The 68,327-nt window shown below is 38.3% G+C and overlaps 3 protein-coding genes across 4 annotated transcripts in view; 2 read left to right on the top strand and 1 right to left on the bottom strand.

Moving 5' to 3' along the window:
* HJURP (Holliday junction recognition protein) overlaps positions 1-6,022 on the top strand; it is a 21,704-nt gene extending 15,682 nt beyond the window's left edge. The window contains exons 9-12 of the mRNA XM_015644811.3: positions 947-2,562; positions 3,054-3,117; positions 3,287-3,374; positions 5,396-6,022. Of these exons, the coding sequence (XP_015500297.1) occupies positions 947-2,562; positions 3,054-3,117; positions 3,287-3,374; positions 5,396-5,456 (1,829 nt within the window). The 3' untranslated portion in view covers positions 5,457-6,022. The remainder of the gene's footprint in view (positions 1-946; positions 2,563-3,053; positions 3,118-3,286; positions 3,375-5,395) is intronic.
* A 1,899-nt stretch (positions 6,023-7,921) lies between these two features.
* On the bottom strand, positions 7,922-20,331 carry LOC107211284 (T-cell receptor-associated transmembrane adapter 1). Of its 2 annotated transcripts, XM_015643138.3 has the most exons (6): positions 20,179-20,331; positions 14,821-14,931; positions 13,322-13,358; positions 11,874-11,935; positions 10,517-10,575; positions 7,922-9,370 (listed from the first exon to the last, which is right to left on the bottom strand). In XM_015643138.3, the coding sequence occupies exons 2-6, from the start codon at positions 14,921-14,923 to the stop codon at positions 9,089-9,091; spliced, it is 543 nt and encodes a 180-aa protein (XP_015498624.1). In that variant the 5' UTR covers positions 14,924-14,931; positions 20,179-20,331; the 3' UTR covers positions 7,922-9,088. The 2 variants fall into 2 exon arrangements, with proteins under 2 accessions (XP_015498624.1, XP_015498634.1); XM_015643148.3 differs by lacking the exon at positions 14,821-14,931.
* Positions 20,332-63,507: 43,176 nt separating this feature from the next.
* SH2D1B (SH2 domain containing 1B) overlaps positions 63,508-68,327 on the top strand; it is a 16,399-nt gene continuing 11,579 nt past the window's right edge. Inside the window, exon 1 of the mRNA XM_015622395.2 lies at positions 63,508-65,288. The gene's annotated coding sequence lies outside the window, so the exon portion shown is untranslated. The remainder of the gene's footprint in view (positions 65,289-68,327) is intronic.

The raw sequence follows: 68,327 nt of genomic DNA, 5'->3' as shown, positions 1-68,327 counted from the left end.
GGTTAAGCCTTTTCTTTGTTGGTCCCATATTTTAGTTACTAAATGTGGTTTTGTTAAAATCCATCAGAAAAAAGTATTTCCTTTCTTATAATCTCAAAGGCATTATTTTTTGAACTGTACAGTTTGAGAGGCTGGATTTCAAAGGTAAGTGAGACATGATTTTTCTTATGGCAAAATGGATTTGAAAAACAGAAAATAACATGCGTACATAAATCCACCTTTTCTTACATAGCCTCAGCAACAAGTATGCCTAGTTACAAAATTCAGCAGCATTTAGCTCCTTGAGAGCAATGATTTTAGTGCTGCTTCTTTTAAATTCAAGGGTTGTTATACAGCGGCATTGGGTATGCTGGTAGCTGTTAGTCTAAGTGGTATTTGCTAGTAAACTTCCTTCATAAGCTTTCCAGACCTGGAGAAAGCCTAAGAGTTCTTGTGTAAATATTTTAAGCTTAACAACTACAAAAAGCATTATTTTCATCATGGTTTATGGAAGCAAAAGATGCATTTAGACTAGCCAAGTACAAAGCTTTCAAGGAACATGGGAAAAAAATAACAAAACCTTTTGGATCAGGCTATTACTTCTGATCAGGAGTCACAAAGGGCAAAGAAGTCTTCCTCTGCAATGAGTATCTGTATATTATGCTACTTTGAATAGTGTTGTTTTTTTTCCCAATACTTTTAATTTCTTTCCTCTATAATATGTGAATTCCATATGGTTAGGAAGTGTTTTTATTTTTTCCCTAGTTGATGGCATATTAATCATCCATTTAGCTTGGCACTAACACTTAATGAGATATGCTATTGCTGTAAGGCTATCTGGATCATATGCAGTTGTTTATAAGTCATACAATATATTACTGGAAGTGCCTTAATAGGTTTGGATTTTTTTCTGACTTCTGTTTTTGTTTTTTGACTCGTGGGTTTTTGTTTGTGTTTTCTTGAATAGACAATCAAGCTGTTGTTTGCAGAAAGGAGCTAGAGTTGTCAAATGAAAGTTCTTCATCCAAATATCTACAGTTGCAGCATTCTCATGTTCCCATTTCATCAAATACAATAACATCCCCCAGACATCAACCTTTTCCAGAACTGAGCACAACTTTGTGTGATAGCATCCATGGAGAATACCTGCCTGCAGATGAGGGATGCTCCTGGAGCAATACAACTCTCGCAGACTTGTATCCCGCAATGGTAGAGATACTTACAAAGCTCATGGCAAAGCAGTCTCATAGAAGAGTGTTAAAGCACATTTTTGGACACTTAAGGTCCAAGAGATGGCATTTTAGAAGACCAAAACTCAATATCACTGTAGACAAAATGACAAGGTCCAGACCCTGTAAACTAAAGAGAGTATTTCGCAGCCCATGTAGCTGTAGAAGTGAAGACAACAACCAAGCACATCTAGCTGTAGACGTGAAGACAACCAAGAATCCAGCTTTTGGAAATGAGAGCAGAGAATTCTGTTTTGACAATAGCCTCATTAGTAATTCTTCTGGTCTGGTTCCTTATGCTTATACTGATACAAATGAAATCAAAATGGACTACTCTGACTCAAACTCAGAGCAACATTTGACATCTAGAAAGGGCCAAGTAGTCTGCAAACACACTGCTTTTCCTGATGTTATGGGTAGAATGGAAGAGACATTTATAGTTGAAGATGAATTGCAGCCTACTGCCTCACCAAAAAATTCAGAATACACAGGAAGTGAAAAATTAGCTTACACAGAACCCAGTTTTATAACATCCACTGCCAATTCAGAGTCAAGAGTGCTTCATCTTGTAAAAGAGAGTAAGACTCAGAAAACCGACTTTTGTGTCGGTACCTCAGAATTGTGTTCATGTTCTTGTAGTTCCCCTGGCAATAGTAACAATTCTATACCTATTACAAATTGTTCTCCTGCAAGATCATCAAATACTGTGTTCAAATATCCCGAAAAAATAATTTCTGAAAGACAAACTTCTTTCCAGCACAAAGACTGGTTTTCCTCCTGTTTTACGAAGCAGAGTCCTTCAAAGATGCCCAATAAATACAAAGATGCATTTGAGGAATTCTACTACAAAGTGTGTTCTGAAGAATTCCAAAAGCCTTTGACATTGACAAGACCTCTTTTAAACTCTCAGAACCTTGAAGAGAAAGGAAGTTTAGTGAAACGCAGTTTAAGTGATGTTGGGAGGTCCATTAAACAGTGTGATAAAGAATTTGACAGGCTCTATGAAAAACTGTCTAGGGAGTCTTTTCCAAAATTTCCTGCGTTTCAGAGGGCTTCAAATTTGCTAAAATATGAAGAAATACAGATGCCTGAAACTGTAAATGCTCTTGTTAATTCTCCTGTCCGAACTTATTCTGCAATTTCCAGAGTTAAAAGAGCAGGAAGTTCTCAAAACTATCTTCCTTGTTCACCATTAAAGCGACTGAAACTTACACCAGAACATTGTTTTTCTTCAAGAAAATATCAGGAGATTTTCCACAGTAAAACAGGTCCTCAAACAGCTGGCATGGATTTTCTGAGCACATACAGCTGTAACAACTCCAGCTTTTTTAAAGATCACAGCTATCATTGTCAGGTATTTAAGAACCTTGGGTTAAAAAAAAAATAAAAAATGCACCTTTGGATATTTGGAGAAGGGCTTAAGAATGGATTAGAGCTGCAAGTTGTTGGAACTAGTGATAGCATACTTCCAGTGCTTTTTGGTCAGTAGGGATGTTTTACAACTCTGGGGGCTTGGGTATCCTGGATCATGTGAGGAAGCTCTCTGTACTTAATGAATTTGAAATGGTTTTAAATGAAAGATTTGATTCTATTTTAATAGACAATGCCACTGGTTAAAATGGTCTCAAATAGTGACTCAGTTATGGTGTTGTCCTTCTGAAATTATATTAATTTTATAGATGGACAAGGTGAAGCAAGCAAATTAATCTTTATAGGGTTTCACAGGAATCATAAGACTTGTTTATTTAAAGCAGACACTTATTTCCAAGTTGACAGACATTTCTTCTGTGGCAAGCTGTGAAACAGTATATTTTATAATGTTGTATGTTGCTGCTTGATTTTCAGGGCTCTGGATCTCATGATTCTTCAGATAAAACTTTTCTTTGTATTCCTGGCACTTCCCTGCAAGGTTAGTTTCAGACACTTTATCAATTTGCACAGGAGTATTTTCTTAAAGGAAATTTGCCCATTGAAGTATTTCCAATGTTAAAATAGGCTAATATTTAAACAACAGACTGTAATGTTCATGCTACTCAACATTGTTCTTGCCCTTTTCATCCACTGTTTTTCATCACCAGAATCTAGGACTGCAAGTGAACACTATGGGTGGCCTGGGGCAATGGAGAATTGCAGCTCTCCCAGAAATGTGAGGAAGTATCACTCAAGGTAATAATAATAATAGCTTCTTTAAAAAAGAGATTTCAAAATTAATTCTTACTTCTCTATGCCTGTATTAAAGACATGAAAGTGACATGCATACCTCCAGAATGAAAATGAGTGTGGGAGAGCCCAAGCTAATCACACCTGCAGATTTGAACACTGAGAGACAAGTGTCTGTGGTCAAAACTAGCCAGACTCCAGCAAGAGAGCTGCTGAACATAAGGCAGTAAGATGACCTAACTGAATACCTACTGTAGTCCTTGTGGTGTTCATTATAGAGGCATTTATTATTTTAGATCTGCTATGGAATTGTTTTGATTGTGGTTGTGTGTTTAAGCTTACAAGTTCTCTCAGAGAGTGCAGCATATTGTCATTTAAAAGGACTTGGAAAAGTTGGCCTCTGAAGTTGGGCATTTTGGCTCTGTGTAAACAAGCAGTGGCTCTGCTTGGAACATATAGACTTCTCCTCCTGCTGTTATCACTGCTGGCAGTGTATTTAGATCTCTGGAAGCAGGACACTCTTTCCAGTTTCCTGAATACTGGCCCAATATGTCTGTTTTTCATAGAAAATATGTAACTTTTAAAGGATTATCAAGCTTCAGATATCTTGGGTTTTTAATTACAAGCATTTAATATTCTAAGGATTTAAAAATCATTAAAACTCTCTAAAAAAATTCCTAATTTTATTTACCAAAATATTTTTGACGTGCTTTTTTTGCCAGAAGTGTAATTTGTCATATAAGGTTATGCTGGCTTCCCAAAATAAGTCAAGAAAAAATTTCACTAAACTTGAGATGATCATAGGAGGTGATATGAACTTTTTCTAACAATGTTTGAATTAGAAATTCAAAGGAAGACTGAAAGTATTTTTAAACTACTTGTATGGAGGATTTAGCAAGAAGAGCTTAATGATGTGAAGAAAAAAGTTTCAGTTTAAGCAAAGATGGAATTGAAATTTAGAGGCTTGTATTACAAATGCATACAGTATCGATAAAGATTATATTTGGATTATTTTTTATATAATGGAAGATTGAAGACAAGCTGATGAGTATGCAAGGACATTTCTGTGATGTTGAGTATGCCTGCTTAGCTGAACAAAGTTCTCCTCAGTTCTTGGATTTCCTTTTGGTTTTTGTCTCCTGTCTCCCCATATAAAATAGCCTTTCCTGTAAGATTAGTTATTGTTCTAAAGGAAAAGGTTTTTCTTTCTTTAATGCATATAAGTAGAGAAATCAAGATTTCAGAGTTTTTTTCTAAGTCATCTGGAATAAAATTTATTTCTTTGTTCTTTAATTACACAAAGACATGTTTGCTGATTTGTAGCCAAAATGGACTGTCAGCTGGAAAGCTTCCTGAGGCCCTGTGGTGTGATATTTTTAGCTTTCTATGGTTCCCAGCAGTGAACCTTTTTAATGGCTTCAGATCCCTCAGAAATTTAATGCCTAAGCCATGTGGCAAAATGCTGTATGTTGCAATGAGCCATTGTGAAAAGAAAAGGAATATTGTCTTTCTATCTGGAACCAGATTGCCTTTATCTAGAAGATGATTATGAAAGAGATTTCTGAAAAGGAAATGTTCATATCTAATGAACTTTTCTTCAGCTCCGTGTGAATGCTGTCCTACAGCTTTACTGCTATACTTGTCAGATGTAAACCAAAATAGTTCAAAATATGACAGAAAATTTATGCAATTTCTTAAGTAATATTCAAGGTGTTCTCACTTGTGTCTTTAACTTTTAACTAGTTGTGAATTCATTCCAAGATTGCATCTCAGTTTGATAGATATACATAACTTAGATTGATGTAGTAGCACTAGTGAGGCATTGAAATGAAATAGCATGAAAAGCTTCCTCTCCATCTGAAAGCACATAGGAAAACAGACAAGGAGCCTTGCTGCTATTCAGTCAAGATGTTCAGATACCTTGCTTTTTCAATTTCATTCTGTTCATTGCAGTTTCAGCAAATACAGTATTTTTGTGTAATTTACTTCCTCATCTTAAACAGAGGTTTTGGGTTTTTTTTCTTTAGGGTATACAGAAAACTAAGCTACACTGATGAGAAAGAACAATTGTATGAATCCCTTCGATGACTCTGGGTAAAGCTCACCAAGAGGCATTCATGGACAGCTACAGATAAAGCAATTTTATATAGGTTGGGTTTTATTCACTATTGTTTCTTCTAAGAGTCAAGCATTTATAATTATATGTAAGCAATACACAACTTGTTCTGATTTATACTTTGCTGTTAGATAAATCCTTGGGAAACGGTTTGTCCCTTTTGACTGGGCACTTCTTACTTAATTTGTGGCTAAGTTGGAATTTTATATTTGATATTATTTTTAATAACAGATTGTTCTTTTTACTTGCTAATAAGCTTTAATTCTTACTGTATTAATAAGGAACAAGCTCATTTCCCTAAATTGCTGTCTTTTCATGCTTTTTTGAATGTATCAGTACAGACCCCAGATCACTGCTATATGCTATAACCTGAGTCTCTATGCAATGTTAATATTAAAATTTTCAAAGTAGATCACCAAAGTTGATCGTTCAATAAAATCTTATACTTTTTAGTAGAGCTGGTAATTCTGTTCCGTATTTTGACAGAATTCTACCTGACACAATGTATTTTCTAAATAAAAAAACTGTTCTGAACAAATATCTGCCTTCAACATTTTTATTTCACTTATGTGAGTTCTCAGGAGGAGTTTGTATACCTGCATAAGCAAATCCAGGAGAATGAGGTATGAGGGTCCCACGGGTTTTCACCACTGTGGCCTTTCTTGGCAAGGGGATTGTGTTAGTGGTGTCAGATCAGGCACTTGATATTTTATCAGCACTGCCCCTTGTTAGCTTTCTGAACTTCAGAAAAGGAAGGGATTGGTTTTCTTTGGCTTTACTTTATTTCCACACACACAGGAGAATTTTATTTTGGCTCTTAAAGCCAAAATCTTATCAGAAGTATTGTTCTTGAATAGGACAAGAAACCAGCTCTAGTGATGTTTTCTTTGCAATAAGAACTTCTGCACACACATTCCATCCTTTATAATTTGGATATTACATTTCTTTCCATGACAACAATAAAATATTTTCTTTTAGAAATGCACTTGGGTCTCTTTTTTTCCTTTTCCAGACATGGAGGCACTATAGGGAACATGTTTTATGAACTGTCTTCCTTTTGGATTTGTTGAGGTAATTATTTCCCAGTATTTCTTGATATACCAGTACTGAGAGATTGCATAATTCATTGTTTTCTGTTCTAAAGTAACGTAGAAGTCAACTGGAATTGGGGTTTGAACCTGTTCTGAATCTAGATATGACTTCTACACAGCAGCTTTAATGCAGCTCACACAGGTAAGGAAGGTAAGTTTGTTTACGCAACACAGCAAAATTGTCTTCATGAAGATTACTTTGAAATAATTTAAAGATGTCATTCTTGGAAAATCTTTGTCATGTTTTGAGTGCTAGCAGTAGCAAAAAAGGGACAAAGTTTCTATTTTTTGAGTTGATCTTCCTACACCATGTGAGTGAGCAGACTCTTAAATTATGATATAAGCAGAAGTCTTGTTTTTCCTAATGGTACTGTTTAGCCAGGTACACCTGCAGTGATTATCAAATGCTATAATTACTGCTGGAATACATCTTTCTGAACTTACAAAGATAATGGTGCTATCTGATCTCTTGTGTTTTGAGTTCCATTCTTCTACCCTTCCAAATAGTTTTGCTTTTTCCACCAATTTCCTCTTATTTACTCATTCTTTGCTCTTCCATTGAACTGGTACTTGAATGCTAAGCTTGCCATTAATAAAAAACACTTTACACTGCTTCTCTTTGCTGTAAAAAATTTTTTTAAGGAACAGTGGTAAACAGATGAGGATACTGAGACAGTGTAAACCTAGAACCCTTCCTCTTATGTTGTAATTAGTTAAAACTTGCTTTATATATAAAGAATTTAATTAGAATATGATTGTTCCATCTTCAAAGCATTAGAGAAAGACCTACATAAACTGTGTTGAACATGCTTTTTCATGTAAGGATTCAGCTACCCCAAAAAACTACCACAAAAAAAACCTCATGATAAAAAACCTAGGTCACTCAATTGCTTATTTAAGCAAATACAGGTTAAAGACCCAAAAGAATAAAGCTAAATTTAAATGTGGCAGTATTAGAAATGCCTTGGAAATAATTGATAAGGTTATTAAAGATCATCCTGTCTGAGAGCCACAATCAATAATTCTATTGGAGGCAGTTATTAAATGTGGAAAGGAAGTGTGTACACACACACACATATATATATGTATGGAGAATGTTTACAAAAATGCCCTGCTCTTTGAACAAACTATATTGTGAGGCAAAGCAGCTGATAAAAACTAGCATAAACACATAGCTGGACTAAACATTGAAGACTTAGAATAGCAAGGTAACTAAATGGACTTAAATCCCATGAAGTGAATTGACTGTTACATGTACACTCAGTGAGAGAAGTGGGTACTTTATTTCTATTAAATTAGTTATCAGATTGAAATGAGAGGTTGAATTTAACCACTGATTTTTTTGATTTTTTTTCTCTCCATAAATTTGTCTCATCCTTTGATGTCTTCATCCACTTCTGCTGTTAGGTATTGGCCCTCTGTACTGTGGATATTTTCCAGGTCTATCTCTTTCAGGACCTGATACAGCTTTGGGGCTCTGTGTGCTTCAGAGTTCCAAGCTCCTTGGCACTGCTCTGTGTGGATTTTAAAGGCTCCTAGAGCCTGTGTTCTTGAGAAGGCAGAAGTGTCTGACACCTAGAGGCAGACGCATCAACTTGCTTTATTGTTTCCTGCAGCAACTACTTAATGATTCCCAGAATATAAAAATAGATACCCACTCTATAAAACTTACCATTTAAAGAGTTTAGTCTTCAAATGAATGTGCACAGTGTAAGTGAAGGGTTTGGGGAAATAAAAAGCTTTTTGTGTTTGTAAAACAGTTTGTAAGGATGGCAGTGGAAAACACAATAGGAATGTAAACATAACAGAGAGTATTAGAAGGAAGAAATCCTCCCTAGGTTTATTGTTAGAGATGGTTTTATAATATCTTTGTGGACCTTTGAATACAGCTGTGTACAATGTTATTTACACTAATAGAGGAATTGAGATATGAGACGTATTCCAATATTGTTAGAGGAAACTTAAGGCTATATGAAGATACTGCTAAGTCTTGTGATATGTACAATTACTACTATAAATCAGCTGTTAAATTATTCTCCAGTCATTGCCATAGACCAGTCACAGAAAGTTCACAGTGTGGAACAACAGATCTGTTCTTGATGGGTAAAAACAATTAATCACCAAGTGTGCAAGTACCAAACACAATCTCATTTCAAAAGTATTGAAGTCAATATAGAATAGCTGTACTCTGCTATATCTCTATAGACAGTGAGGAGGTCTTTTAGGACTGCTTGAAAGCTGATGCTTGTTTAGAACAGGATCAATTTTTACTGGAATCACTACCATGTGAATGCCGAGTACCAACTTCTGCAACTCTTATATATTGTCTTCAGAAGAGCAGATCCATGAGTGGCAGCCTGGACCTATGTCTTGCTTAGTTTATAAACATGCTTGGCAGACAGTTTGGAACACTTAACCATTTCATACCACTGATTAATATGTCAGCTTTCCAGGATATTATCTCTAATCATTCTTTGTTCCCCCAGAATGAGAAAGCAAGTCTCACTTTATGGTTACATATTTGGTTCATTACCTATTCGGTTCTCCCCTTTTTTATTATGAATCAAGCCCATTAATCTGATGGGGTCATCATGAATGGCTTCTACTTTTGCTGTGTTTTCAGCCACCAGCTGCTCACTATTGAGGTAAATAATTTTGGAAGCTGCCATGGGATTAGATGATCTTTCTTCCTCATTTTCTTCTAATGAAGGATCTTTCTTTCTCCTTGGTTTTCTGCGTTTTCCCTTGACACTGTGATCAAGTGAGGCATAACACATCTGATTGGCAGACTGCACCTGAAAGAAAATTCATGTTAATGCTCAGTAGTTATCCTTGCTTTAAATTTATATCTAAGGCTTCAAGTATGTCTACACTAATCATAATTCTTCCTGAAATTTGCCTAAACTAGCTGTAAAGCAGTTTGTTAAAAGTACAAATGATTAAACTGTGGGAGAATGAAAAACAGATCAATATAAGCTGATGGTAAATGGCTCAGTGGCAATGTGGGAAAATTTATCAAGGTACCATTGGAAAAATTCTCTGTGGGAAGGAGGGAAACTGATGTAATAAATAAGTCCAGGTTCTTTGGGATGCAAAACATTATTTGATCTGGTTTTCTTCTCATTTATTTTTTAGTTAGAATACGGTTATTAGCAACATTATTAACAGGCTTTATCTGTGCAGAAAACCAAAGATGGATGATTCTTGTCTGTAGATATGATCTCATTTCCAGTGCAAAATGTATGCTTTTTGTGTCTTTCTCTTGGCTTTTTGTGCTTTTCAAGCCAGACCATCAATGATTACTGACATTGGAATGTCTAGATTAAAAGGTTGTTCTTTTCCTGCTGGAAATTCCCTTTGAAAATCTGAAAATCAGTCCTTATGAAATATGTGTCAATCGACTCAGGAAATTGATGCTAGGAATGGTTCAATGTCAGGCAAGTTTCATTTGAAGCTTGCATGCTTTTAGGCAAGCAGGTATCTCAACAGGTACAGATCAATAGGTAACAATCTTTGCCTGGTTAAGGCATATAGATTTTGCACTGGACAGAAGAAAGCCAGTCAACCTCATGAGCATCAAGTGATGCAGCTTGTGTTTTCACTTACTTGATAACTAAACCGAATAAAATTAATTCTTTACATAAGCCATGGCCATGGATGCAAATTTAATTCCAAGTGATCTGCATATCTGTGACTGAGCTTTATTATGCTGTATAGTGTGTAACTGAACTGTCTGTAATTATGCTTCCTTATTAATGACTCAAATTGAATGGGGCATCAAGTTTGTACTGAAATGCCTTGATGAACTGAGATATTAATGCATGGTAATTTTTGTGACAGTGTGAAGATTTTTGTTATATATTGTTATAGGATAAATAAAGGAGCTCTGAGGCAGACCATGTTACCCGAACTCAGAAATCTATAACTAAAATTAAAGATACCTGTAGCTGGTTAACTGGTCTTTGAGGCTGGGACTTCATCTGCTCGTAACAACATTCTTCTGTAATTTATCAAAGTAGAAAAATCTTTTTATTAAGCCACACTACTGAGTCTTAAAAGATCAGACCTACAGTCTTTCTGTTAGAGAATGCATTCCCCCCAGTTTGCTTTGGTAGGATGTTTGTGCTTGTTTTGAAATCACACACAGATCTCTCTCCCTCTAATTACAGAGAGGTAAATAGCTAAAGAACTCAGACACATACTGTGAAAATGAAAATCATTTTGTGTTCATATGAAGGAGAGGTTTCTCATAATTCACTATATGGGCATCATTTTAGAGTGAGGGAAGGACTTCTCACAATTAAGAGGTAGCCACATACTATTTTTCAGCACAGGCAGCCTTTTCTTTGGCTGAGAAAGAGGTTGTGAGTTGCAGCATCTGGTAATTAAATTCTATTCCTGAGTCTACTTCAGTTTTCTGTAAATTTGGTTCTAGTGATTTTCTCATATCTCATTCTAGCCACCAGTAAAACAGATTACTTCCTTACAGTTTTCAGACTTTTACAATGTCACTGCATTTGAGTATTGGCTGATTAAATTTATGCAAACTGTGCATGAAAAAGTTGGGTTTGTTTGGGCTTTTTTTTTTCCCCCTGCAGTTCAAGTGCTTTAGTTTTGCTTAGCCCCAATTAAAGCTTGCAGAAAATGTTGTGTTCTTGTTACTTAAATAATACTGCCTTAACTCTATAAGGGCTTCAAGAGACAAACTCTCGGCACAGCTAGCTCTCGCTGCAGTCCTGTGATGTTACAGCCTTTAATGTGGTGTCTCTCTGCCAAGGATTGTTAACTTGAGCACAGCAAAGCAAAGCCAAGCTGTCTGCCCACCATTCAGCTGCTGGGCTTCAGCACATTTGTCAGTGTTGCTGGTGATGTGTGGATAGCAACAGCAGAGAACTGGTATGTGTTTGTTTCTGCCTGCTTTGTGGGAGCACTGACCTTGGACCGTGAGTAATACGTGTTTTAGATTGCTTTAATAGGCATGGATCAAGCTCTTGTTTCAGTTAGTGCAGCTTTACATTTAGACAAGCTCTTTGTTTTGAGATACTTGGCTGAACAGGACCATATGGACTGTAAAAAATCAAATTCTGTATGATATCTGTTCTTACAAACAGTAGTGCAGTATGAAGGTTTGCATTTCTCTCCCAAGTATATTTTAATGATTTCAATTATATCAATAGTTGAAAAGATGTAGATTCTCAAGTTTGCCATTTGAGAAATGCAAAATATGTCAGTCAGTCATTTTTAATCATACATTTTTATAGCCACTGTATAGACACATGTTCCTAAAATGAAGCTTACCTAAAATATCTTGATTGAGATTGCCATAAACTGGATAATCTTCTGTGTGATAGCCATCATAGCTACAAGGGGAATGAAAAAATACTTCTAATTCACAGAATATGCTTTATTTAACCACCCAATATAATAAGTCTATTTTAACCCCAGGACAACTCTATTTTAGCACATGTTTTATGCACATATGCAGATTGTGCATGTATATTTATATATATAGCAGACTGTATGTGTCTTACAAACAAGATCCAAGATATCAGCAGGGGCAGAATTGGCAGTATGGGCACTCTCAGGAGAGATTTGTTACCTAGCCCAGAACTGAGCTCTCCTTTCCTGTCACTTCATCAAGCACAAAGCTATTCTCAAGACTACTGCATGATTAAGCTACAGTTTGAGGTAGGGTAAGAAATGTTAGTGATCACTGAAAGGAACCCAGTTCACGTCCTCTAAGACCACTGCAATACAAACAAGAGCACCATATGTGTCTCTTGGGGTGATGTTCTTAAAAGGGCCCCTCTTGGTTCAGCTAAAATTCTTCTGTCAACACAGAGAAATCTGAAGCAGAGTTCAGCTTTGAATTTTTAATTGTATGTTGTGTTTTACTACCTGGTGTTACTTGAAAATGTTTCTAAGTGGGTTTGTGAAATGGGAATTGTTAGTGGGAAAGCGCTGTGTAACCTTCCTAGTGTACCCCTATATTACATCTTGTCAAGGGTGTGAAGTCATGCTCTAACACCACATTCAGTATTTTTCATCTGAACAGGCAATAATGGGCAAATAGAGACTTCCCAATTTCAAGAAAATTTGTCATTGAGAATTGGTGTGGGTAAAAGGAGCAGGAGTTTGTATTTCTGTTTCAAGGGCCTTTTATATTTGGGTTGAGATGAGACTATCCATTTCTGTTTCCTAAAATTTGGGCTTTGCTTGGGGTATTTTTCCCTGTATGGCATAAGAGTGAGAGAGACTTGAAACAGGTTTGTGTAACAGATCATGAGGTATCCTGCAGCTGTAAACAGACTGTTTCATGGCTTTTGGATGCCATGTGTAAGAGATGGTTATGAAATGTAAATACATGTAAATTATTGCTCCACAAGTATTAACTATCAGACTATAATTGTCACTGTTTTGTGAAAGCTGAGAGTTCTTTTAAATTATTATAGAATTATTGACTTTAAGTGATAGGTAATGGTGGTTTAGCTCAGTATCTTGCACTTTCAGAGAAAATTATAGTATTAGCATGTAATTATTTCATTGTTGATAAAATGATTGGAGGATGTATTTCACGTGAAATTTTTTCTCTGAGTTTTTTTGAAAACTTTTTTTCTACAGCCAACATTTCCAGGTACACTGCATGAAATACTGAATTTTCCTCTATGCCATCCCTCCAAAGCCATCTGTCATTATTTATTATATATTTTACCCTTGCCAGAAAGAAACTTTTTCATTCAACTTACCTTGGATTGTTCTCTTCGTAGTCTTTATCCATTTTAGCTGGAAAATTTATTTAAAAGAAAAAGTTAAGAGAAAATGAAAGGTTATTTTAGGACACTTTAGATAATTGTCTCAACAGGCAAGCTTTTGATCTTGTTTTAGAGAATACAGTTAAAATCTCTGGCTCTCAGGATCTTCAGTTGTCCCTCTACATTTCTCAAATACTTTTGTCAAATACAAGAAATATTTGTGTTGTGGCCCTGTGCCGTGGCTGCAAAGTCTACATTAGTTTACAGTACCAAAAACTGTATTGTATCTCATGCGATTCATTTTTTATTTCCTGCACTTTCTGCTTCTTGCTCATCTTTTTCTCTCAGATTTTCTCTGTCTGGGGAGGTGAATTGTGTTAATATTACAAAGTGATGGTTTTATTTGTTTTACTAGTTCTGCTGGCATGTCTGAAAAAGAGATCTTGTGATCCACACAGATGAAGAAACTGAAGCAGAGATGCAATGGCTACAAAGAGATTTCATGCTAGAGCTTGATTAATAATTTAGGAATGCCTGACTTTAAGCTCTGCTCCAGGACTCCAGAGTTTACCACAGTAAGCTTCAATTTGATGAGTAATGCAGCATCAGCCACTGACCTAAACCTTGGTCAGTTTTGTAAATAACTCTGATTCTTCCTCATAGTAGTATCTGCCTAGTAGCCCTAAAACACAAAATAAACCAAAAAGGTCAATCCACACCCATCCCAAAACACTCCAGTAACTCTCTTAATATCCTGTGATTATCTGATTCTCTAATACAGGTGCAGTTTTCCCTGAGTAAAGGGAATGGTGAGGGTTGTACAACTTCCCAACCACAGAATTGCATGCATAAGTTGCACTGACACAATCTGTCAAAAAATAGAAGTTAATTTCAAACAAAACCAGAGTATGATTGTAGCCATATGAGAGACACATTGGTTTAAGAAATAAGTAGAATCCTATTATGAAGAGCAATTAGAAGATTTTTCCAAAGTCCAAGGCATAAAGTCTGTATGAAATCAGAAATTCAATCAAGCATTCAGGAATTTGGGGAGGATAAAATTTCCTCAAATGTATTTTGCATCAATGTGTCTACTTAAAATAATTTTTAAATGGAAGTATAAATAAATAAGCAGGAATAGGAAAAATATAGTTCCTAGGAAAGGAAATTGCAGGCATAAAATAAATTAAAGTATAATAAATATACATAAATTTAAAGTGTATTTAAAATATACTTTAAAAATTTCGTCAGAACTAAATTCTTCTTGTTCTGCTGGTTTGTCTTCAGAGAATGGATTTGGGTAGCTGTTTTTAGCAGTGGATTGGTCAGTTAGCAATCATTCTGTAATCATACCTGACTCTCCTAAAAATTTTTTAAAGCTTAATCCTCTCTACTAAAATCATTCTTGCCAAAATAGAAGTCAACTCAATATCTCTGAGTAGGGATGGCTTTAAACACTGAAACTCAATTTCTTTCAAAGAGACATTGCTTACCTTGCTTCTTTTTCATACAGTGTAAAATATTCAATGTCAATGAAACAAGCAGAGCCAAACTAAGGAAGGCCAAAACTCCCCAGACAGAAAAATGGCAGTCCATTCCTGTAACTGAAAGAAAATTTACTGTTTTGTTGTCTAACAATATTCTTTGTGCTTGGCTGAATTTTGCTTTCTGTAATGAAAGCTGCTATTTTGTCGTTTTCTCTCTGACAGCTACTGCTATACAAGCTAAATAATTAATATCAAAACCAGATGCTAAATAATAAGAAAGCAACTTTAATAAACTGTTAGCAGAAATACTGTTTCATAGGAATTCAGCCAAAGATTAAGCTATTGGTTTGCCTGTAAGTTGCAGTAAAAATCAGAAATTAATAAAGAAAAAAGCAATTTTACTGAATAGCTTTGAAATTATTTTTGCAGTTGTCTTTAAGTTAGTATTCGTGGTAAATTAAGTAAATTCTTAGCTAAATTCTAGAGTTCATGAAAGTAGTTCTGAATTTAGTCAAAACAAATTTGCTGGATGTGTCTCTGAATAGCAGCTAAGACTGTAACGTTTTAACAATCCCTCCAAAAGAAGTCAAAATGTGCTTATGTTTTCTAGCATTGTTTCCCACCTATTAAAACTGCTTGTACTTATTTTCTTGCCTGAGAAACCAGAGGAAGTCAGGGTAAAGGATAAGCATCAGCAGGGAACCAGTGGAGCCCCAAGTATTGCTGCAGGGAAAAGTTCAAACAGCTCCTGGAAGATCACTTGGTAAAAGGTAGGTGTACTTATTTGAACCAAGTCTTTTGCTCTAAACTTGCAATAAGAAAGACAGGAAAGAGCTCACCTGCACAAAATCTATTTTTTTCATTTAGTTAATTCTTTGATTAACCTAGATCATACAAATTTTCCACCACAAACCAAACCATGCTGAAGAAAAGAGCGTGTTTGTGGCTGTCTAGCGGCCAGAGTGATCAGCGTTGCTGCGAATCGCCTGCGAAAGCCTTCCTTGACAGAGGAAGCACCGACACAAATAAATGAGTGGAAGGAGCTTGCAGCTTGATTCTTGACTTTCCCCAGAGGCATGTTTCATGTTCTCTGAGATTAGGAGTGTTTGAAATAAAGCCTGGTGCCCAAAACTAATGAGGTCCTCTAATAGTGCATAAAAAGAGATGTGTAGCTGGAGCAGAGCAGTCAAGGGGCTGGATTGGACAATATTGACCCTTAATGCATTTTTTGTTGTTTTTTGACATATCTGGAGTCCCTCAGGAAGCTGACATTTTGGTTTTTTCTAAAGTAAAGCTGAGTTAGAGGAGTAGAGGAATGCACTTTTCCATGCTGCTGGCCAGGGAAGGGTGGCAATGCATTTGTTCCTGCTGAGAAGGCAGAGCTTTGTTCCTTGACTGACCAGCTCCAGCTCAAAACCTTCTTACAGGTTTTGACCCCTCGTTGTGTTGGTGTTGCCAAAGCTCTTTTTGTTTCATTATTCCTACCCCCAGATGTTTTTATAATGACAAAACAAGATAAGATAAGCCCTGGTAGTAAAAAATCACAAATCACCTGGGCTTCTGGGATGCAGGTTTCTTTCCTGATCAGAACTCTCTTTTAAAAGGAACAAAGCAAAGCAAATAAGTTGTCATTTTCTGTCAGACTTTTTAACTTTTTTTGCACATGGTACTTTCAGAGACCATTTATTCTTCTTTTTAAATTAAACATCCTGTTTCCCTTCCTTTCTACCACTTGAGATCTCCCAAAGCTATTTGAGAGTTCTTTCTCACTGCAATGCTACTTTTCATGTTGTAAGGCACTTTTCTGCAATGAGATACAGAGATTCATGAGGAGAGACAACATCTCCATGGAACAGCTATACATCATTCCAAATTTTCAGGGAAGGAATTAAAAGAATGGGTGATCCTTTGCTGAGAAGATGTTGTCAGGGTGCATCAAGAAATCACCAGTCTTTGGAACCTGGTTACTGTGCAATTAGTCACTTGATATTGCATCCCATGAAACCTGTCCAAAACTACAAGTCTGTCCAGGACAAGAAATTTCAAGTTTCATTGTTGTGCCAAAATAATCAGAATCATCTCTCACTCTTCTCCTGTTTTTTTATATTTTCTGATGTGATCAGCTTCCATTCTTCTCATGTTTATTTCATTTTTCCTTTCCTACAAACCCTTTTTCCAGTGAGCAAAAGCAGTGTTGTGACCTAAGAGAAGGGAAGTAACTGTGATAGAATCACAGAATCAGCTGTGTTGGAGAAGTCCTGTGAGATCTTTGAGTCCAGCCTGTCACTGAACAACACCTTGCTGGCTGCACCGTGGCTCTCAGTGCCACGTCCAGTCCTCCCTGAAACACCCCAGGGACAGGGACAGGGACTCCACCAGCTCCCTGGGCAGCCACAATGCTGTAGTTCATTAGAATAAAAAGAGTCAGCAGGTACCTAAAATACAGTTATGATCTAATGTTGTTCTTTTTTCTTCATATAGAATGTTGTTAGTTATCTCTCTGATTCAGGAATCCAATTTTTCCCTGGTGTTTCCAGAGTAGAAGGAAAACTCTTAGTTTCAATTTGACTATTTTCAGTCCTTAACTGGCCCACTTTTTGTTGACAAGTATTGTTTTCCTGTTTCAGCTTTTGACTTAAATTGAAACTATTATCTGGAAAATAGTAAAGGTTGGACAAAATTTTTTTCTTTTAGTTTTCAAGTTCAAATTCTATAGTATTTTAGCAATCCTACTTCTCAAGAACTTTAAAAACATTATAGGAAAAAAAAAGATATTAAACTTGGATTCCTCATAAAACATGCTAGTGTTTTTACATCTCACAGTCTATAGTTCTTTCTTAAGCATGATTTAGGAAATTTCATGGGTGTGGGTAGATTAAGAAAAGAACATTTAAATTCCTTCCTGGATGAAAACTACTTAGTTTATTTTTAAATTTATTTTCCACAACACTGACTTAAACATCTGCTTGTGTTTCAGTAGAATGTATACAAACATATGTGTGACTTCAGTATATTTTTGTTTGTTTGTTTTTGCAATACTAGCTATTTGTTTGTTAGACAACACTTATAGGGGCGAAGCCACAGCAGTTTTTACTTCCCCCATAAAAACATAGTAAACACCTTGACTGGAGATGTGCTGTTCTGAGAGCTCTATGCCAATCTGACATTAGTCTCAATCTAATCATATTACCCAGATAGAAAATATGAGAAATTCCAATTTTATAGCCTAGCTTTACAGATACCAAACTCCCAGATCTTTCCCGTGTCGTCTTGTTCTTATAGGTGTTTCTGAAATGCTGCTTACATTTCTAACTGCATTATTTTGATATTAACTACTTTGACAACAGCAGCATTAGAAGGAAAGCTGATTAACTGTATGAAGAACAATTTGTCCCCAGAGATAACTGTACTGCTCTCCCTAAATGTACAACAGCAGATGCAACATCTCACAGTTTAACAGGTTGTGCTAAAGACAAAAATAAGATAAGGAGACTGTAGATGGTGAGTGAGAAATAAACAGCCAGTCTATTAGACTAATTATATTCCATTTTGAAATGGTGTCTTTTAGTCTAATCTCTAATTCTCATTCAAGCCATCTATCTTCAAATGGAGCAAAACTATGTTAATCTTTTTTTGTGTAATGTGTAGTTAGTCCAAAGCACCCATGACACTGTATTCAGGGCCATTCTCATTCAAGCCATCAAGCTGACTATTTTAAAAAAAGTTTGTTGCATCTTTTGAAAAAAATCATATGGAATAATTAGGCTGCTTGGGAATAGGGCACTATGATTCTCAAACAATGAGCTCAAATTCTATCAGGATTTTCTGTGACAGGAAAACTTAAGGATGGTAGTAGTTTGTTACAAGACATAATACTGAAGTGTTCTTAAAGTAATGTGTTCCTTTGTGAAAGGAAAAAGTTCATTATATACCCAAAGGTTTCATGAGAGGGACAACAATTCTTGTTATAGTACTAGAAGACTTTGGGATGCATGGGTGGAGAATATATTTAATAATTATAAAGATGACAGTATTTTGATCAACTAATATCATACTCTCTCTAGTATTAATGGTATGTTCTTATGCTGCTGTTCTTCCATTTCTCTTTGAAAACCAGGTTAAACTTGGGGTAGCCTCCAAATAGAACATCTGTTTTAGGTAAGTTACTGCATTTGGATAATGTTTTTACTTTTCTGACTTTAGGGATGGGGTAACTCAACAACTCTTAGTGTATTTTACAGTGTTATAAAGTGAAGATACCGTATTCACACCACAAAATACAAACAGAAGACCTTCTAAATATGTAGTTAATTGTGCTTTTTCTCTTTAAAATTCTATTGACAACTTTCTCCACCAACAGAGACAAGACATGGGAATAAAAAGAGTTTGGGGGATTTGTTCTTAAGTTTTCTCTTTATAAGGTTCATTACACTGTCACTGGAGGGCTGTGAGAGAAAAGAAGGTAAAAAACCAACCAAACAAACAAATTTAAAAAACCCAACCAAAAAAAACAAAAGCCTCCAAAACATTCTAACCTTTCCTGGATGAATTTCTGCTATTCATTTTATTGCAGCTCAAAGGAGTGGACATAATCCCCTACCTACCTGCAGGAAGTGGAGCCAGATTTAACAATTCCTGTTGGATATTTGTCCTCTTAACAACATAAGACTAGGTAGCAGAAGTGCTACATTTTGTTCCTCCTTGCTCTAATGAATTTTGCTTGGAGAATCACAAAGGATAACAGGGAAATAGCATACTTGTACCAGGTTTTTGAACTGAAAAGGAGTGTGAGGAACACAGATACCACCTTAGCTGGACATGCCATCTGTGGTAAAACATTATCCACAGAGGCAGATTAATTGCTACCGGATTTATGGTGACTATCTGGAGCACAAAATAGTTTCTTTCCTTTCTTTCCTCTTGTTTTTGTCTACAAATTTGTTAGAGATTAGATAAAACTGTCTTTCCTCCCCCCTTCCATTTAAATGTTGTTATAAATAATATTTTATACTAATGGTCCTCAGAAAAAGAAACTCATTAAGAGACTGATGAAAGTTAAATTAGCATTAAAAATGCTTCCACCTGTGTGAGCTTTTAATAAAGGATTAATTATCTGAAAAAAGATTCCTTAAACTGCAATTAATTAGTGCACAACTAATTGCTTTGTAAGATATCAACGTCATACTTCAGAAAGGAAACAGCACATTATTTTCAGCATAAAACTAATGCTAATGCTTAATCTTCGTTACCAAACCTTAATTAATGAAGGTTTAGCACCCTGAGCCACCTTCTTGGAAGACTGCTAATCTACCATAGTGTGGTTCTACTACCCCTATGCTGACAAGTTTAAAAAATAAGTCTTACCTGGTTTTGTTGTTTCTAGGAATATTCCCCTTTATTCCCCCTTTATCCAACAGGAAATCAAGTTATGTTGGCAGATGTTGGGTACTCTTTTTGTTTGGAACCTGGCAGCATGAGCCTGTCTTTAGGGTTGTCGTCAATCTCAAATCTCTCCAGTCTTTTATTTTCACCTCCTTTCTTATAAACAGGAAATGTGGTTCCGCTTTTACAAGTTAACGTACGTTCTCCTTCAGTGTTTGTCTCCAAGAGAGAATTAAAGTATTTATGTGTACCTTTGTATTTATTGTCTACCTGTCTTGCCTCAGAGGAACACACACAGGACTATTAGTTTTGTTTGTGATACAAACTTGCTTTTGGAATATTCATACTCACACTCTAAGTTTTCTTGGGTTTAATGTTATGTTGAATTCAACAAAAGTATTTAGATACTTCTTAAACTAAATTACAGAACTATTTTACCTAGGAGTGCTACGTGATCCTTCCTCTCTTGGATGTTCTAAACCAAGTCTGAAAAACATTGTTGAGAGTTTAGCAACAACAGAATTCAGAGGCATGATGAGGGAATTATAACACTGCCAGCTCTTGAAATTCAGGTTAGAATAACATAATGCCATTCCTCCATTCTTTAGAGTTTATGAATCTGGGGCCGCAGTCCAGGACAGCTGTGGAAAGAAAGGATAAATCAGCGTGTGGCTTGTGTATTTGTCTTTAGAATTTAATGAAACAAATCTGTATTTAGGTAGAAAAACCTTTTTATTCTCAGAATCAGAGGAGCTTCTTCAAGAGGAAGCTTGCACACTGAGCACTGTCAAAGAAACCTTCTGTTAACTTGTGATGTTTTAGGCATAGTTTGGATTTTGGGGTTTTTCTTCAGAAACAGTTTTATTTCCTACAATGTATAACGTAGAAGTAGGAGGGGTTTCTTAGGACAAAAATGTGAGTCACATGACCATGTTTGTCTTTTTGGAATACATAAACTGAAATAGCCCAAAATGTAGTCTAAGGAACAATGTAAAGCTCTGCTCTTCAAGAAAGACTCTAATGTGAGAAAATGTTCTCTGCAATCTGGGTTTACTTGGGATGCTATTACTTTGGATTATTATTTTTGTATTAACTGCCTTGAATCAATGCTTAAGAAATAATTTACTGGATTAACATTTTATTTGAACATGAAAGAACAGATTAGTCTTGATTAGTATAATATATCCCATTCAAATCTAATAGTGATATACACTTTTAACTACTCAGAACTTTATCATAATGAAGTGAATAGAGCAGGAGGAATTAATCTGAAAATAGTCAAAATGGTGGGAATTCTTATAGAAGGATACTGAACCAAGAGAGAAACTGGAAAGGGTGGAAGATGTGCACTGTGAAAAGGAAGACAGTTGCTTAGTTTCTCAGCTAAGAGCACGAGGAGTAAATCTGAGATCTGCAGGGGATTCAGAATAAAATGCTTATCAGCCTGAACAAGAAGCTTACAAGAAATAAACTCCTTTGGAGGTAATTAGGAACATAATGGAAAGGTGAATACTGCAAATGTAGCGGGGGATTTCTGGGTTTGTAGTGTTCCCAGTGTGTTAATAATTCTGCTCTCCAAGAGCAAATCATTGCTGTACTGTAGCAGCTTTGAATGTCTGCAAAAGCAAAGTCTTTTGGAATAAATGCAAACTTGGTATGCTATTTTGGGCAACCTGCAAGAGACAGAAGGCTCTGTTAGATAGCAAGAAAATATTCACTTCAGGCAGTAAAATCCATTGTGAATATGAGGCTTCTTTTTTCTTCCTTTCCTTTGTATCAGTGCAACATTAAAAAACTTAGGGAGCAAGTAGACAGCTTAAAGTGCTGTTATTCAGGATAATAGAGACAAGGACAAATCATGACTATATTTGGAAAGACAGGACATAAGGTAATGCTACTTCATCCCCCACTATTGCATACAAAGGCATTTCTTCCTCTTTTTTTTAGTCCCTCAAGCTATAAATTCCTGGGTGTAAATTCTGGGAAAGTGTCTCTGCCTGCTTAACTACTTATGTGATCTTTGGTAAACATATGATGCTGGTATCTCTAGAAAAGAGTCTCTCTCAAGTGGACATCTGCCTTGGCTGGGAATAGCTCTTGCTACTGAAGTTCTTGGAGAAGGTGAACGGAACATGATTAAATATTGATGTGCACAGATGTATATGAAGGAGTGAGTCTGTGCTGAAATGGAGTCAAGCAAACAGTGTATAAGTACATTTTGTAATGCATGTAAAGCAAAAAGTTTTGCTTTTCTGAGACTGCAGAATGCATGTTTATTCTGGCTTTCTGAAGGTGGAATAAGTTGCACCGCTGATAACACCATCAGGCCTCAAATGCCTACTTTCTCTATTACTATTCAAATTACAATCTTTCTTTGAAAAATCATATCAGTTTCTATGCTAAGTGTTGTAGTGGAAATCCCCTTGCAAAGAATGTAAAAGACACTGTTTGTAGTAGGAGTCTTGAAAAGAATAGGTATTGCTGCAAGATGTAAATTGTATTTCTGTTTGAAATGGAAATCTACTTTTAATAATGAAATTTCAGAATTCTCTGGGCAAAGTAACTACAGAAGAAATGTTTTTCCTTGGGTTTATGCTGAAATGGAGTCTGCTCTCGCAGTTCTAGTCTCACAAGCATATTGGAGAGTTAGAACTGCTCTTTTAAGCTGAGTATGTGACTCTTTGCTTCCATGTCAGGTGCAGACCTGGTCTCCTTGTGCAGTGAACACAAACGAGGAACAGTGCTACAGGAGAGAGGTTGGTTTAAAATAGCTGCCAGAAAGAGAGAGACCTTTCGAGTGAGCTTCAAATGCTGCAGAGAGCTCTTCTCTCTCTCAGTGAATTTTGTAATTAATGATAAAAAACTAATCAGGGTCCTTTTTGGATTGTAGACAAGCCTGCCTTTAATCACCATTTTACATAAAACTTTTTTAACACTTAAAAAAAAAGTGTTAAGCAGAATGCTGTCTCATTAACTACCTCTAAAATTGTGGCTCCTATTAAAAGCAGTATTATGGGTTTCCTGTGGGGAAACCACTGGGTAGGTTTCTTTTTCTGAATGCTACAAAACCTTATTATCAAGGACTATAAAGAGAAAATTTCTTATCTTGATAATTCTGCACTGAAAAATTTCCATTGAAATCTAACACTGCATACTTGTGCAGTTTTGGGTGGAGTTTTCTGTGCTGCACACTTTGAGATAGAGCAGTCCCTGTGTACTTAGCAGAGAGAAAACAAAACAGATGCCACTTCATTCAAAACCAGAATACAGAAATAAAATGTGGCTTTTCCATTGACTTCACTAGATTTTATTCTCTGTTCAGATAGACATTGTATCCTGAGAAAGAGGTAGTCTCTAGTGATTTTTCTTTCAATAGCTACAATAAGAATGAATTTCCTATTAAAGTGCTATAATCCATTTACCCAGTTTTAGGATTTTTTTAGCTCCCTCTTGACACACTTACACAAGAGTGTGGGAAAATTCTTTCCCATGGGCAGCCAAAGGCCTGGACCTGCAACTACTCCTCTTGTGAGACATCCTTGTGAAGCCAGCAGGCTCCATTCTGTGCTTGATAGCAAGCTTACAACTCTATCAACTTTGACCAAAGTGCAAGAGGAATTTGTGAGCAAAATAGCAACCTTAAAACTGAGCTTGTTCTTTTAAAAGTTTCTTGGGACTACCACAAGCATGTCCATGTGGCTTTGTTGGAGCTAGTGTAAAAAAACCAGACTCGTGTACAAGTGGCCTGAAGCCTTGTGGAGAATCACCCTGAACAATCTAAGTCCCTTGCTATGGCCTGAGCTGATAAACTGGCTGCTCACTTGTCCTCACTGCTGAAGTGATGAAGCTGACTCCTGCTCTTGTGTCCTTAGCCACAAGGACACTCCTGACCTTGACTCCTGCAGTGTGTCCTTAGCCAGCTTATCCTGCATAGTGAACTTGCTCACCATGGCTAAGAGAATGACAGAAGCTAGTCCTCTGTGTTCCAATGAGTTAAACTCTTCTACCTTGAGTGTTCCCAGCCACAAATCTGAATGAAAATAGCCCTTACTTTTGGAAAAACAACTCCTGCGCTCTACTGAGTGACTGGTGTTGCAGGTAATGAATTGTAACTCAGGAGGCTGTCTCTGCATTTGAACACTGTCTCTTCCACCACTTTTTGAAGCCTGCATTATCACAGAATGGTTCATGTTGGCCTGTCCTTCTGGGCACGAGAAAAGTTCTGAGCTTTTTAAAATCTGATGGAGACATAGTCTAGGCTGCCTTGTCGAGAGCTCTTGTTACAAGTCAGACTCTGGTGTATACATCAATGCTCCCACCTCACTTTGCCATGACATTGCAAGTGAAAGCACTTGAACTACATGGTTTTCTCCTCTGAAATCCTTCCTGAATTTTATCTAGAAGGACACTATTTCCCTCACACGAGGCAGTTGCCAGGGGGCAATAGGAGAACCACTGAACTGGAAGTAAAGTGCACATGTGTGACAAGTCAGAAACAGTGACAAGGAAATGAAAAAAATTATGAGCCTGCCTCAACTTAATCTGTGATTTCAAATATTTGCCAATAAGGTATCTCTGTAGTGCATCTTAATGACTGCTTAGATCTAATTAGAGTGTGTATAGGTTAAGAAAAACATTATAAATAATAACTGTGAAGCTAAGCTAAGCCTTGAAAAGTGGTCACTGATGCATTGGAGTAATGAATTTGAACTGAACCACTTAACTACTGAACCTTTCAACTTAACAGTGTTGTGGTTACATCTCTATTCTATTTAAAGAACTTTCTGGTAAGCAGACAAAAGTGCTCATCTTGCCACATTCACGGCTGTTAAAACATTGTTTTCTTACTACTTCCTGTTGAGCAGCACATTTGGGCACAACAAAGGGTACACTGCTTCTCTTGTAGTTTAAACTGTCAGACTTGTTAGCTTTTACAGAAAATTAGAACACAGGTGCATGGAAAATGACTGTCTTGTCCCACAAAATGTTGAAAGCCTGTGAAGTGACTGTCCTACATTGGCATGTACATTTTGGTGTTTCTCTGAGGCCAAAGCAGGTAGTGTTCCAGGAGTTTTCTTTGAGCATGGGAGTCTTGGATTAATGTGTCTGTGTGAAACAGGCAGGGCACAGGCAGAAATTCTGTGTGAGAGATGTAAAATGCAGTCATGGACCCCTCTAGGTATCATGGATGGCCTTATTCTGTCATGCACAAATGCTGCAGCTGCTAAGGGAGGACTATGATTTGGAACTAGATGATCTTTAATGTTCCATCCAAACCAAACCATTCCGTGATTCTATGACAAATTTTTCCAAGAGAATTTTCCCAAGAGAAATTTCACAGCACATTTCACAAAGCTTCGTGGTTAACAGGACCCTATTCTTTCAAAAGTCTGGCATTGCCAAAACACTGATAAGCTCTAAAAATTCTGTTGTGGCTACATTGACCTAGCAAAATAATCTCATTACTTTGATTTTTGTTTTGTTTATAATCTAGGCTACTAAAGTTCTTTTTATTCATGTTCTGTCCTTAATAACTCTTCTTTTGAGTTTGGCTAAGAAAGGTGTTTTTCTCTTTTATGAAACGTGTTCCTTAGGAGTATTTTCTGTCTTCTTTATTGTGTGTGTGCAGCTCCCACTTCCATAGCTAATGACTAGGAAAGAGCTGCTCTGTGTGCTATTATTGGTGCCAACAAATTCTTGCTGGGTTGCTTAGTCAGTGCTTTATTTGTAGCACTATCCAGGGATGAAGAAATTGCCTGAGTGGATTTTCTCTTTTTATAACCTAAAGAACAAAATTACTTAATATTTAAAGGTGATGGCCAATTGTGTGATTTGTTTGCTATTTAGAGATTTCTGTTCAGATACTGAGGTAACTGATGCATAAAATAAGATGCACATCCTTCTGCATCGCCACTGATGTTCATGTGCACGTAGGTTCAGTTTTCCATGTGAGATATGGCCAGGGGGAGCAAAGACCTTGTGGCTAAGATGGGAGTTGAATGACTTCAAAGCAGCCAGCAGTGCTATCCCTCTGTGTGAGCACTGCAGAAATAGATGGCATTTCCATCTTGAAAACTGGCTGTCGTTTTAGCAGAATGTGTGCCATAGCTATGTAGTTCATAGAACACTCCTTAGGTTCTGCAGCTGCTGAAAAGAAAGATTCTTCTCAACTGAGCTCAGGAACTTGATGGCAATCCGTTCAAGCGGAGGAGGCAGGTAGATCAAGCCATTTCCCTACCTTTCCTGCACCTCCCTAATAAAGAGGCAGCATGGTTTTAAGTAATTATAGGGGTTAGAGAGGAAAAGGGAGGTGGATTAAATGCTGTACCCACACCTCAGTGAGGGAACAAAAAAAGTACCAGTGTGCCTGAAAGCGAAGTGAGACAAGCAACAGATTAGTGTTAGAGTATTTGATCTTTGTGCACTGAGCTTTAGTTTCTCCTCAGTACATAAATAAATGCATTATTTAAACTATTCATCTTTGCTGTGACTCAAGTATCCCAGATAAAGCATTGGTTTCAAACATTGTTCTACCTTTTACTTGAAGTGAAACATTTTTTAGGAGTTAGAGCACCATTGAGAGTGTAAATTATTTTCTGACACTTTTGAAAACAATTATCCATTTTAGCTGAACAGTCACAGGCTGGGTTTTTTCAGTTACTTGGGGAGAAAAAGATGTGGCAAAGGCTGACTCTTCTGGTTTTTGGCTTTCTCCTGCTGAATGTTTTTATTTTGTGTTTCAGCCCATGTACATCATGACTTTACAGAGTCACTTTGGATGGACAGTTCACAGAGGGTCACCGGATCACGCAGAGATGACAGGTTCTGATGTGCTTTGCACTAGTTTCCTGGAGTCATGCTCATCTCAGTACCAATAGCAAAACTGTGGTGTGCAAAGAAAAGCTGGAATCTTGTCCGTATGTACATGACTGGTTTTCTTTTAACCACTGTTAACTTCCATTATACATCAAAAGTTTTCAGTGATAACACTGTTGAACAAACATGCAATTTTGATATCAAAACCCAGAGTTTCTTTCTCCATAACTGGAGGCTAAGGAGGTTCTTTTAAAGAAACTGTTGATAGCTGCTTCTTTTTTTTCAGTTGGGAGGAAAAAGCTCTGAGGCCACACTAAGTTTTTGATGTTACTGGTTAAATGTATAATTGGGTGCACGATTCATACCTTAATGCAGTGACTTGAAGCTAATCTTTTTCACTGCTATCATATAATGGAGTTCTGTATATTAATGTGCCTGCTTATTTTAGGCAATGAAATCCAGAGACAAGCCATACAAAAAAGAATCTACTGAAGTGCTTTTTAAAGCCTGGTGTTATTACAGGACTGTGTGTCTTTGAAACACACAAAACTCGTCATAAAGTGAAACCAATAAACACCATGCACCATAGAGAGCATGATCATACACCCAGCCTTGAATCTGAATGCAAAACTTACCCAGTAGCAGCTCTGTGAGGTTGTTTAAAGCCATGAGGGAAGGGTGATACCCCGTGAGGAATGCAGGTTGGATTCTGAGTGCAGGTAATTACACACAGTTTCCTTCACACACTTACTGGAGTAACTTTTTTCTCTCTGTGCAAACAGATCTGTGGTGTATATACACAGAGTCTTGGCTCTGCATTTCCTTTATTTGCATTACTGTATTTGCAAGTTCAGGTCCCCAGTGGCTTGCTGAGAGCATTAATTCACGTCTAATTTAGCACTAGAGAAATCTGAAGATTTAATGCATTTATATATAAACATGTGCAGGTTTCCAGGAAGGGCACTGTACTAGTACTTCTACAATTCCTGGGGTGAGGCAGTTCCTACCCTACCTAATAAGTTTGTGGTTTATAGCATGACTTATTGTATCAACTCAGTAATATTTCCCTGTGGCTGTAGAGAGCCTGACAAAGTAACTATGAAATACTACCTGTACTTCTCACTTTGACACCTGTGCTTTTAAAGATGTCATATGGATGATTTAGATGGTTAATTTTCGGGTTTGGAGAGGCAAAGGAGGGAGCAGAGCATTGTTATCAAGCATCTTGCTAATGTCTGGCTGGTAGTACAGTTACCATCCTTTTACGTCTCCGGTTTACTGGTGTTTCTGGTGTGACACTGCTGCTTTGAGCATCCTGGTGCTGTGGTGGGTGAGGAACTCCCTCTGGGCTGAAGAGCTGGCACTTTGCTAAGGGCAGGCTGCATTCTGAGCAGTGTATTTCCTGACGTGGCTTCCTTCCCTAGCTGCAGAGCAGAGCTGGAGTGTCTCCCCTGCACTGATTCACAGAGGAAAGCTCTGATGACAGTGAAGCATTTGATGGGAGATCGTTGGGAAAGGTTGTCTTACCTCAGAGGAGAGACCTGACAGCCCTAATAGGAAAAAGAACAGAGCCTTGGCTGCATGCATGAGCCTTTAGCAACACATCACTGACGTCTCCTAACAGGAGGTGGAGGGGAGCACGAGCAAATCTTTTAAACCTAGAGAATGCTAACCAAGTAGTGAGGTGTCACCTATGAAACTAGCATTTCTTAGAGGCAGCTAGTTTCTTCAGAGGTCAAAGAGCTCCTATCTCACTTCAGCATTATTTTGTACAGATCAGCCATATCCTTCCCTGCCCTCACCAGCACACTGAGGCTGCCCATTAATTGGCAGCTGCCTTGCTGTAGCTCAGAGATGAGGATGTTTGTTATCCTGGAGTGGAATCAATACCTGTGTTGCTTTATATCCAATGCCTGTGATTTTTGGCAAGCATAATGACTTTTCTACTAGCTTAACCCTAGCTAAGATTTAATTAGAGGATTTTAAAATGGTAAATACATCCATCTGTCCTGTGCAAAAACTTTCTTATGATGATAAGCTGAGCAGCCAGAGCATCAGATCCTTCCAGCAGACATCTGTGTTAATTTGGAGAGCTTTTTAAGCTCATTTCTTTCTGGTCAGCTCTGTTCTGTATTATCTTTCTACCTTTAAGAATAGAACACGTCCCATGCCCTCAGCAGGAGCTAGAATCTTCCCAGTGCTAGTAAATTCTAATACACTTTTGTTACCATTTCCTCTTCCCTTCTCTGTTCAAAGAGTGTTTTATCTAGAAAGAGCAGAGCATGGACTGTAAACAAACCAATTTATATGTTCAGTAAACATCAGGTCAAGATACATAATTTGGTTTACCATGGCAGAGTGGCATTTCTGAGAGAGGTTTTAAGGTACAGAAAGGCATTTTCTGGGCTATCAGATACATGGCTTCTGTCAGGAGAAAAATGTTTGTGTTGCTTCATTAGAATAACAAATGAAAAAGCAGAGTGCACCGAGTGCCAAAGCTGTATTTATCTTCATGCCATATTCAGCGCTTTCTCAAGGCAAATGTTCTAGCTCAGAAAGAAATTGTGAAAATGCAGACTGAGACAGCAAGTTACAAAGTCTCTGTGCATGCTTTTCAGCAGCACATTTTGAAATTTCCTTTGCTCTCAGGAAACTCCTTGGGTTATGGATACTTGAATTTAACAATGACTCTGTTACATCAAAGGTTGAATGGGATCATGAGTCTTACTGGAAAGGACAACTGGCCAATAGTGCAGGGAAAGGAAGGCAAGATTCAAGATAAGAAAGAGGTAAAAAATAAAGGAAGATATGTGAGTGAAAAATGCAGAGCAGGACTCTAATCATTTCAGTAAAGGATAGATAACAAAGGCCCCTTGATATGAGCAATATTTCATTAAAGTAGCCAGAGGCATTGAGTCTCAGATGATGGTACTAAGCTCTGTGGTGGAGCTTTTGGACAGCATCCTTCCTGAAATCTTTGGGAGCCCTGCTGCAAGACCAAAAGTGAGCCCTTACAATAAGGACTCTGCCAGGTCAGGGCAATAGGTAATGGAGATATAAACCTTATCCATTTATGTGAAAAAAGTGGGAATGTTGAATCTTGCCACTACATCCTTCTTCCCCTCACCTACTCTAAGGAAATACTGTGCCTCCTGCCAAGGAAACAGAGCAGGCCCTACACAAAGGCAAAGAGAGTAACAACAAACAAACAAACAAAAAAAGAGAGAGGGTCTTCTCTGGGTTTAAAAAGGGAACAACTGTGGAGGAATTAATTCTTCAGGAAGTCTTAATTCTCTCTGTGTGGTTTGCTGTGGGTTACCTTTTGTGCCAGAGATGTAAAGACTCAATCTCAGGCCTTTGAAGAATAATAGCTCCTGACCAGGTGTATTATGGAATTAAGGCAGCAGTACAGGTGACAGGTACCCCCCTGAGATTTTGGGATTTTTTTGAGGTGGGGGTGAAATATTTGGCTCATTTTGTTGATTAGTTTGTTTCCCCTCTGGTGGGGAAACTGATGGACAACTCAAAGACATAGCAGTGTATTGATACCTCAGTGGTGTTAGTGCCACTTTTTGTGGTTTGTGGTCTTACCACCGTTGTTCTGGACTAGATGCATTTTGCAATATTCTTAATAAATTTACATCATTTCGTACAACACATTGTCTTTACAGCAACTTCTAGAGCCAGACTTAAGAGCCATGAAGAAAAATAATGCTGTTTTTAGAAGTCTAGAGACTTAAAAGTTAACTCAGAAAAGACTGAAAAGTACTGCATCATTTATAGCACTTTCATGTAAATGTGGCAGTTTCTTTGATTTATGTGTATGTATATTTGGGGTTATTTTCTTCCTATTATCCCAGAAATTGATTCTCTTTCGTCATAGCCCTGAGTCTATTTACAGACCGTGTGATATTCCATCACCAGCCTGAGTTACAGTGAATACAGTGGAACAAATGCCCAGATGCTCCATTTCCAGAGTAAGGAAAGGGCATTTGTGACTGCCTTTGGAGATGAGGACAGCTGGTTTTGCTGCTGGATAGATCATGCATGTCTCTGTTTTGGATATCAGAAAATGTATTTGTGCTGCTTTCCTAGGATGTGTCCTCCCTCATTCTGCACTTGGAAATTTTATCTGAATGTGACTGTTTGCAGTGTTTTGGATTCTGAGAAGCCTAATAGGAGTAAGTGGTGTTACAGAGGTGGCAGAGTGGTTTCCATGCACCTCCAATGTGCTAAATTTGTATGCTGGCTGTAAATACTGTGCATCCACAAGCACTTGTGAGAGAGAGGTGGTGTCCCTCTGCTGCTCAGGATAGTCATAGACAGAAGCCTGGTGAGACTCCTTCAGAAGCACTTACAAAAGAAGGATCACATTAGTATTTACCAAGTGGTAGCCTTCCAGAAAGGCACAAAAATCCTATATATTCTCTGTTTCCTTTGGTTGTTTACCATGACAGATAATTCTAAAGTTCCTGACTGAACCCATTGAGCACTGATATGATTATTGTCCAGCCACTTTAGAGGGAAGGAGGTCTGGCAATTTGAGCAGATGAAGAAGGGTGTGTGGAAAAAGCACTTAGAGATTTCAGCCCGGGGCATAAAAGCACTGTGCTTAGAAGTGACCTCTGAAAGAATATGAAGAGCACCATCTACTGATGCAGAAGAAAATGAACCATTTGTATACAAAGCCTTTTTTTTTTTTTTCTTTTCCTTCTCCTTAGACAAGTGGTTGGTGGCTTTCTGAATGCGGACTTTAATCTGGATTTTGATTGTCTTTAGTAAGATATTATAACTATTGACTCCCTGTGCTAGTGGTGCTGATAGAGGCTGTGTTTGTACATGGTCTGCTCTGACCCTCAGCAATCCTCAGAGAAGGGGCCTCATTAGCACCCTTGATGTGCATAGATTTGCATGCCAGATATATCAGCTGCCTGTCTAATCCTTATTGTCATGGCAGTTGCTTTCAGTATCAGCTTAGAAAAGCATGTTGAGCTGCCACAGACCATCGTGGTCTCTTTCCAGTGCCAACTCCCCTCAGATGAGAGCTGAATGATTTGTGACAGCTTTATGTGCGCCACGCTTGGAACATTACACAACCTTTGGGCATTTGGCACTGTCATGGTTTGCTGTGCATGGGAGTGGATCATGAAGGTTCTGTTGCTGTCAGCTCTTAGGCAGACCATGCTGTGTTCACCTGAGAAATTTGGAATAATTTTTAAATGAAAATGCACTTTTTGTTCCTCTGGATCTCAGTCAGCCCAATCTGCCCTCTCTTCTAAGGAGGACTAACTCTATAATCAGTCTTGTTTCCTCATCACTGACTAGTGCTTCATCATCAGGCCCTCTTTTTCAGTGTTAGATTGGGCATGAAGTTGCATCATTCAGAATCTCAAGTTAGTTAATTTAAGTTACCCTCTGACAGGAACGATTGGACCTGCACAGATATCCGTGTCTCAGATGTTGCAATCTTTCTATCCTGTTACTGCCTGATGATGTATGAGGAGGGAGCACAGTCTTGCTTCCTATTTTACAGAGGCACAGTGCTCCCTCTTTTGTTGTACACCAGCACCACTTAGTGCTGAGATGTTCCAGAGGCCACTAATAGAAAAATATGATATATATGATCATATTCAATTTCTAAGTGAAGCCCTCATTTTTGAGGCTTTGTATTAGCACCTAACTATTTTTTGCTGTCTTTGCTTTTTCTTCTCTGTCTACCTCCATTTCATAGAAATTATAGCATCTTTTCCAACTGGAGCAATATATTTGCAAGTACACAGCTTATTCACTTGAGTCTGGGGTACAACTCATGTCTTGGGCCACCCTTCCCAGCCATCAGCCAGTCGGTTCTAAAATTACAAATCCAGACACCGCTGCAGTTACAAATTTAAAGATTCTGGGTGTTCTGCATTTCTAAGTTTTGTAAAATCTAGTGGATATTAAGTTTGAATAAAGTCAGAATATCAACAAGGGGGAGAGAATCTTAGAACTGATTATTCTGTTTGGTGAAAAAAACACAAAAGTGATCTTCAGGATAGTGAAATGCTACCAGCTTGGAGTTGGCTGTAGTTTGGGGGTTTTTTTTCCATCCATTAATCTGCTGATTTAGTAGAGGGATTTTCTTCTTACCTTGTTTTGCAGAAACTGAACAATCTGGCAAGTTTAGTTTAGTGCAGATGATTACAGAGAGGGGCAAAGATCTTTTTACCTGCTTGTGTCCATTATCTCTGAACTGAATGAAACAATATCTGTAACAATAGTATCATCTTGTTTCCTAGGAGGGAAAGGGACAAGTAAAACACTGAACTCTTCAGAACATGCTCTTCCGAATGTCAGAGGGATCTGACAGAACTAGGATTAGGGCCTAAATACCTTCATCTAGCATGAAAATTCATCAAGCTGAGGAAATCACTGGCTCTTTTTATTTCACTGTGAAGGGAAATACGTTCAAGAATACTGAATAATTTATTATGGAACAGCCCTTATGCTTATATATTTATTTATTTACACCTGGCTTTGACTATCGTCATACCCTTTGTTTTTCATACAAGGGTGGGGAAGTGTGGAGATACAACAGTGTAAAGTTTCTAAGTTTGTCACAGTTATCTGGCAAAACCTGCCAGACAAAAGCATCATTTCTTGCTCAATGCTTTATTTATGCCATTTTCTTATTTTATTGTAAGAGTTTATTGCAGGTTCCTGTTCACTCAGCAAGTGAAATGAAAGAACACTTTGTTGTTTCTTTTTTCTGTACTAAATAATTTGGTGGAAGTAACTGATTGTTACTGATTGTAACTGCTTGTCTTGTAAAGAAAATTAAATGGACAATTGGTGACAGTTTCCACAGTTAGAAGAATTGAATGTTTCACAACAAAATATATTTAGGACCAGAAACTGATCTTCAGATTGGATAGAAGATTTTGTGTTCTATAATTTTTTTACAATGAGTAAAAAAGCTATTGGTATCTTTGCATGTTAACTAGGAAAAACTAACTAAGTTCAATTTTTAGAACTGTTTCATTATCCTAAAAAATGTGTGTAGGTAAAAAAAACAACAAAACAAACCACATTTGGGGGGTGCTCTTTTTCTTTGTGTCTCTTTTTTTCAGGTTTGAAGCCCAGGCAGATGTTGCAGCAAAGGTGATGTTTCAGGCACAGCAGTGTGGAATAATCTACTTCTTGACAGTTCTGTAAAACTGAAGGGTTTGGTCTTAAACTGCAAGCAAAGCTTTTACCTGTAAGATTTAACACTTCAACAAAGTAAGGCTAAACAGAAATACAAGTGTTCTAGCTGTGTATTTGTCATTTTTTCCCTGCCAATGGCTTGCAAAACTTAAAATTTTGTCTTGAAACTTGAACTTTCTCTAAGAATTACTTTTTTTTTATTATAATCTACTTAGGGAACAAGTAGGATAGTGAGACCTTTTGTGTCATCTTGGAAAACCAAGATGTTGCTTGTTTGTTTAGTAGTAATTCCAACACTGCTACAGATATTTGCCTTTGTATCTAGGGTCAAAAATGTCTGGATAAAAAGAGCCCTGTCTCAAGGAATTCCCAGTTGCTGCCACACATGAAGTTTGTGGAAGACTCACTGCACTGCCTGTGCAGGCACAAAGGCAGGAGGGGGAACAGTGGGTGCCCCAGGAGGCGAAGCAGAGATGAAATCCCGTGTCTGGAGTTAAAAACTGACCTAAGAGCTGATCACTAGCAGCACGGGGGGCAGGTCCCCAGTGCCTGCCCATGGTTTGGATCACTAACAGCACGGGGGACAGGTCCCCAGTGCCTGCCCAGGTTTTGCTTACCTAAATAAGATACCTTACTTAGCCCATATCATCCACTGAGCATTAAACACTGCCACCTCTTCCTGAGCCACTGTGGGGACACAGCCCTGACCTCTGCCTTGTGTGTGCCCTGTGGGGTCAGTTTGAGCTTCCCATGGGGGTCTGGAGTGGCACAGCCCCGTCAGAGCCCAGCCCAGGGCAGGCTGGAAGCAGGGGTGCTGCAGGGGACACAGCAGGGCTGGAGTGGCACAGCCCCGTCAGAGCCCAGCCCAGGGCAGGCTGGAAGCAGGGGTGCTGCAGGGGACACAGCAGGGCTCTGCCATGGGTGAGTCCCTGGTGCCATTTGCATCTCATGGCTTGCACTAATGACCTTTACAGATGTGTGTACCCAAGATAAAGCCACTCTCTTGTGGTGTCAAACTCAACATTAGCCAATTTTATATTTACCCAACGACTATGAATGGCAATATGCACCTTTTTCTGTTTGAATAGCTCATCTAGAAAGCACACAGTTGGAGGTGGTAACATTCACTGCATGAGTTTTCCTCCTAAATGTCACTTTAAATGAGATCTAAAATTTTCATTAAAATTGTTTTGATGTTTCATTTTGGAATTCAAGTATTTCTTAAATAAGTTCTTGAATCTCCTGTTTCAGAACCATGTCCCCATGTATTTCTTCCCCTAAAAATTGTGGATATGTAGTACATAGTTTTCAGAAACTCATTTTAAATGGTTGACTTTTTGTCCCCTTTGGGGTCAAAACTTTTCAAAACCTAGGACTCATTCAAAGGACAAAGTGTATTGTAGCTATGACTAGTCAGACTAATGTGTCACCACAGTGTAACATGTTCTTCTGAGTTTATTACCAAAACAACTTTTATTACTTTGGGTCTACAAAGGAAAATGAGAACACTAAATGGAGCAAAGATTGAAGAGACAGGAAGGTATGGAACAAAAATATACATATATGTAAGAGAATTGGGAAAATACATGGCAAGGAGCAGTAATTAGGGCAACAAGACATATTGCCAGACAAATAATAGAACTGAAGACACCTGAAAAAAAGGGGACACTTTTATAACAGAAGAAGAAGACCTTAAAGCAAAAGGCATGAAGGGTTTCTTACCACTGTTGAAATGAGACATGAAAATATGGAGGGAGAAAGAACTGTGGTGAATTCATAAAGGAAAGGAAGGTGAGTGGAAGAAGAAAGGGAAATGGAAAAAAGCTTGATGCTTTAAGCAGGTTCAAACCAGATCTTCAGGGGCTGGAAAGTTTCCATCCCTTAATGCAGCAAGCACGTAGGGTAGCTGGTGTGACATGAAGTGACTTGCTGAGGACTTCAGTCAACTGGTGTCTGCTGCCTCTCCACTGTTCCAGATCTGCCCACCTCTGAATGCTAATAAATCCCAACAAGCCTGAGGTTCCCCTAATGGAAGAAGCTTTTATGGGGACATTAAATAATGTGCATAGCAGTCAGTGCCCTGAGAAAAGCTCTGTGACTCTCCATGGGCGTGAACAGTGTCTCAGAAAGCACAGAGGGATTATTGAACACGGCAAATTAGAGGAATTAGAGGAATTAGACAGTGTTTTAGAAGATGAATGCCAAAGGTATGACAAAAGGTCATTGACCTTTCATGATATGCAGCCCTTGTCAGCAGCACTGCTGCACAGTGAATTATCCTTTCTTCATGTCTCTTGCCTGACTGGCTGATAAGCCCACTTGAACCCTTGCAATCCAATCCAATCCACTATACCTTCTTCAAATCTTAATTCTGTCCCCTACTCCTACCCCCTATTTCAGCTGCATAAGAAATAAGTGAGGCTAAAGCCTGTATTTAATTTTCATGCACAAATTAAAGGTAAGATGGCTATACTGTGCAGACTCCTTGTATTAGTAGGTGAGCTGTCCTTTTGATAGCGAAAGCAGAGTGTGGCTGAAGATGTGGTGTCCTGGAAAATTAATTTCCATGGGAGGGTCTTGGCAGCAGAGTTCCAGGCTCCATATTAATACCTCTCAGCCAGTGTCCTGGACCTTAGTCTTTCACCTTTTAATTCCTGTGTAATTTAGGTCAAGGAAGACAGTGAGAAATCAGCTCCCTTCTGAAGGTCAGGAAGAAAACAATTGCAAGAGCTCCAAGTAAATCCAAATCAAACTCATTTAGCAGCAGCTACACAAAACATGTAAAGAGCTGTTTGGTGAGTTCGTAAAATAACTGGAACAAAATTTTCTGGAGCAAATACCAGCAACAACTATATAGAGAAGGGTTATAATGGTAATTCTAGGCTAAAAAAGGGATTTAATTCACAAGTCCTTCACTGCTGGGGTTCTGAGGACATGTGAATCCCGCTTCCTCCTTCACCCACAATTTTGAATGACAGTTTGTAATGAAGAAGTAAACTGGCTTATGGTAAAGAGAGCTGGCTCCAGGAGGTCTGGTGACAGGAGACCCCAAATGGCTGGAGCAGGGTAGAGTACAGCAAACAGCAAACAATTCCTCCCTTCAGTGAGCTATTTTGAATTCAGGAAATGTGGGATGTGAACCCCTGAAATACTAAATATTGAATTCGGGCCAGGTGGTATAATCTAAGATGAACTCAGCCATTATGATATCTCATCATTTTGTCAATTCCCATAACCCAGGACTTAAATATGGTTTAAAGATTCTTAAAATAGTTCTGTATGTTCTTTGCAGCTACATTCCAGCTCTGCTGTTCTTGGCTCTAGCGCTTGCCTCATTACTGTGCTGCTGTAAGAGGGAAACACAAAGAGCAAACTTGCTTTTATTGTTAAGTGAACCTGAAACTCTGCTGCAGCTGGAGAACCCTTGGGTTTGCTGCTAGAGTTTGTCTGAAGCCTATGGATACGTGCAAAAGGGATGGCATCCAAATGCCATGAATAGTACAAGCCCAGGTAAATCCCAGGGTTTGCACAGATCCATTACCCAAACAGTGACAAAGTTTGGAAGTTCTTTGACTGAAGGAAATGGCTGGTTTATCTACTCTGCTCCCTTTTTGCTTTCTTGAAAGCAAAATTTTTTACAAGAAATAGCAGTCTTGTAACTGGGAATATAAGTAGTAACACAACCAATTTCCTCCTGTGTCTTCTTCTATTCTTCATGCAAGGTTGTCCAAAGAAGAATTGAAAACCTGTATCACTACTCAGTATGCACATATCCTTGCTTTTTTGAACATCCAGTTTTTGGAAGCTAATTCAACACACAAGTAGCTTAAAAATCTACCTTAAAACAGAAATTAGCTTACAAGCCAGACAGGTATGTCTATGGTTTTGGGGTTTCTTTTTTCTCATTTCTGGCAAAACTACTGCAAATTGGAGAATGCCACTGTTTTGAAAAAGACTGGGAAAAATACTTGGTTTTGATGATCATCTGTCTCCAAAATGAAAAAGTCCCATTTCAATATCTTTGCCTACATTTTACACTTTGGTGCTAAATAACTTTATTTCAAAGTTTTTGTGTGCTATGGACTAAAAGTTATTAATGTTTTGGGGAAGCTTCCTTGGACTGAAAAGCAACATGAATATTTTCTTCATATTTACTTACATTTTTATGGCATTTGGGTTTTTTAAAAAGTCTTCCTGTCCTAAATTGTAGAATTATAGAGTCATTTGGGTTGGAAGAAATTTGGTTTAAAGGTCACCCAATCCAGCACCCCCTGCAGTAATCAGAGATATCATCATCTAGATCAGATTGCTCAGACCCTTGTCCCATCTGACTGTGGACACTTACAGGGATGGGGAATCTACCACTTCTCTGGGCAACCTGCTCCAGTGTTTTACACACACAAAACAGTGCTGTGAAATGCAGTTCCACGCAGATCTTTCTTCTCAGCAGTTTGTTCAAGCCAGCAACACACGGTTGTTTTACCTGTTAACTTCAAGTCTTCACACCTGAGGGAATCATAACTCCTGGTACTTTGTATGGACAGAAATTAAAGGAATACACAGGAGCTTCTTGTCTCTTGGTCTATTATCTGCTTTCCTGCATGATGCTGTGCAGTGTGTCGAGGCTGTCATGACTCCAGGTCAAGTGGCTGAGGACATCCAAGAGCTAACCTGCTTGGAAAACAGTAGTGTGGAGTACAGTCTGTGGCATGGACTCTGCAGGGTGGCTCCACCAAGGTCAGGTAAGTATGAACATTCTTGACTGCTTTTACAAATGCTGGCTGATATAAAACTAACAGGAATTACAGGACCTGCTAGCCATTTCTGGTGCTAGTGAACACCAAAACATTACTTTAGCAGAAGGGGGAATAAAAAGTGGTGATTTGTGGTGTTCAGTAATTCCTGCATACGAATGGTGTCATGGTTTAACCCCGCTGGTAACTAGTACCACACAGACAGTAAGTGTGAGGTTGGTCCATGGGCACCGAGTATTTCCCTGGCGTTTATAGCTGTTTCTAAGAGCACTGATATTTTCATAGAGGTAAGTAAATATTGTTTGAAGTCCAGTGAAAAAACCTGGCATCTAATCAACAGTGTTAATGAATGAAGGCATACTGAAAGCCAGCATCCAGATAAGTACCTGACACGAGTGGTAAGTCTAAAAAATACACTGCTGTTAAACCACTGGATCAGCTGAGTGGTCAGTACAACATGCATATAATATTTGCTTGAGGTGCTCATCTTAGGATTTCATTATTTTGATTAAAAAGAAAAATTATTGATGGCTTGCTAAGATAATTTGTATTAAAGCACTCAAAAGGGAAAGACAATTTATTTTTTCTTCAGGCCAAAGAATAAAACCCATGAAATATATAAAAAACTTCTAAGGAACAACGTTTGGAATAAAGTTAGTGCCTTTACATTCATAGGACTTGGGGATTGCCTTTATTCCAGGCAGCTGAAATCCTCTGTTGGCTCTGAGACTGGCTTGCAAGTTGCTACACAAAATTAAATTTTAAAGCTCTCAAGAAAAAAAACCAAGCAAGGCTTATGCTACTTGTATTTAAGTAAATAACCAGTAGGTTTTTCAAAGAAAAATGCACTGTGTCTTTAAGTTTCCTGGCAAGGTACAGGAAGAACAGAAGGAGAACACAATAAAATAATTTTTTTTTTTAGTTCAGGGTCATTCATCTCTCACTCTTGGTACTCAGTCTTCTAATATTCATATAGTCTTCTAATATTGATATCCGTATATAATAAGGAATCTCTTGGTGGCTGTAAATGTGATCTGGCAGATGATTTTCTTTGAGGCTGGAAAGAACATGAAGGAAACCTGCAGGTATTTCATGCATTATTTTAGAGTAGCATTGGTAAATATACATATTAAAAGACTGGAGTTAGATTTCCTTGTAATTAAGTTATGTTTATATTTTAGGCAAGGATGTTTAAACTACTGAGATGCCAGAAAGACTAAAGCTGTCTCAAAAACTAGTTGTATATATAAGTAACTATCAGTATTCACCACTTGCCAAACATTACTACAAAAATATGAAAATAGGAATAAAGGACAAATCTTTTATATATTCAAAATATTGCACAAACTACCCATGTAACTACTTTGTACTTAGTGTTCTGGACTTTCCTTTGCATATAAGCTTATGTGTATATGTGTGTGTAAACATTGCTTCATGTCCCAGTTCTCACTGTCAGGCCCCCAGAACAATTCAGCAGTTTACAGGCATAATTACTGTAATATTTATGTAAGTTCTTGTCATTTTACAGTTTATTGTTTTTTCTGCCCAGTAGGCTCCTTTCTTTGTGGGCAGAAAGGATCCTGAAGGAGGGACTATTTTCATCTGTGGTTGGAAAGTGTCAGACACATAGTGGGTAGAACAAAAAATGAACTGTTAACAGGTAAGTCCTTTATCTTCTGGCCTTATACTAAATAAAGATTTGGGCCTCATGCAGTTCATAGGAAATATCTATTAATCCATTTTAAAGTGATCTTCTTTCAGGAAAGCACAAAGCTGAAGTACCTTCTACTTACCTTTGTCTTCTTCAGCAGCATAGCTACCTAGCCTATAAATGGTACCTCTTATTCCCCTCATGTTTAAACATTTCCTAAAGTTTCAATATACTAATTTCCAAACCCGTTCATCTGAGTCGTTGCTCCCTCTCCAACACTTAGAATGCAAATGCTGTGAAATAGTGTTGCATTAGAAAGTGCTAATTAGCTCAACATGAAACATGAAAATGAAAAGAGTGTAGGTAGGTTATCTCCATCAACCTACTAGATTTTTTCCTAATAACTTTCTCATTAATTTAGAAATACATTTTCTAGTCTCTCATGGCTGTTGAATGAGTCCTAAAATAGTTAAATAATATGAAAAGACTGAATGCTTTGCAGATCTCTAAATGGCCACTTGAAGTTATTTAAATCTTACAGCTGCTTTTCTTAGATAATATCTTCTGATAATTAAACTATGCCTTTTGAAAGTTCATCTTTCTTCCTTTTGAATATAAAAGGAGATCAAAACAGAGTATTTCATGGGAACACATTAAAGTCTTAAATTATGGAAAGTTCCTGCCTCCCATGAATAAACCAGAGATTGCAACAGGCTCAGAGGAAAGTGAGTTGGGTTTTGTTGTTTCTAGTAAGACCCTTGCTTCTTCAGTGGCAGGCAGGAAAGGGAAAGGGTGACTCAGAACCATTCTGCTTAGCCTCACACCAAAATGGACTTTATTTCCTTATTTCCAGCATCAGCAGTCAATAGAAAACATTCCCACTTGGATATTTTAGGATTTGAGATAGACTTAGAACTTTACAACGATTTTCCTAAATCTTGAAATACTGATTCACATCTTAGCAGAACATTAGAATAACAGGATTAACAGAAGAACCTTGAGTCACAGAGAAACTTGAGGCAATGTACTGTTACCAGCTGAGGGTTGTGTGGTTTATAATGATAAGCTGCCAGGACTTTCTTCCTTGTTTCCAGGTTAAAGAAACACTGCAGAGCAGCTTTGTCACACTGAAGTTTCAAGACCAAGCTTTAATTATATAGCGTACTTGCTTTGCATTTGGGTAATGAGGACAGCAAGTGAGAACACAGCATGATGTCCTGCAGTAGCATTGCTGGGGTGTCTCTTTGTTCAGATTGTCAGGATTTTGGAAAAGCAACAGGACAGGAAATGTGACAAATTCAGAAAAAAAGAAGGAACCTGTAGGAAGAATTGGAGCAATGAAGAGTTTGAGCTAATTAATCAAATCTGGCATTGCTGGCAACTGGTCACCTCTGTGCAGTAAAACAAATTTTCCTTAATTTACACCTGGGAGACACATTTAAGAGGTATTTAAACCATATTTTAGAGGGAAAAAATAATTTTAAAAAAATCAGTAGCTACTTAGTTACATTTGACTTGTTTTCTTCATTTTAACAAAGGGTCTACCAGCTCAACTCAGGTTTCCCAAGAGGGTTCAGAAATACTTTGTTGAAGACTCTTTGCTTTATCTCAACCTTTATTTTTCAAACTGTGTTGGGTCAAAGTAAGAAATGTGCATTTTGCCATGACTTGGAGCAGCTGTTGCAGGGATCGTGCCTTGGAATTTGTGGGATCTTACACTGATTATGGCATGAGAAAAGAATTGCTCAGGAAGTCAAGTTACATATGGCCATATGCAAAAAGCCATTGCTCAATTTTAATTGGGTAGGATTACAAGTGAAAAATAGCCTTCATTAGCATAATGTTATTTTCAGGATACTGGTAGGGATTAGGAGTTTCTCCAGAGAACATGCAGACCACATTGTTCAACAGAAAGCGACAGCAGCTCTCACATCAAGAAAATCTTCTAATTCACATAACTAGCCTTGAGTCACGATGCAGGTTTTATAAATTACTTTGTCAGTCTAAAAGGTGCTTGCTATTCAAATTATGAAGCCCCTGTGAGTACAGACCCATTTCTCTGAATAGGGAGACCATGAAAACATCAGTAACTCTGGCATAAAACTGATGCATTGCGTAATAATGTTTCACGTAGAAACTGGTGCTTCATTTATCATCAATGTCTGCGGCAAGGTTTGTTACAAGTTAAAAATGAAATCCTGAATGCTTCAGTCACATCATAGATGCTAATAAAAGGGCATAATGAAGAGGTTGAGCGAGATGAATTTGAGATATAATGAGTCCTTCAAGCCAAATGCTCATGAAGATTAGTGGAGGAGGATGGATGGGAATCTGTGCTTTAGAATTATGCTGGGCATCTTCCTACTAACAGCAAATTGATCAATCTGCTGCTGAAGAAGTAAATAGATACAAGGCAGGTTTCTTACCTGACTGTCTACTTGCATAATTCAGCTCATTTTTGCAGCTTTGACATATCACTAGTTGATGGTTTTAAATATTAACTTTCCCTAAGTGCAAATCAAAGTCACAGGGAAAAGTAGAAGTTAAAATCCAGCAGAATGCAGATTTGGTAGGAAAGGTGAAATGAGATAGAGAAAAGGGTAGGAAAGAAAGGGTGAAAGAGACAGGAATCAGAAAAGTCTAAGGATAAACTTAAAGCTTAAATGCACAGCAACCCATATAACTGAAAGCTGGGGTGCTTTTTATTCTCTTACAGTAATCCATGTAATCCATTAACAGTGAGTGACTTAGAGAGTAAAGAGTTAAGCTTTCTTGACCACAACCTAGATCTGGGACTCCTCTGACCAAACCCTAGAGATCTAGTTTTATTTCCTTATTCCTTTTTATTTCCTTGAGAGCTCTTGTTTGCAGCATGGGAATAAGGCAGCTTCCTGACAGCACTGACTTGTGTCATGTGTGAGCAGTCAGATGTGGTAAGAGAGGTCCCAGTGCATGGGAGGTCAAGGCTGTTTGAGCTGCTAGTCAGGGTGAAAGCCAACTGCAGCCTGCCCACTTTCCTCAGCTAATGTACTCTGTACCTGAAAGCAACTGAGACAAAATTAAAGTAAGCAATGCCTCCTGTGAACCATAACTGCTCTTGCCTTTATGTGTCTTTAAATATTCCATTCCCTGATCCTTCCTCCTTGCCAAATGCTCCACTTGGGGAAGGGACAAAGGCTTTCAGAGGTGTGCATTCCAGCATGATGTCCTTACCTAGAACAATATCTCATCTGTCATTGTTCATGTTGCATTCAGACACAGGAACATCAGCAAGGTTCTAACGGGATTTTTAGGTAATGTATCTTAATTGAGGTTGTGTGGACGCATCTGTGGGCTCCTGTGCTATATAATTCTAAGTAACTACTGGGCAGTGGGGTTTCTTAATATCTCACTATCCCACTTGTTAGAAAATATTTATTTATAGGAAAAAAGGGAAGTATCTATATAAACTGCAGAATTCTAACAAATGTATCAAGTTCCTTTTGAATTGCTTCTAACATGCAGTGATAAATCTTACTTGATGTTTTATGCCACTCTCTTTCTAAGGAGAAAACTACTTTTAACAAGACTGTAGAAGAGCATGCAGTTTCATTACTTCTTTCCTGAAATCTCAGATTATAGTTAATCCTGTGCTTTTCAGATTTACAGTTTTGATTCCCACAGGATTGCAGATCTGCTTCTGAAAGCTTTTCTCTCCCACCTCTCTCATCTTGATCCCACATGCTGCTTTTCAAGGTGACACACCACTCTTCAAACATAGGAGGAGGTGGGGAAGGAGGGGAGGGGGAAAAATCATTCAGTTTTAAATTGGTGCAAAAAGAAGTAAGACTTTAAAATGCTACAAAGAAAACATTTAATCTCCCAAAGTATTACAGGGCCAGCACATCCCCACTTTCTGCATCCCCCTAATCCTATTAGGTAACACCAGGAATAAGCAGCTGGCACAATAAAAGATGCCAAAAAAATTATTTTGAACTGCTTGAAAGTATTAGAAAAAAAAAATTAAGATGGCTAAAAAGCACTGGCAACGTGACAAGAATATTAGAGTATTCAGTCCCTAGTCTTGTGCATAATGGCTGTCACTCAAGTGTGACTAGTTCAGACTTGGGAAGGTATTCATTCCACTGGAGACTTTATGATCTGGGTATCATCTTGCATGAAAATTTTCATGAACTGTTTCTTTCAGTGGTTTGATGATGTTTCTTTCTTGGCTAAATGAAGAGACGTATTTATGAGAGCTCTGCAATTTGAAAATGTTTTCAAGGAATATGATCATCTGAGTGCCTATCTCTGCTTTTCAGTCAGAGTGTCCTGTAATTCACTAGCCAGGAATGAGGAGGTGCTGAAGTGCTGCTGATACCTCCTGCCCCTGTTCCTTCAGACACTCCTTGCAGAAGAATGCTCTGGTGAATGTCCTGGTAAATGTCAGGGTTTTGTTGTTTGGTTTTTTTTTAATCTGATGCCTCTCCATTCATGAAGTACAAAGTATTTACATAGCTGTCCCTTCTGCCTCTCATTCCACAGAGGAAACTAAGGCAGAGAAGAGAGGAATGACTTTCACTCAAGGAGACAATGTTAATGCAGAAATAAAGTTTAGGTTTTAGTCCCTGTGTTTTCTCTGGTGATGTGTTCCTCTCTCCAGTTCTCCAGCAGAGTAGGGTTACCCACTCTTTAACAGAAGAAAGTGCTGAGTCCATACAATGTTCCTTTCAGATGCAAACTGTAAAAAGCTTCCCAGGTATCTAATCCCAAGCCAGTGAACTTGTAAATCACATTTACAAGTGTGATTACAAAGTCTATGTACCAACATAGACTTTCCAAAATTTATTTTATTTGTGAAGTTTGACTTTTCAAAAGTCAAATGTAACTGTAGACCTCCTATATCCTTATTCCACTGTGGCAAAAATTTCTTAATAGGGTCCCTTCTTAAAGTGAATTAAGGCCTTGGATGAGGTGGTTGGGTTTTTCCACCCCACTTAGGACACACATGTCTTTAAAGTAAAACAAGTACCCATGACCACCCATGGCTGTGACTATGCCAGGTGCACAAGTTGCCACAATTGTAGAGCAGACAAGAAACTGCATCTGATGTCCCAGAAGAGACTTGTCATGTCTTTTACTCCTAAACAGAAAGTAGCACAGCTTTAAGATTGAGATCCAGTTCTGGTAACTTTTTGCCAACTTTCTTAAAATTGAGTCAAAGTATCAGTCACAGCTACAAGCAGAGCCCAAATTCAGGAAACAGGGAGGAAAGGGAAGAAGGGGTGAAAAGATTTCATTGTTATAAACCAGATCCACAGATTAGAAAGGAGGAATGTTTTTGTGACCTGTGACAGGAATGTTTTTAAAAAATAAATGAGTCTAAATAGCAAATGTACACACCTTTTCTTTAGAAATCCTTTTTGCTTCAGATCACTTTGTTAAGGTTGAATGTTAGTAAACAGGGAAGCCATTGGTGGAGACTGACATCTCAGCAAGCTCTAAACCAAAATCCATGCATATGCCATCTCTGTTTGCTGATTGCATGGCATACATGTGCCAACAAATACAGATATAAACTTTTTGAAACTTCAATAAACAAGAAGTCACTTTGAGTGAACTGAGATGTGAAACAGATGATTTGGCCACCACCTTGCTACTACCAGGATTTCTAGCAGCCACAGGTCTCTTACTTGCTCCAAGCCCATGACTAGTATGCCTTCATGCCAAAACAGGAGTGATGTATAGGACTGTAAGGAAACTTGGGAATTATTTGTGGTCATAGTGGGTCTTAGCCTGTGGATAAGCACAGACTTTCAGTGTCCATGACTGCTGTTGTAGATTTGAGGCTTTAAGTTAATTGTGAATTTAACATTCTTTCATTGCATGCCAGAGAGTTGTGGAGTTTTTTCTTTGCTGGAGAATCTTCACTTACCAAGGTTTCCACTCAGAAGATTGCCTTCAAACTTGTTTTCCCCATCATGTTCAGAGATGATGTCTTTAGCTTCAGCCTGTGCATGCTCAGAATGCAGGGTTAGTTTCTTCTGGGTGTTGTTTAGGAGCTGCCTGCTCCAGTAGACTTCAAACACAGCATCAGACAGAGACTTGAATATAAAAGCAAGTAGTGCTGATGTGCCATGTTTAACACAGGCTGTGCAGGGAAATCAACCTTAAAAGATTCATGTGTGCTGCTCTTCTCCTTCTCTAGTTCCTCAGTTATTGTTTCAAAATTATTCCTAGGTCTTCGTGGTAGCTTAAAGAATCATTTATATCCTGGTGTAATCGCTTATTAACATTACTGTACTTAAAAACAGCCTCTATTCTAAGCCTAAAACCCCTGTTAAGATTGTGGAAGCAGGACTGTTAATATTGTACATCAGTTGTCAACTACACAGCCTTGGAGTGGGGAGATACTGCTGTCCTACATCAACCAGTTTAACATCACTGGTTTGTGTGCAGGTCAGTGGGACAATCCTGTTCATTTTGTAATTCATCTGATTTATTCTGTAAAAAGAGTTTTTTTAGGGGAACCTACATAAACTAAACCTCTCGCATCCAAAAATGGTCTGGCTTTGATCAGGCACCAGAGCTGGATATCCAAAGTCCTGTTTTTATCCTATCCTTCCCCCACTGAAGAATGTTGGAGTCTGAGATACAGATTGTGTGCCCTTGTTTCTAGTACATAGTTATAAGATTCAAAAAAACATTGGATTTCATATAATATGAAATTCATGAGCATGTTTTCATAGTGATACATGAGAACAAATGTTAAAGTTAGATAGAAAAAGCTAAAAGTGTAAGTGTATAGATAAGAAAGTTTTTTAAATCACTGGGTGAAAAAGTTAGTTTAGAGAACAGGAGACAAGATGGAGGATTTAAGGTGTTGTCCCTTGTCCCTTCTTCTTTCTTCTTCATGTTCTTCTCCTAGAGGTTTTTGGGTAATAGTAAGTGATTGGATAGAAAATGCCGCAGTGAAGCACAGAGGTGATGGGTCATTGGGTCATTAAGAAAAATAATATACTTGTCTATTTTTAATTGGGTAAGAATAGGTATAAAGATAAAAGAACTGCGTAGTTTGAGGCCATTTTGTGCATCAGACATGAAGCGTGCCACAAGGCCTTGTTTGTACCATCAGAAGAAAGAAATGTGCCAAATTGCAAAGATTGATCTTGTAACCAGCCTAGAGAGACCTGTTAAGTTTTGTAAGGATCCTTCAATAAACACAAGAAACAAGATTCTAACGAGCTCGGGAGTTTTCTTCGAATCATAAGGACTGAAATAAGTGGAACTTCCCACGAGGGAGGATCCCAGAGGAATTCAGCCCAAAGGAGGCTGAGAGACTAGGGAAAAATTGTATCCACAGAGAACAGAGCCCAAAGGAGGCAAGGAGATAGACATTACAAAGAAGATTTGTGTGATTTCAGAGCCAGGCACTGTAGGACTCATTGTCGTTTGGAGCACTTCCACTGGCGCTGCCCACTGGGGCCACAGCAGCAGGTTCCTGCTTTGTGCTCTCACCTGAGAGGGATTTGTGCACCTCACACTGAGATAATGAAACTATAAAACCCTGCTCAAATTTTAATAAGTGTCAAAGCACTGGAGAAACCTAACTCCAAGCCAGAGCATCTTTGTGGGAAGGTCCTTTGACTGGTTCTTTTTTTCTTCAGAGGGTGAGAGAGCTATTGTATTTTTCCAAGCTATTCCAGGGCTTAGAGATTTCAAAGTGAAATTTTTCAAAGTTAACGTTGTGCTTAGTTTAATGTGGAGCTGCAAAGGATACTTCTAAGTAGCAGGCAGTGCTTGTGCTACATGAACTGTGAAATACTTTACAGCAGCAAAATACTCACAGCAGTCAGCACACCTTTGCGCTCCTAAAGCTCTGGAGCATTTCTGAAAATGTTAAATTCTGATTCACTTCTTCAAATGTTATAGCCAGAAATAGCCCTACCCACATTAGTTTCTTGATTCAGGAAAACTGTACCTTTTCCTTCAAGTATTTTAGCAAAAAATAAAAAGCTAGAGATTTCTTCACCAAAAGCTGAGAGCCTACAGAACTCTCTGGGAGGGGACACAACTAATAAAAGTGATGCAAATAATTGTTTTTTCAAATTCATGTGTAAAAATTACTGGAATGAATGAAAAGTGATTTTTAGGTTAGGACAATGGGAAGAAGCTAGGTGTGTGTAGAACAGACCAAAGAACATATTAATACTTCTGCAGAACAAATAAAATTCAATTTACCCTTTTAATGCTCACAGACAGAACAATCACCACATTCTTGTGCAAGAGGCATGGAAAAAGAAGCAGATGGACAAAAGATGTAGCATTTCAGCCAGCTCATGAGAACAAGGGTTTTAGAGTAAATTCTTGCTTTATATACATATTTATGTATATAAACATATGTATATTTACATAAGTATATTTATGTGTATATATTTATGTAAATATATGTATATTTTATATACAGGTATATTTTCTATGGGGAAAACATTATTTATTTCTTTTTCCCTTTTTAATCAGTACAATTCTCCCAAATTTGGCATAGTAATTAATCTGAAAGCTTCATTGAGTAACAAACATAAATTTTTATCATATTATATTTAATTACTTATGTCATACTTCCATTTCATAATTGCCTTTCATTTATAAGGTTGTGAAGATCACTTTAATGATTTTTCAATTATTTTGAAATAAATAGGTTTTAATTTTGATGCTCCTTTATTAGGGATGCCTGCAATTTAATTTGTGGATGAATGAGGAGTGCTGCAGAAGGTTCTGCTTCTGTTTCTTTTTCTGAAAAACAAGCTGGTGAAATAGAGTCAGCCATTCAGCATAAATTAAAAGCTCACACACATGACATTTGGAAAACATTTTGTAACTATAATTTTAGATGTGATGATAGAACTGAATTGATGGCCTAGAAACAATACCGTTGGTGAGTACTTGAAGATTATTGAAATTGCCTCGCTGAATGGCTTGAAGTTTAGGAGCTCCAGATCTAGACCAAGAATCCCACCCAGCTCCTGAACTCTCATGATTAAATCAGGATGTGTTTTATTCTTGGTGTTAGGGAAAAAAATCACAACCACCAACAAAAAAATCCTACAGTGTAAATACAATTTTTAACATATTTGAGACAAAGATTTCAGATAGAGGTAAATTACTTTTATTTGCTTCAGCTCTAAAATGTCTTCCCAGGTAAAGCATGGCCTGTCCTAGCAGCAGGGGTACAGCATGCAGTTATACTGCTGAAATTGCTTGTGATGCTACTTTGCCCTTTGAACTGATAAACTAAGTTTTAATTACTGAAGTGCTGTGTCTGAAGGCAGCCAATATTTGACGTTTCAAGGGCTGATTAGCATTTCCTGTGACCCATAAAACTGTGCATTTTCTCTTACATTGCAATCATCCTGGAAAAAGAAAACAAAAAAAAGCCACTATTTATTTTCCCAGATGGTGAGAAGGAATCTGCATCCCACTGGTAATCAGTAAACCATTTCCTTTGATTATTTCTGGTGTTTGATTCCTCCATTGTACTGCATTAGTCCTACATGGAATAACAATGCTCACCTGAACTAGATGAAAGTAAATAGCAGATGGGAAGGGGTAGCAGCTCAACAGTCTATAAAATAGGTATGAAAATGATCAAAATTATCAACAATTATTAAAGCTTTTTGAAATGGCTGCAAGTTCACTAAGCAGAACCACAAGCTGTGACCTGAAAAAGACACACTCAGCTACAGAGGTAGACAGAACAAAAGCCAAGCTGATGAAGTGGACTCCAAAGACAGCAAGAAGACTTGTTTTGGCATGTTAAACTATGGAAGTATTCCAGATTAGAGATTTCTATCACAAAACTGAATTTCTGGTTAAGAATGTGAGGTTTTGCATAACTGGGACAAATACAGGTGCACAGGAATTCTGGAAGTTTAAATGTGCCTCATCCTCAGAATATAAATGTACCATTATTGCAGCTGTTTTTACAAAGAAATACCAGTCTTTCCTATTAAAAAGGAAAAAAAAGCCCAGTCTCAGATTCAGATTTGGGTCATAAAAGGTGTAGTTGAAAATGAAGGGTTTTAAGAAAGCCAAGCTAATGCAGAGGTTATTTCAAATTCAAGTGAAATCAATTCAGTGTAATTTTGTATGCATATTAAGTAGAAAGCCAATTTTGGGGGGGTGGAGGAGGTAGGAGGAAGTGAGGCATAGTCAGTTGAAGACTAATACATCTCACATTTCACTTCAGATGAAGGAGCAGTCTGGTATGGACTTGGAGCACTGCCTGCCTACAGCAGACAGCTGAGCTCTCAGGAGAAGCCTCGGTGTTCCACACTGATGAAGATGGATCAGGGATGTGCCAGCGGCTGCTATGCAGATTGAGTATAAAGGAGAGCCTGCAGTCCATGAAAGGAGCAGGTTACCCAAAAAGTACTGCATTTCACACATAACAAGGTCTATCTTTGGTCTGTTTTCACTGCAGTATCCAGGTGTAAAAGAGCATATATAGGCATGATGTTCTTAGGATACAGAGAAGAGCCAGCACCACTGCTTTAGAGATAGACACTGAAATGCAGAATAGTTCTCTGCTCACTCCAGTGCTAACAAACACCGAGGTTCCACCCTGCTGTACCTCATACAGCACAATCTCTGAGTATGTGAGGAAATGGCGGAGGATTTGAGATTTTTAGTTATGCTACCTGTGACTGAAAGGAAGTTCTAAAATATAGGTAGACTGGGCTGTTTGAGGGGTTTGGAGTTGTGAAAGCTGCAGGGAAGAAGAGTCTGATTTATCCCTCCTCTAATTTCACTTCTACTCTTTCCTGCCTAAACCTTGCTCAGCCTCTTCCCACCTGCCCCATCAGATAAATTTCTCTACTGCACTCCTGCAAAAACCTAGAAGAGAAAAGAAAAGGTAATGTATTAGCAGTAGAGGCCCTCAGTGCACATAAGGGATGAAAAGGGTATTGAAAACTGAGGGATAACCTGAACCAAACAAATCTCTCCTTTAATTTTGCAGAATTTTTGAAGGCTGTTTTTATCCTACAATTGAATACAAAAGTATGTCCTGGCTCCCACTTGTGCCAATAGAAATGGCTCTGCAAATAGTTGCACACATGAAAACATTTGACAACAGTGAAGTAGTTGTAATTATGTTTTTGTCTTCCAAGTAGAACCATAAAAAGTACTTCAGATCAAGGCTCATCCTAGATTGTAGCCATGGGGACTGACTTGCTCTTTATTGAATCTCTTGGATCCAGGGACAGGCTGTTTGTGGGGAATGTGCTTGTTCCAGCTATGAAAAAGGGGATGTATGATCCTGGCCATGTCAAGGTCTTGCTTTTAGCCCTATGTGTTTTTCATGTCCCAAAAGCCTAAAATCCTTTTCAGTTTGAGTCACTGGCTATTTTTGTCACCACTTTAGCAGGCTCCTGTCCATTATGGTATTCTTCATTGGTTTAAAGTTGTGAGTACCAGCAGAAGTAAGAGTCTATATTTTTGACTCAATAGCAAAATTAATTCCATCCAAGTTCTATAACCATGTAAGATCTGTAATACATGTTCTTATCAAACAAATGGTTTGGGTTGGTTTTTTTTTTTTTATCCAGTAAAAGAAGTTCTCTAACTCTGCTAGTTCTATAAAGATCACCAAAAGAAAAAAAAAAAAGGCTCCTATTGGAAAAAAGAGTATCTTCTGCATTTAAAAGTAACTTTCTGGCCGGGAATCTTGTTCTAAACTGTAAAATCTCACTTTTTCTAGGTATGATTCCTAGTGTCAAACATACAGTATACACTCTGAGATTTTAAATTGCTTACTTTCACAGACCAAGCAGTTATGCTTTGCAGCCTGTATTGGTCTTAAAAGTGACATTCCCATAAATACCAGTGTGAGTATTAAAGGCAATGAAAACAAGCCCTGTGAGATGCAATCCTGCAGGTTTTGTGCATTCTGGTCATGATTCACCGAAGCACTGAGTAGCATATATTTTGTCTTATATGCACCTATCAACTCAGCAAGGATATTTGCATAGTTAAAGGTAAGGATGCATTTGAGCACTCAGCTGGATTACACTTAGAGCAATTCTCAGCTGTCAAGAACCTGTTTACTGCAAATAAAGCAGCAGAACTTGCCAAAGAGAAATGCTGATGTGTCACTATCAAGCATCGCTTTACTCCTCAGAAACCACCAAAGTAACTGATTACAAACAAACACAGCTAGTTATGATACTTCCTCCCAGGCTGTAAATGTTTATTTAACAGGCTGGAGAGTGTTATTGTACAGAACAGTGCAATGCAACTAAGTAGTTAAATTCTCTGTCTTGAATGCTGATACGATCAATTTCAAAGGAAAGACTTCAACACACAGACAATTATTCTAAATAAATGTATATGAATGATCATGTTTGGAGCAGTTTCTTGAGAGCTGGATCACTCTAACACAAATGAAGATGTCCCTACCACCACCTGACCCCACCTACATCTTGCTGGATTTTTTCTGTTAGCATGTCACTATTAATCAGTGATTAAAGAACTCATCTTGTCCTTTGTTTTTGGATTCAGAAACGTTTATTTCTATTACATCTATCTATAGATCTTTCATTCTTGATTTGCATGAAGTTCACAACAAAACTTTTCCTTCATTCTAAAATCATTCTCTTCCTTAAAAAAGTGGAAGGTGAAAGAGTTTTCAGACAAAACATTAAGCAAATCTTTTTAATCAACTACTGTATCAGGTTTCTGGTTTGGTTTTCTGGTTTGGTTTTGGTTTTTAAAATGTTGTTCAGTACTAATATAATTTTCGTATGATAGATCTCACTGAAAAATCAAATACTTTCAGTCAGTCTGTTGTTCTCAAAGTTTAAATATACCACATTGAATAGGAACATTCAACAAGTCTAATGACTGCTACTAATAAATAAACAAATTTGAGGTAAAAGAATCTTGAAAATCAGCCCTTTCACTGAAGAAAGTACCCAAATATGCTCAAGAAGAAAAGAATGCAAGTTAAGTTTGCCCCTGTCTATTAGTAATATATAAAAAGCACTAATTATACTAATTTCTTTATTAATATGCAATGTAATAATGATCAAATAAAAGTCCATACAGTGCCAGCAGGGAAAAAACACATATATTTGTAACAAGTATATTAGTCCCATACCTTCACAGTGGACATGTAAGTCATTCAAATGAGTTTTATTTACAAAAAGTACAATTCAAAAACAGATTATGAATATATTGTTTAATGTGGTTGCCAAATTAGAAAAGTGGAACCTCCCATAAAAACTCAAAGTGTATCTTAGATTTTTTTCCTACTAATCTGTTGGTTATGCAGAAAGTATGCAGGTTTTCAGCTGCTTATGCAGGTATTCTCAGTGGAAAACTAATCTGCTAACCACAGAGGCAACATAAAGCTAAACCATTCTTATAGAGGCTGGTAAGAGACGGCAGAGATGGGAAAACTTAACAAAGTAAGTAATGAGGTAATGAAATAAGCCCATGGATACCATCAATCTTTAGGTAAATAATTTTAAAACAACTTTTAGCCTTAGGGAGATCACGTTTCATTTAGACATAGAATGAGCCAGCTGCATCAGCAAATCCATATCTCAAGGGTTACCATTTATTCTGATGTTGAATGTTAGAGCTGCAGGAAATGAAAATTACTGATCTAAATCTGTGTTTTTAAAATGTTGGCACTGGGGTGATAAACTTCAATGGGCTCTAGTTGATGTTTCCTGAGGTAAGGAAACATGGGAGTATTATAATGATCATGGTTTTAGTTGCTACTGAACCTCTCTGACTTGGTCACAACTCACCTAGTAGATCTCTCTTTCACGTTGAAATAATATTTCATGGTCCAACATGTAACCAGAGGCCTTGCTCTGATTCTTTGTTTGTGTTTTTTCAATTCAAGGGCTCAGCCATCAGAGCTTCCCCCATTTGCTTCCAGGTTTTAGGAATCCACAAGGTCTGTCTGTAAGCAAGCCCCTTGCAATGGGAGCCTCAGCATGGCTGCAGTAATACTGCATAGTCCAAAGGGGCATCCTGAGGGAGTACTGGTGTGTTAAACAGACAGAAAACTCCTCAACCTTTTGCAACAACAACCTTTTGCAACCAATACAAGTTAAGAAGACAAAATCTCGCAAGTGCAAATCATCTAAACCTCACTCATCCCTGCCACTGCTTACTCATTGGAAGCAGTTCCTTCTGAGAGTTGAAATGCTTGAATTTACAGGGGATTGGTAACAAAAAATTACTTGCTCATCAAAGGTAAGAGATATAATCTCCAATTTCATTAATGATGTGTGTTGTCTCTTTTGGACCTCTTGTTCCTCCTTGGAGAAGGAGTTTTTCAAGTCTGAGTTGTAAAAAGTTTTCATTCTAAGTGTTGAGGAATGTTTTAGTTCTGTAGCCCAACTCTCAGCTGATTTAGCATTTATGACATACTCTTTGAAGGCTTAATCCTCAGAGTTTTGGCAATGATTGTAAAGGTTGTCCCATTACAGTGGGTCCCAAAACAGGGAATAAAGCGTCCAAATGGTCCTGCTTTACTGAGGACGTTTTACTATTGGGCTTCCTTATGCCAAATCAAGCTCAAGCTATTAGTCTGATGGATAAACTCCTTGTGTGCTTAAGGACAATGACAGTGCAATGCAAAGTTAAACTCTGGGAACTCTTTCTGGTGCAAAGGGCTGCCCACTATCTCTGTCACCAAGCTCTTCTTTCAACCAATACACAGATATGAAGCATAAGCAAAACTTAGATCTGACCCTGAATGGTGCCAGAAAGATGATGGTTTGGCACTTCCATTCCAAAAGCAAAAAGAGGGGACAATTCCAAGCCATGCTTGGACATGTCTTAGCACATTCTCCAACATCAATCTGCTTTTTTTTTTTTTTTTTGTCCTATAATTTAACATGTTTTATTTAAAAGCAAGGGTAAGTTGTGTAAAGGTCTTGAAAACTCTTAACTATTGTGTGATTGTAGAAATGGTTTTCTGCCATATTTCTCTGTTTTGCTCTATCTGAACTAGAATATATTTCTTGAGTCATGTTTGTCTGCAGTGGACAGCCTGATAGGCCACATGAAGAACAAATGGTTCATATTGGACCAGAAAGCCCCATTTCTTCCTTAATGATCTAGAGCACATCATCATGGTCAGCCTATGAAGTCGTTCTGGGCAACTGGGGAAAGGTTAGGACACCAATAGGAAATACATTTTTGAAGTTGGCAGAACAGGACTGTTAGGAAAGTGTCATGCTAAAACACTGACATGAAGAGGAAACCTTTTGAAAAGCACTGGCTTTGTGCCCCAAGCTTGTCAGAGAAATTTCCAAGAAGAAGCTGTGCCTGTTCTTCCCATCACTGTTTTGTGTATGGCAAGATGACCCTTGTGTAACACACGTAAGGGCTGAATTCATTAACCAGCAACACTGCCTGAAAGCTTATTCTTTGCCTCAGAGCACAAGGGTGGTATAATTTATGGAATTCAAGACTGACAGATGGAATTATTTTGGCCTTGGTTACACAAGCAAGGTTATGTGTGGTAGTCTGACTCTAAGTACAAAGAACATATCTGAGATGCTGGGTAGGGGTACAGAGGTCAAAGGCACTATGAGCCATATAAAGATGTCACTTTAAAATGGGTTATAGTGATTAGCTTGAGAAATCAGAAAGATTCCTAATTTCAGCTCCTTAATTTCAGTCATGTGCTGTTGAATCCTGTGCCTACAGAGCAAAATAAGCACTAAATAATTTGCTCAAAATGGTTTAAGAATAGCATTTTAGCTTTTCTAGCCAGCATCCTCAGTTTGATGCATAATTTTTCACTTCTCTAAGGAAATACTGTGATTGCTCAAAAGAGGTTCTTCATACAAAACAGAGCTTGATTTGAAACCTGACACAGAAGCTGTCTCTGCACAAAAATTATTGTGTTTTTCCCCTGGAATAGCCTGTATAACACAGCCAGAATATGCTGCAATCTGAACAGTCCATTTAAACAAAGCCTTTGGTTTCCATCTTCGCTGCAATTGGAAACAATACTATTCTAGTTTCTCTACTTTTACTCCACAATAAATATAATTCAGAAATAAAGATTTATAATTAAGTAATAGAAAATGTATCTGATTGACTTGCATATAGGTGGCACTCAATTGTAGCTGTCTACAATAGGCTTAAAATTATGAAAGTTGTTAAATGTAAAATAATAATTACCTTGTAACAGCAGAAAATTACTGAGAACAAATGTTTTAGGGCTTGAGTCCCATAGTTTATGCAAGTTTGCACCATCATTTTAATACCACAGATCACCTCCTTACTTGCAGTGGAATAAAAGGAAAATTTAATTTCCCTCTCCATTTAGCAGTGACTAACATTATGACAGGATGTCTGTATTGGTAGAGATCTTATGCCTAAATTACAGATTGCCAAATTTGGAAACCACAGGACCTTTCCTCTATTTATTCATACAACCAAAGCTGATATTTTCTCTAAGTGGTTTAAAGTAACAGCCCAAAAAGCAAAGCAGTATCTGGCTGCTACTTCAGCAGTATTTCACACAACAGTACAGAATCCGAAAAAAATGGTTTTGACTGTTCCCTCTTTAAGAGCAGGATCTAATATTTGATCAAACAGGATTCTCTTGTGTCTCTGCAAATCTCTGAAGTCTTGAAGTAAAGGTCAGGAACTGATAAACATCCTTTATACATATTTATGACTTTACACTTCTATATCAGAGTGTAAAATTGTCATATCCTATCTGGGAGCTACACCTGGGATGAGATTACTGCTTCTGCTAGTGTTGGCCTCCACCAGAAAGCAGGCAGGACTCTTGTGGTCAGCCTCCTGGCATGCACACTCGGTGCAGGCAGCCACACCGAGGTGTGGGTCAGCCCATGTAACCTGGATGTGGCCTTCAGCACACTGAGGTTTGTGTTTGAAACACCAAAGCACAAAGGAGCTGACACCAAATGCAACCTCACCTGCTGTACAGCAATCCTAAAAAGTACATCTGAGGAACGAAATTCCAGACAGTGCTAAGACAGCTACTGGCCACCAGCTAATAAAAGATGTTACCACAACAATTTCAGGTGATGCTGGAGAGCAGAGCTCCAGTTTCAAAAAGCTGGACTTGCACCAGCACATTTCAATCCCCTTTAATTCCATCACACAGGAAACATCACTACGCTAATGGCTTGGGTGTTTTCTTGTGTTCACTTTCAAATGCATAAATGTAAAACCTATATTAAGAGAGTAAACAAGCAAAGGTGAGCTTTGTTTTTTTCTGTGAGCACTTGCAATAGAGATTTAAAAAGATTTATGTAAAGCAAAGCATGAGCCACAAAATATGTCAGAAGCATTTGAATAACAAGGAAACTGAAGGAGGTGCAGCAAAAGGCATTAGTGATTCAGTAACATTCATCAAGATTTGTTCTTGTACAGGACCTCTTACAGATAAACAAAGAGACACTTGGACAGAGAAAGAACCAAGAATAATTGCTGAGACTCAGGGCACAGCAAATAGGATGGAACTACAAGAGAAACTGTTGACTGGCAGTAATTACTTGCACTCAACTAATCCCTTCATATCATAAGCAAAGAAAGGAAAAAAATGAGATTCAAGTAAAAGCCAAGGGAAGCCCCAGGGAAATTCCCAGTTAAAATGCTGAAAGCTTGTACTAAGTGCCTTGATTTTAGAAGTTTTTACACAGCCTGGGCCTATGAAGAGTGTCCAGATAAAACAGAATACAATGCATATATTTCCCTTAGGGAAATAAATTAGTAGTTGAATTAGTAACAAATTGTAAGAAATCTAAATTACTTGGAACGGAACAATCATAAAAAGGAGGAAAATATTCAGGCCCCATGTTCAGAAGCACAGGAGTGCTTTAATCAGATGGCTAGGGCACACATTGCCAATGCTCTGCTGTCATCTAGAAGGGATTACTGTACCCCTATCTGAATTATCCCAACTGGCACACAAAGGTTGCTCTCTGTATAAACTCCCAGTCTCATTTTGCATGAGGAAAGCCTACATAACTTTTCCAGGACAGTCAAAGTGCAGGTAGTGATTTATAACATCGAGCAGATATCAGAGAAGCTTCTCAAAGTAGGTATTTAACTCTTTCCTTGTCTCTGTTCTTGGGGTGTGTGATGAGGCAGATGCAAAGAAAAAGAAGAAAAATACAGCACAAATAGGGACATTTAAAAATTTTATGTTCCAGTAGGAAAATTGGCAAAAAGTTAATGTATTTTACTGTGAAGCAGGGCAATGGTTAAATCATTGCTTCTCAGAGCAAAGTTCTGAAATACTCAAATCCCAAACCTTAAAAAAAATAATATTTTCAAATCCTTGAGCTGAAACAAAAGAGTTTATGTTGAGGGGTTTTTTTCAGTCAAAATCATGAAAGAATCATAAATCTGAACCCTTTAAATAGGAAATTTTGAATAAAAATCTGTACCCCCTTAAACAGGTGGATTGCAATCGAAAGTGGAACTTCATGGCACAAATACATAAGAAATAAGGCTTCCCTCCCTTCAAATCTTCCTCCAAACAACTTTTATCTTTCATAATGACCTTTTATGTTTTCCACTGATTTGGAAACCAGATTTGTGAATTGTCTTTGGATGTTACTCCTGTTTCTTAGATAAAATATACTTCTCATCTTGGCATAGAACAAGCTAGGGTTTTGTTTTCTGTAATGTAGCAAGAAGACAGACGTGATTTGGTGTTCTGGAATCAGGAGTGTTAAAATGGCATTAAATCTGTAAGTAAATGGCATTTGAGAACCAGAAGCAGGTAGACCTTACTGGCAAGTCATCTGTTGTAGCTTTCTGGTATGAATAAAACCAATAGATCTTCAGATTTCCAAAGGAGCCTAGTATAAAGTGACAAATGAGGTGCAGAATTATTGAAGTGCCATATTTACAGTAAGGTGTACCATCAGTTGCTTTATTCTTGTGTTTGAATGAAGATGTGGGGAATAGGAGATAGGACCAAAAAAAATGCAACAGCTGTTCCATTAACAAAAACTGCTTTCACTTTGGTTCTTCTCTGGATGTGGACAGTAAAACCACGGTACTCGTTTTGCAAAACAGAAACTAGATTACTTCAGATTAACTTCTCATTTAGTTCCAATTTCTAGCTAAATGTAGGTCAGAACACAGTCTCATTGACACTGAGGCAAGAAGCAGGTATAAACTGATTTACTGCTGTAATTCTAGGCCTGCCTTGGTCCATCCATTTCCATAAGCCCTATGAGAGCTGAAGTGCACATGATGCCTAGCTGTTGGAGAGGATTTTCAGAATCCAATCAGTTGTAACTGCTATTTCCACCATGCTGCTGCTTGTATAGCAGCATATTTCTGCAGCAACAACAACAAATACACTTGTTGATGTAAAACATTCCTCTCTGGGCTGTTCAGGGACCACAGTCCAAGCCCACCAGATGTACATGCTGCACCAGCAGCAACTGGAGCTTGATCATTTTCATCCCGCAGAAGAGGACCTCAAATGGCCATCACTCCTCTCCCACCTTGCACTGGCACCAGGTAACATGAGTTTGCTTCAGGGAATGTTCAAGCCCATTTCTGAGGGCTTAGGTGCTCTGGTAAGCTCCTTTTTGCTATGGAAATCGTCCAAAACAGGCAAATAATCTTGGAGGAACGTTGGGGATATTAGAAAAATTAAACGTAGCACTTGAAAACTAACTTAAAGCTAAAAAGTTTAAAGTTTCCTCACTTCATCTATTCAAGGATTTACTAATTCTATCTTACAGTTGTGTCTCATTTTCCCACTGAGATCTGAGACACAAAATTATGAGCCAGCATTATTTATTGGTAATATTTGTCTGGATCATCCTTACACCATAATGCTCTCTGGTCCCTGATAGATATTATAAAGAATTTTGATACATGGAGAGATTTGTCTAGGACTTAATGGAATTCAGTGGTGATCATTATTTCTCCCAGTCCTCTTGCCATCTTCATTGATAGCTGTGCTAAGAAATCACTAACACCTAGTCTGAATACAGCCTGAATCCACTCTGTAGGACAGAAACTGAACCAATTGACTGACTTAAGCCCTGTGGCCTTGGCTTAGGCTTCTCCTTGTGTTTGTAGCAGTGAAATCATCTTTGTGAAAATCTGAAACAATTGAGTTGAATTTAGGGAAGATGCATACTTTTGCATCCCAGAGGTGAGGATAAAATGTCTTAGGCTTCCTTGGTATGTGACCACAAAGAGTTCTGTCATTTTCACCTGATAACTTTATTCCAACTGTTGTGCTTTCATTATAATTTTATTTATATCTCCTTTGGAAGCATAGTGTGGTCACATAATGATAACATACCACTATTTGAAAGTATTTATCACAAATAAGAAAGGATTATACAATGTACTGGACTTCTCAGTGGGTTGGAACAGATTAAACTTCTTTGTGAAAACTGTTCTTCTTTCATCCTAATTTTGTAGTGCTCTTAGAGACAATATCTAACTGCAGCCCAAATACACAGAATGCTCATACAAAATGTTGAGATTAATCTTTCATCATGACAGCTATCATGCTGTTTTCCATTAAGGAAATCGTGTTAGAGGCTGTTATCATTGTGAATCAGGAGGTGACTAAATGCCAGTCTGATAATACAAGAGATCCCTGTGATCTTGAACATGCTTTTGGTTTGTTTGTCCCCCACCACCTACACTTGTATTTCTGCAAGTGGCAATTCTGAATAGTAATGTAGATTAGAAAGCTGATTTATATTTGAAAACTCTTAAATTATATTCATTTCCAGTCTGGAAGGAGGAAAAATATTATCTCTATTGATTTAAGGCTTTGGATAATATTTCTCTCCATGCCTTTAATAACATGATGGCTGGCAGTAAATTCTCTAGCACTGATTCATCACACGGATACCCTGCAATTGTGAACAGCTGATCAACCCTTCAGTTTTGTGCTTCTTATCAGACATAACAACCTGGCTATAGGTACTGCTATGTCCAGAATACAGGGACTGAATGGTGGGGAAGGAATCTCTAATTGGATAATTCAGATCACTCAAGAAAGAACATATGAGTAAAAGAGCACCAGCTGGCTGTATGTGTGGTATTAACTGAGAACACACTGAGGAGGGTATTTTATGAAACACAAGCTTGTGCTGTGACCCAAGAGGTAAATAGGCACTATAAACACTGCTATTATTACATGTCTGATATATAAAGGATGCAAGATAGTCACTTGGCAGCTGTGACTTCTTACTCAATTGGCAATGCACTTTTTTACAAGGGCTGGTCATTTGACATTAATCATTATAAAGAGTCACAGTGCCATCTAGAGACTGCAGACAGCTTTCAGGGCTGATACTGGAGGAGCAAAGGAGGCTTTGTTGTCAAACAGGTTTAACACATTATGCCTTGAGAGTGCTGCTTTTCACTGAAACAACAGCTTACTTTGTGGTTATTAATATCCAGTTTTGATCACCCAGTTTTGATCTCCTCTTGTCTTCATGGGGCTTTTTTTTGAAATCCAGTCTTACTCACATGAAAATGCAAAGAAGACTGTGGACTGGTGGAGGCAGGCTTAAGCAAAACTAACCTGGCAGCCAGCCTGAGCCCCTGAAGTGCTTTATGCTGAAGTGCAGCTGTGGTGTTATACACCAGAAGGCACTATGCACTCAGGAGATAAGCTGGGGGAACCTCAGAGGGAATGCAGGTGACACATGCCTTCCCTTGCTATTTTTATTGGGGTGGGAGGCAAGCCTCCCATAGGGAGTATTGTGCATTTCCAGCCTTTCTGGTTAGGGTTGTGTTGGGAAGTTGTGTGCTCAGTGTTGGCTGTGAAAACACAACCTTCACACCTGTAGGAAGGCAGGCAGGCAGAGTGGCATGAGTGTCTGAAAAGCATTACCTCTCTCTGCTCCATGATGTGTGGGGGGAAAAAACACTTGGCAAAAGCCAGTTACCAGAAAGACCAAGGTAAACTATCTGGGATTAGCAGAGGAGAAAAGTAACACATTCTGATTTTTTTATTTTTTTTTTAATTAAACCTAAGAGATTTTTTTAATGTCTTCTAATGACAAGAAGCCACTCTGAATTATCCTGAGTCCTGAGCAGGAGCTTCAATCTGCCCCTATAAATAGTCTCCTGCATCTGTGTCAGACAATTTGGATTCAAATGGCCCAAGAGCCAGTTTTGAGAGTTGGGTGACATGGTTCACGGCCATAGTTTGTATAATTCAGTCAGGTGTCCAAAATCAGTTGGGTTATGCCTCCTGTCTCTCTGGAGAAGATGCAAACCTTTCTTTTAATCCCCACTTCTGGGGATTTGGAAAGCCAGGGCCCACAGAGATGCTGTAATTTGTGCACATACTTCATATTCTTGGTGCCTTGAAGGAGAAAGGAGAGGAAGATTTGGAGGCTTGGAGGCTTTGCCAGCTATTTGGAAAGCCCAGCAATTCCCCAGAACTGGCAATCCCCCATTCCACCCTTCTCAGTGTCTGTAAAGCCATTTCAGAGCTGGGACAACAACCTTTACACTGGATGCTGTCACACAACTGAACAGGAACTTTGGGAAAGTTTATCAGGGAGAGCCTCTTGCTCAGTCACAAGGTGCAGGATGTATCATCATGCTTTCTAAATTCCTTCTCAGAGAGAAGTCAAGGTGCAGTCCAACACCTTGGACTGGATCCAGTCCTGCCCCCAGACTTGGTCATTAGTTTATGTTCAAAGAACTATATAGGTGAAATAGAACCAAATAGATCCAAGTTTGTCCTGCAGGATTAAGGATGGAAAGCCAGGTATTCAATATTAATAAAATTAATTATTTTTTTAAATTGTTAATGATTAGGTAAAAAGGTAAAAATTGAAAAAGTAAAAATGGGAAAAGACAAAAGGTCAAAAAGATGAAAGGTTTTAATCAGAATTATTTACTACAGAATAAAACTAAAAATATAGTGTATTTCTTATTATATCAGTAATATCAGAGCTAGCTCACCTGTACCAATGGCCATGGGCAATCACTTTCACCCAGCCTTGAGGGGTATCCTTAAGGGACATTGCCATGCAAGAGGAGGATCTTCACACACTTTAGAGAGGTATGCTAGAAATCCACTCCGTGAAAAAGTGGGACTGGTCTTTTCTAGTATAAAATGATTGATTGTCAATCATACACAGTTATGTGGTGGTGTGCCCACTGTGGTGGGCTGACCTTGGCTGGGTGCCAGGTGCCCATCAAGCCACTCCACCACTGCTCTCTCCCTTCCCAGCTGGACATGGAGAGAGAGAATAAGATGGAAAACAACTCTTAGATTGAAATAAAGCAGTTTACTAACACAAAAGTGAAAGTATGGGCATGCATAAGCAAAGAGAAAAAAAAAGAACTTTATTCTCTACTTCCCATCCACAAGAGATGTTCAGCCACTTCCTAGGAAGTAGGACTTCAGCAGGTGGAGTGCTTGCTCCAGAAAGCAAACACTGTAAACAGCAAAAGCTGCTCACCCCATTCCTCCTGCTTTCCTTAGCTTTCATATCTGAGCTGGCACCCTGTGGTATGGAACATCCCTTTGGTTAATTTGGGTCAGCTCTCCCAGTTGCATCCCCTCTCAGGATCTTGCTGGCCCCCAGCTCCATGACTGGTGTGTTATCAACACCTTTCCAGCTGCCCATGCAAAGCACAGCACTATGAAAGCTTCTAAGGGAAAATGAAGTCCAGCCCAGCCAGACCCGATACACCTACTTGTCAAAATATGCTTTATTGTTGAAAGAGATATTATCAGCTCGTGGGTTTCTCCTACTCCACACTTCTGTGACTCACACTCCTCTCAGGGCCTGCACACCTGTACTGGTGTCAGCTCAGCCAGGAAGCACCTGCCTGACACTTGCTCATGATGGGTCTAAATTGAGATTGTTTAGCAAGATGGTCTCGGCATTCTTCAACACCAAAAATCCTCTTTGCTCAGTCCATCACCGCCAACTTGTAAATGAGGCAAAATTCAAGCTGCTGTACCCTAGCCTAGGCAGAATGTCCTGCTACAGATGCATGATGCTTGAATATATGACTTCTTTGCACACCATGCAAACTTAAAATCTTCATTTTACCCTTTTAAGTAGAGTGAAAATGGAGTTTGGGTAACTGAATGGTAACAACAACATACTGTGTGGGTTCAGGGAAAATGGAGTTTGGGTAACTGAATAATAACAACAACATACTGTGTGGGTTCAGGGAAAATCACTGGCAGACCTATCAGACCCTCATTCCTCCCAAAAGTACATTTTGAAATTACCCTTCCCCTGGCAGAGAGAGAGAGAGACCCTGCTTTTTGTTGCTTCAGGAATGAGCACGTGAGGATGTTCAGCTATCAGACCCTCATCTCACTATTTTGTTTTTATCTCATGAAAGGGTTTTTTCTCTTTGAGAAATGAAGGTAGAATGGTGCTAGAAACTTGATGACTATCACAGCCAGCCCGGGATTACGCTCCTGCAGGAAGAGCCATTGTGCCTATCCACATCCAGTGACCATCACACAAGGCAAGTCTCAGCCCTCCCTGGGACAGCTGGTAGAGTGACTGCTTTGGGGCACTGAGGATGTTGGAGCCAAAGGAAGCCCTACCACTGCTTTTTGCTCCTGCAGTTCCTGTGTGGCCCACGGGGCAACCCTGCTCCTCCTGCACCACCACAGTCCATCCCTGAAGAAACCAGGGCAGCCCCATGCTGAGGTGGGTGTGTAAATCCCTGCCTTGCTCTCTTCCATAACTGTTCTTTAACATGTAAGAACATTTTTTTTCCACCTTATACACAGCTGGAATTCATAAATGAAAGAGGGACATATCAAAATTCGAGGCTAGCCTCAGCATCCTGTCATACCTAGCCCTCAATCCAGACAGAAAAGTCAAAGCAAAAGGAATGCAATGTACTGGGAGCTACCAATCACCACTGGCTACAGGATGACCATCAGCCTCACTCTTTCCTGATATGACAAAATGAACCTTCCTCTTCTTTTCTCTCTCAACTCAGCTGTGTGAAATGTAAAAAGGGGGAAAAAATGACAGTATGTTCCAACCAAAAATACAGAGAAGACCCACAGAAGTTTTTGAGATTGGTCTCAATTACAGAGACCAGTCCTATCCCTTCACAGAGTGGAGGTAAAGGGGGAAGGTAAAGTGGAGGTAAAGCTTTTTACCACTAAGAATGGTGGTAAAAACCCTCTCTGCCTCTCTTTAGATAGATATAGAGGGATCTGTATTGCCTAAATACCATATGCTAATCCAGAGACGAGATCTGGATTAGCATATGGTATTTTTTGATTTATATCAGTTACCTGTTTTGTTGATTTATATCAGTTACCTTGTTGGTTCCTTCTTAGTTTCTATACATAATTTATTTGTAGTTTAAAATAAATAACTGGACAAATTCTGTAACATTATCCAGAAATCTGTTTTCTCTCTCACTATGAAAGGAATTTCTCATTTTTTTGGAGAATCTAAAGTTTAACAACTGAGTACCTTTCTAAAGCCAAAGTTTACCCCACCTGCTGTTATCCCAGCATTAGATGTAACCATTCCATATTTGTCTGTAACAAGCTGAGTGAGATGTCATTTTATGAAAGTTGTTGAGGAAACCTACAGAGCAGCTCTCAGTTTGAAAAGGCAATTTAATGGATCATGAAGTGACAAACCAGCATGACAGACCTTCCATATTTTTCATCAGTAAAACTGCTGAAAAAACTCCTCACTAAAACAAAAAGCCCAGCATGCAGTAAAGAGCAAGGGCTGCAGAGCGGAAGGGCCTAATAGGGCTCTCAGAGGGTGTGCAACAAAACAGATCTACTTGATGGTCTGCTGAAAGCTCTGCTGTTAAAAATCACCTTTTAGTAAGAGACTACTAATCTCCAATTTTGCAAGGAAACTGGTGGATAAAATCTAGTTTTGCTGTAAATCCAGATGTTCCACTTGCACAGTTTTACACTCATGTTCAGCTCCATGGGGCTGGGACCAGGCAGTCATCCCTGGGTTGCCAGTTTCCTGATGGACCTTGACTGGAAGCATCTCCTGGGTGAGGTCACTGTCCCTTGGGAGCACCCAGGACACCCTGCAGCCATGCCAGTCATTGCTGGGGTTAGCATGTAAAGGGTTTCTGCACTGCAGTTTCTCTCTTTTGGTCCTAATTGCAGCTGCAGAACATTTGCTTTTTGCATATATATTAAGTGATGTCTCATAACAATTCTTTTCTTCACAGGTGAGTAATAAGGTCCTTGTGAATTCATATTCAAAGAGATGTATTCTCTAGATCACAGAAGTGAGGTGTTGAGCTGTAAGGAGGACAGACTCAATAAAACAAAACAGCGAGGGCTTGCCATACTTACACTGTAAGTGTGAGGTTGCAGAACTGAGCTGAACCACAAATGATTGCACAGTAAGGTGTATTTCCTCCTTTTTAATGGAGCATATCTATACAGATAGATTATAACAGTCTTTATGTAAGCACAAATTCTTACCCCTCATTCCTCTACAGGAGTTAAGTAAGCTTTGTTGATAAACTCCCAGACTTCCAAAGAAAAATTGAAGTGTTCGTGCCATTAATTTTCATTTCTGCTTCTTTCTTCATGATTATTTTAACCAGTGCAGTGGAGTTATTTTCAGAGGCACCAAGCCAGAGAATCATTGCACTCAGCTTTCATGCTGTGAGATGGAGCATTTGGGTTTGAATATGAATTTGATAGTAGTAACAGTAGCAGTGGGAAACTTTATCTGTGAAAGGGAGTCAAAATGGAGCAGAACTGAGAACTCCATCAGCAAAAGAGTCTGTTATAGCTGGGCTGCAGTAGTTCAAGTCCTTCCTTTTCCCCCGCTTAATCAAGTGACAGAAAATGTGTTCCTGCCTGGCTCAGCACTTCTAATCTAGGCACGATGTAAAAACCCAAAGCTCTTGATAAATGTTGGCTTCTACTAATTTATGTCAAAAAGAACAAAGGTTCTCTAACTAGATTGAGGGTCTATATGCACTGATTTGGGCTGAAATGCTAAACTATAATCTAATTTCCTAAATTTTGTTCCAATTATTTGCAAAATAATGAAAACTAGCAGGAGAGCAGATAAGGGTTAGGGAGAATGAGAAGCAGGTGCCTTTGCAGATAGCTGTAGCAGCAATCTCTAAGTAATAGACACACTAGTTGAATTTTCTTTTTAAATTTACATCATGATGATTTTTCATTCAGTCTCAAGTAAATCCTGCCATCAACAGGTACCACAAAAAAAATCCCTTTGTATCCAGGCACAGTAAATTGCAAAAATAAAGCCTACACCTATCTACAGGTGTAGATATCATGCTGAAGTTGTAAATTGAAATGAAATGTAAATTTTTGTTGTAACAGTTCTTGTAAAAACATTGTTGGTTCTGTTGGTAGAGTAAGCCACAGGACTGGGACTGCCCAGTGACACAGCACAACGAGAACTCACATTTTCAGGAGGTTTAGCTAGAACTTAACTTACTTCCTGTTTTCTTATGTTGTGGCTGGTTCTTGGGGGTTGTGTGTCCTTCTTTTTGTTCCTTCACACCAATGGAATTTTTTGCCCATTAGTTGGGGAAATCTGACTGCTGGTACTTGGTGGGTGCTTGAAAAACCCAGGGAGTTTGGCTGGGCTAGGGGGAAGGAGGTGGGAGGGCAGGGGCAGCTGGGGACTGGCTGGTTTCTTCAGGTTCAGAGCAGAACTCTTGCTGGGAGCTGTTGCTGCAGAGAGAAGGGAATTCACCATCAC

Source organism: Parus major, chromosome 1 (assembly GCF_001522545.3).
Source record: "Parus major isolate Abel chromosome 1, Parus_major1.1, whole genome shotgun sequence".
Taxonomy (NCBI): Eukaryota; Metazoa; Chordata; class Aves; order Passeriformes; family Paridae; genus Parus; species Parus major.
This window is presented reverse-complemented; position numbering and strand designations above follow the sequence as displayed.

Excerpts from the sequence above, each read along its gene's own strand:
- LOC107211284 (XM_015643138.3), bottom strand. The coding sequence starts at position 14,923 with ATGGACTGCCATTTTTCTGTCTGGGGAGTTTTGGCCTTCCTTAGTTTG. Across the intron at positions 13,359-14,820 it reads CTGTATGAAAAAGAAGCAAG|CTAAAATGGATAAAGACTAC; the intron begins GTAAGCAATGTC and ends TAAATTTTCCAG. Across the intron at positions 10,576-11,873 it reads TCTCAATCAAGATATTTTAG|AAGAATGTTGTTACGAGCAG; the intron begins GTAAGCTTCATT and ends GATAAATTACAG.